The 72,089-nt window shown below is 40.3% G+C and overlaps 2 protein-coding genes across 2 annotated transcripts; both read left to right on the top strand.

The window, feature by feature from the left end:
* Window positions 1-1,736: 1,736 nt before the first annotated feature.
* LOC126416930 (myoneurin-like) lies at window positions 1,737-31,619 on the top strand. Its single transcript, XM_050084814.1, has 3 exons — window positions 1,737-2,077; window positions 30,649-30,769; window positions 30,850-31,619. Exons 1-3 carry the CDS (start codon window positions 1,877-1,879, stop codon window positions 31,575-31,577), a joined length of 1,050 nt encoding a protein of 349 aa, XP_049940771.1. The 5' UTR covers window positions 1,737-1,876; the 3' UTR covers window positions 31,578-31,619.
* A 28,033-nt stretch (window positions 31,620-59,652) lies between these two features.
* Window positions 59,653-68,537, top strand: LOC126416919 (zinc finger protein 234-like). Its single transcript, XM_050084805.1, has 4 exons — window positions 59,653-60,022; window positions 60,107-60,321; window positions 67,358-67,478; window positions 67,572-68,537. The coding sequence occupies exons 1-4, from the start codon at window positions 59,911-59,913 to the stop codon at window positions 68,285-68,287; spliced, it is 1,164 nt and encodes a 387-aa protein (XP_049940762.1). The 5' UTR covers window positions 59,653-59,910; the 3' UTR covers window positions 68,288-68,537.
* The last annotated feature ends 3,552 nt before the right edge of the window (window positions 68,538-72,089 follow it).

Here is a 72,089-nt window from a genome sequence, read left to right as displayed (position 1 = left end):
ATGCCAGCAGTGTCAACTACTACTCCACCAACAGCGTTAATGGAGTCAGCTACCACAGACATACACACGCCTTCACAACCACCTATGTTTGGTGAAGACCAGCATGCAGTGGCACCAGAACCGAGTCACACACATGATTCGACATGAGTATCCCTATATATAAGGAGTTCCCCTCTACAGGAGGAGGACTATTTGGTGACGTAAGCAAGAGAGCAAGTGGTGTTGTAGAATATCTGTGGACCTAGGTGACAGATAAAAAAAGAGAATATTTGTTGTTTTATAATTTAGTAATTTTGTGTAATTTGCTTGGAGTTTTTTAATGTGTGTTCATTTCACAGAGTTATCGAGATTTTGGATGTAGTAAAATAAAGAAATAAAGTTATGGAATATTTTAATGGATTCTGGGACTGTAGCACTCACAGACTTTTTTAAGATGCCATGTAGCCGTTATTTGAGAGTAAAGTAGGATTCACACACGCAATTAAAGTAATGCCAAGCTTGTGACTTTCTGTAGCAGTATAGTGGGCTACCTTTCACAGAGGACTCCACAAATTCTACACAGTTGCACAACTTTCAACCGAAAACATATGAGCAGATGTTACGTTATCAGAGCTGTAACAGGCGTGCACTACAAGGAAGACGAAACCCAGTCGTCACACCCGAAATATATTTTGTGCATGGATAAATCAGGGCCCACAAACACAAATGAAATAACACTCAACACGAAAATTCTGTCTGCTATGGCAATCTAACCAACAGCTGTCATTTAAATATCATCTGCAGGCACGCCACTCTTCCAAGAATGTTATTGTATTCGTTAATGTGGTCATTTATAATAACTAATTTTTAGTTTCACAGCTGCCACATCACCCTCCTGGGTTATTTCCCGCATACAACGCACAATTTATACAGTGCTTGGTCTCACAAATCACGAAGTTTATACGAGTCGTTTTTTTTTGGTAACATATTAAGTTCATTAGTTTATTGATCCAAATATCTTTCGAGATTATGCGATAGACCTACATCATTGGTTTGCAAACACACACGCGAGCGCGCACTACATAAATTAAACATAAATTGTTATTCTCGTAGTTCCAGAAGCCGCGAGGGTGTACTTGCCGACCACATTTTGGTTTCTTTCAGTAATAAAATGAAAGCCCTTCGAAATCGAATGGAGCACAGTACAGCAGCACGATAACAGCGACAGGATGCTCGTGTTTCCAAATACGGCCACCAGGGATCTGTGGTGGAAGGAAACTGGCATAACAAAGTACAACGAAGGTGAATTTCTTGTTGCGTTACCGAGCGAGGTGGCGCAGCGGTTAGCACACTGGACTCGCATTCGGGAGGACGACGGTTCAATCCCGCGTCCGGCCATCCTGATTTAGGTTTTCCGTGATTTCCCTAGATCACTTCAGGCAAATGCCGGGATGGTTCCTTTGAAAGGAAACGGCCGATTTCCTTCCCCATCCTTCACTAATCCGAGCTTGTGCTCCGTCTCTAATGACCCCGTTGTCCACGGGACGTTAAACAGTAATCTCCTCCTCCTCTTGTTGCGTTTCAAAACTTTCGTCTGTTAAGTTGCGCCGCTGCCAAGTGGGAAATCACGCATTGCAACTGCGGTATGCCACTTGCCGTTGTGACACTATCATTGCATGTGTGAACCCGGCTGAAGAGTTGGCAGCACTGACTGTGTACCTGTTTAGTCGTTACAGTCAGGACTTCAGGAGTGAACCTCCTTGCCTTGTTAATACTAAACTAACAATTGAATGTTCATATTAGTGTTGGTGTATAGCGGTGTGTTTAATCGTAATTTGCAATTGTTTTTCTACCACTTTCATTCTCATTGGGGTTTGTTTCAGAGTTTTGTAGACATATGGAATCCCGAAGGGGATTATGTGAATTGTGTGGTGGAACTTTTAAGCACAGGAAGAGCTTATACAGACATATAGTGAAATTTCACATGGATGTAAAAAGAAATCAGGGTAAAGAGACGTGTAACATTTGTCACAGGAATTTTTGGAATGTGGCAGCACGAGATCGCCACTTCAGGACGCACAATACGTCATTCGGAAAGGTATATGTCCAGAGTGAACGTTGTTGTTGTTGTTGAAAGAAAGTTAGTACCTTAAATTTTTATGACGAAATTCTATATAAGACAGATATTGTCATGCTGGATTATAGGCTGGGGCAATACTTACGATACCGCCCGTCAAATTGTGACGACGGTATTAGCCACGAGCGGTATCGAAATCATCGTCATATTAAGCGCTTTCCCAATGTGCAACGTTAACGTCATGAGCACTGATGAAAAGAGTGTGTTCCTGAGAGGTGTTTATTTATTTATTTATTTTTTTTATTCCGCGGGCTTATGAATGATGTATGTACAGGTCCCGAGTTAGTTACTTGGGACTAAATGGTAGTGAGTGTGTTTCGGTTATTATGTCATTCTTTTTGTTATTATCCTCTTTTATTGTAGTTTTCATACTTATTGGTTCATTAGTTACCGTTTTATCTCTTTTCGTGGTGTAGTAAGGTTGGGTGGAGGTGATTTGTTAGAATCCCTGAATAGTTTAGGGTTGTTGGTTCGGAAATACGGAAGCGTCCGAGCCGGCCCGTCTGCTTTGACCCATGACGTCACAAATATGGTGGAAACGACCATAAACCACGATTCCAATATGGCGCATATAGTCGGTACGTACACATTAAGAGGACGAAAATACATAGAAAAACAAACACATACACTTTCCACAAAAAGCCTAAAGACACTAACGGGACAAGCGCGGGAAATGGGGTGTTTTTGGGTGGGGGCACCCCCATACAAAACCACACAAAACGACGAGAAAAACCGACATCACAAAACTCCACAAATACCACAAACACAAAATCATCTGGAATCGGACACTTCCCTTGACCTATATACCTCAACAGCAGCTCCCGATCCCATAAATTAGGATCAAACAATTCCCTTGGCCTATATAGCTCAAAAACATCTCCCGATACCAATATCAACATACACAGCCATACATTGGGATCGAACACTTCCCCTGACCTGTACACTGTTAATTTTATCCGTCATATCCATTCCTGAATAAAAACACCAACCGATTAATTTTACTAGAATTACCACATGATGTACAGCGAACAACACTAAATTAACCTTCACACAAAATCGTTAACTCACTGAAACGAATTTCACTACAAACACAGCCGACACTCGAAGAATTCTGGATAATGAGCAAAAGCAAAATGAGCCCATTACACCACACAAACGAAAACCCTGAACATACCACCAGAGAGCACAACAATCCACAACACGATGACATCTACAAACACGCCACACTCACAAACCAAACTCCGCGCCGTCATGAAATCACACACAACACTTGCGTCACGGGTCAAAGCCGACGCGTGGGATCGGACGCTTCTGTCGACCCGTTGGTTCAGACCAGGGTAGTAATATGTCCGTTTATGGTTTCTAAGCCTGATGCTTGGTTGCTTAAAAGAAGCCCATAAGCCTCGTATAGGTTTCAGAAATGGATGCCCAAGCATCATATTTTGATAACTTTATGGCTCCCATACTGAAATATTCACATGTTCGATTAGTGATGCACGTGGGTAATTGTACTGCCAACCCAGTGATGTAGAAACACTGTACATTTGAGGTAATATGCTGACCAGGGATCCAGCATCTCTCTTCTAGTGGTCCAGCGAAACAGTCTTGAAGTGACCCAAAAATGCATGAAATTTATCAGTGTATCATTCTCCTCAAATGAGTTTTGGCAACATTGCAACGCACTCCCTGTTGTACATGCACACAAGCCAATGGCTGCAGTATTGGTAACAAAAATTTTGTTGATTATCAGTTGGTTCAGATGTTTTGGCAATAAATGTCAAAAAGTCACCTGACACACTTTCTTACTAGGGACCCCCCCCACCACCACTCACACACAAAATGAAATTGGAATAAACTGTGTTTCCATCTTGTCCCAACAATTTATGAGGCCGAAGAATTATTTATTTTTCATGAATAATCTCTTGATAATTCATTTGGACCTTCTCACACCCAAAGCTCCAGATGTCAGACACTCAAATCGGTACCAAATGTTGTATGTCAGTAGAGTATCAACCCAAACATCGATTTAGTTTGTAGTATGTGGTGTCATCCAGTATAGCATGCGTAAATGTTAATTAAAAATAACACCAAAACTACGGAGCAGATGAAAAGCATACCTGTGAATAATCAAATCATAGAACATGTGTGGATGAGTGTGAGGTTGTTGTACCAATGTTCCTGCATTCACACCCAACTGATGACTTTTTTTTGTGTTTATGCATGGAACTGTTATGTGGGAAAATTTTCCTGACTTGTAAAAGGACTTCCCGAATTTTGTAGCAGTGTTCTTTCAGCAGTCTGCTTTTGCTTCATTAGCAAACCTATACAATACATTTGTATAGATAGGGTGGTGTTCTGTTGCACATTGCTGCAAACTCTGAAAAGTCCTTTTACAAATCAGAAAAATGATATCACGTGCAACAGTTTCAAGCATAAAAAAATTGTCATCAGTTGGGTGTGAATGTGCGACCTTTGGCACAACGACCTCAAACACCACCAACTTATCCATGCGTGTTCTGCAATTTATTCAGAGATATGCTTTTCCCATGCTCTGTAGTTCTGGTGTTACTTTTAATTACTGTTTACGCATGTTCTTCTGGATGGCAGCACATGGCATGAACTAAATCGGTGTTTTGGTTGATACTTATTGATGTACAATGTTTGGCAGCAATCTGAGTGTCTGACATCTGGAGGTTTGGGTGTCGGCTAAAATTCAGAATGCAGCACTACAACCTATACAGTTTTGCGTGCACAGTGTGGGCAAAGGTGAAGCAGACATGCCAGATATTAAGATTTGTCTGTAATTATCGTGATTACTAGACCACAATTATGGTCTTATGGTAGCCCCAGCAAAAATTGCATTAATTGATATATTTTAGTAGTTTGACAACAGTTCTTTCCAAGTTTGACAACCGTTCTTTCCTTTTTTTATGAAAAAGTTTTGTGGAATACGAAAGCGTCCGATTCCACCCGTCTCATTTGACCCATGACATCACCAATATAACAGAAACGACCATTCATGACGACTCCCATATTGCGCCTATGACATCATTACGTAAACATGACAACAAACACAAAAATTGATCAAAAATACATCACACACAATATCCTCTGGAATCGGTCACTTCCCTTGACCTATATAGCTCAACAGCAGCTCATGATACCAGAACACCGTACCTATGACCACACATTAGAATCGAACACTATCCCTGACCTATATAGGTAAACAGCAACTCATGACACCAAATCACCTAAAAAAAAAAAAAAAAAAAAAAAAAAAAGAGGTCAAAAACCCATAAACAAATAAAAACCAGAAAAATCTCAATCACACACTACAACTCAGCAACAACTGCAACAAAACAGATCCTCCACAACAAAATCACAAGACGACGACCATCCCCCACCCACCTACCTCCACAAACATTACCAATAACACCACAACAGCCTTACGTCACAGGCCAAAGCTGACCGGTGGAATTGGATGCTTCCATTGACCCAAGTTTTGTTTGTATGTTACATTTTAACATAGCCTGGAAATTCTTTGAGGAGATATATTTTATTAATGCAAGAGAAATGCTTAAAATTTAGTCTGTACTTGTTTGAAAATTCCATTTACTATAATTATCATTATAGAATGTTTCTAACAGTTTTGTCCTTCGACAACTGATCTTATTTCACACTCCTCTAACATTTTGCTTTAAGATAAAGTTTGTATTTTATACTTCAAAAAACAAAGCTTTTATAACTAATTTTGAAATTTCCAGTATCCTTTCATGTCTGTGTTATTAGGGGTTAAAATTTTTAATTTTCAAGTGTTACAGTTAGGCTTCAGTTCAAGATTTTTATACTTGGTTTGAAAAAAAAAAAAAAAAAAAAAAAAAAAAAAAAAAAAAAAAAAAAAAAAAAAAAAAATCCAGGGCCCAGACCACCTTCTCCCTCCCTCAACCCTATTCTCTTGTCACCATTACTGATTGATTCTTTCCAAACTTGGCATTTCCGCTGAAGATGTGAGGATTTGGTTTTCCAGTGGTTGCTCTAAGCTAGCTTGCGCAGCTTGTTTTGCAGTAATCTCAGTTCCATCACATGCAAATATTTCATGAGTTTCCACTCAGCAGTGTGCCAAGATCTTTGAAGTGATGTGATAGTACAGATTGGCGAAATTTTCATACGGGTCTGTAGGCTCATTGCTAAAATATAATTTTCTGCAGATTTATCACTCTTTATTTTAGCAAATATGTAAGTTTTCTGAGAAAAACATAAGTTCCAACTGTACTGTGTACGAAAACGAAGAACGGGATATAACCCATTGGCTTTGACCAATGTGTGAGAATTTGCCAGAGATGATTTATGGCACAGATTTAACAGCAAAGACTAGCGTTCATAAACGAAGGAATGCAGGAGAGAGAACAGATGGTATACATATATCGCATCCAGTAATATTTCGAACATAATGTTAAAAATATTGCTTGTTTGAGTCCTAGTACTTATGTAAAAAAATATGGAAAAAGAAGGGATAGAGGTAATGGTAGCATGGAGTACCTCAGTTGAGATATATATGAGTTTTATCTCAAACTTCAGGTGATCTGTATAAGTTAACTGCATATATAGGTCAGCTGAAGTATGGTATACAAATTTTACAGGTGTTGTTTCTTTTGCCTCTGCTACTACTAGCATTCTGTTCTTGCGTAGGTAGTATTACTGGCAAAGGCAAAAAGACCTACATACCTAATATTTGTATCCCATACTCCAGTTGACCTGTATAGGTCAAATGAAGAATAGGATGCTATTGCTAACGAAAAGAAAGAAATCGACATATGTAACATTGGTATCCTGTACCTCAGATCAAATAGACAAAGGCGGAAAAAAGACACGCTTCGCTTTACCTATATAGGTCAACTGATATATGGAATACAGTTTTTATTTTTTCTGATACTAATAGTATCGACTGAATATTATCATAGTCCTGCTAGCGACGATAAAAAAACCAGCAGCAGTAAAACTTGTATCCCATTCATTAGTTGAGCTATACAGGTCAACTGAAGAATAGGATGCTAGTACTAGCGAATGGGAAATAACGACATTTATAACATGCATATCCTATACTGTAGGACACTAGTGCTGGCGAAGGCAAAAAATAGCAATGTACATAACTTTTGTATCCTAATCTTCAATTGACAGATATAGGTAAGTAACATCAATGTCATATGTTGCTTTTTTCCTCTAGCTAGTACGATTATCTTGTACTTCAGTTGACCTGTATACATCAACTGAAGTATAGGATACAAATTTTACATGTGTCGGTCTTTTCGCCTTCAATGGTGCTAGTATAGGCTCAAAAAAATCGTAGTGATGCTAGTAGTAGGAAAGGGAAAAAGAGCAACAGCCGCAAAATTTTTAATCCGTACTGCTGCTGACAAACCTATACTTAATGCAGAACAATATAACACGGCAAAGAAATACATCAAAATAGACAAATTCAGTACAATGTAAAAATAAAAAACTTAACTTACCAAACGCAAACTCATCCGTAAAAAACCAAAGCTCGCCTTGAAAGACATCAAGAAAAATCACATGCCCGCGTGCACGATAAACACATCACGAAAAACACACATCGGGTACACTACACTTCCATGAATATTCATCTAAATGGCTCTGTAGTGTTGAAATGCATCATTTCGCCCTCCGTACAGCAGATTTTATGACTGATGAATAAACTTCTATATTACTGGTACAAGCCCTAGTTGATGAAGGTCACAATTCAGTATTATGATTGATGACAAGATGCTGAAAACCCCTAGTCTCCTAATCCCTATATGAAGGAAAACAATCTGAAATAACTACAGAACCTCTGCAACATGATCTTCAATTAATTTCAGCAACACTTACATCATTTGGTCAGGAACTACTTTAAAAGCTACATCAGATTCTGAACCTGAAATTACAGCCCTCAAAACCCATATCCCACTGCAGGTTCCCCCCCCCCCCCCCCAGTTGTACTTGTTTTGCCAGAATGACTCATTGACGTCAACAATAACACCCCCCCCCCAAAAGGCCCTCTATACTTTATACAGGGTGAAGCGAAATTCTTGCACTCAGGCTTTGCTGCGCGACTCCTCACATTCCAACGATAAAAAAATGTCTGTCACAAAATTTCATCCGGCGAGTACATCTGGCAGAAAAAGGACGTTAAAGAGTGGCAATATACTGTAACCACATGTATGGTAAAGACCTCTCTGTCAGCACATCTAAGTAGCGATGTACATTTGCTGCAGTGGATAGAGTTTTGCGTTAGCTTGCAGGAGGCCAATGGTTCGAGCCTCGGTTGAGGCATATGTTTTTTATTTGGTAAATGTACTTCACGTGGTACAGTATCTGGCATCTTAATCATCAACAGTGATTGCAGCGAGTGCTCCAGAAAACATTTGCACTGACACACTACAATCTTAGAAATGGAAGATTGGTCAGCTCTGAAAGAAGCCCTTTCCACGCTGTGATCATGAATTTATTCGCACCACTTCATCTACTAGATGCGAAACCTTTTTTCTTTGTACCCTCCTCCACTGGTCCCATAGATTAGTACCAACTACTATTCTTGCCTCGTTCAGCTCCATTACATTTCGTTAGGGCCTTACGTTACCAGTAGGACTAGCAACATGCTTTGCGAATAATGTCCAAACTCGGTTCTTATTTGTATGTGTTATCACCATGGTCCCACTAATTATGCCTTTCAATGTTGAGTCTGGTAACAGCATGCCGTTTAGTACATATGACAATGAATTATTATTATTATTATTATTATTCTATCAATGGGATTGTGGAAATATTATGTCTATTACCGTTAGGGAAACAGTGTAATTCGAAACCGAACATTTCACAATTAGCGGTGTCGGGATGAATCATGCAGAACAATATCTGTAAGAGGGGTAATGCGCGTGGGGTGGAACAGCGAGCAGGACTGATGGCGTGTTTATACTGTATGCACTGTCCACCAGACAAGGACTAGTTGCGAACGGATTAATGCGCCAAAGACAGACTCCAATGTACATGCATACACATAACGAATTTTCTCATTGTCAACCTGTAAACCAGTGTGACAGATGTATGGCATACACAAAACGATGAATATGTGGATTTGCTTCTGGCCCTTGGTGCATCTGATAACCGGGCTGGTGTTGCTGCTCATGAATATACTGCTAGATATCCTCGTTGACACCATCCAGATAAAAATGTGTTTTGTCATCTGGAGCTGCACCTTCGGGAGTCAGGTTCTCTCCCTCCACCATGATGACTGGGTGTTTGTGTTGTCCTCATCATTTCATCATCATTCATGAAAGTGGCGAGATTGGACTGAGCAAAGGTTAACTCTAACTTTGGCTCCGAAGGGGGTAAATTATGCTGCCACAAAAGTCTTTGGTCACTTGCCTAATAGCATCAAAAGTCTGAAAGATAGCCACATAGCATTTAAAAGGAAATTAAAAGAATTTCTTAATGGCAACTCCTTCTACTCATTAGATGAATTTTTGGATATAGTAAGTGGGTAATTTCCCAACCTCCTCAAAAAAAGAGAGAGAGAGAGAAGAAGTTAGTGTCATGTAATATTTTGTCTAATGTAATATCTTGTATAGACACCTTTTATTAACCTGACACGTTCCACATCATTACGAAGTGTCGTATTCATGACCTATGGAACAAGTACTAATCTAATCTAATTTGTATGGGCGCTGATAACCCTGCAGTTGAGCACTCCACAAACCCAGTATTATCATCATCATCATCATCATCATCATCATCATCATCCTTCCACCATCACATGACAGAGGTCGTCCATGGACTTGCTGTAATCTGGCTACTGAGGAAGCTAGTCTGGAGGTCATACACCAAGAACCTCAGCAAAGTGCACATAGCATAGCAAGGCAGCTGTGTGTCTCGCAATGCACGGTCCTTAACGTGCTGCACGAGCATGGGCTACACCCCTATCATTATGCTTTCATTTCCTGCAACACCTGCATCCTACAGATCGCCATCAGCAGATGCAGTTCTGTGAATGGTTCCAACAACAGCAACAGCAAACCAATGATAACTTCGTGAACACCGTAATGTGGTTGGATGAAGCAGCGTTCACTCGTGAGGGTGTCTTCAATATGCACAATGCCCACATTGGTGCGGTGTTGGCCTGCACATAACCAGCGACTGTGGATATCAAGTTCGCTTCGGTATCAGGTTTTGGGCCCTACATGTTGCCTAACCAGTTGATTGCACGAAGGTATCATGTATTCCTCTCAAATTATCTGCCTGATGTGCTGGAAGATGTTTCATTACATGTTCAGCTGAGGATATGGTTCCAACATGATGGTGCACCTCCACACTCTAGAAGTAATGTACGACAGTATTTAGGCAGAAATTTCCAGGGAAATGGCTCAGATGTGGAGGTCCAGTTGTATCGCCACCGCATTCACCTGACCTATATCCCCTGGATTTCTTCTGTGGGGCAGCTGAAGGAGCACACGTACTCTACTCTGCCAACGAATGTGGAAGAATCGATAGCGCGTGTTCATGCTGCCCTTGTTACTGTGGACGTAGCTCTGCTGCGAAGAGTCCAGATCTGTATGATCCGGCAGGTTGCGCAATGTTTGGACGTGCAGGGAGGTCACTTTGAGCATCTATTGTTCTGAGGACAACATATTCTGTTCTGAAGAACATTATTGCCGTTACTTTGCTAATGTGTGATATCTGAGTGCTCATATTACATGTAGTATAAATGACAAGTAGATGATGTGTTATTGTACCGTGCTATCTTCTTTAGCATCTGGAAATTGATATTGTTTTTGTAGTTATTCTGTCCTATGACAGGTCATTTGTTTCGACTATCTGTTTCTTATTTGTCTACCCAGTATTTGTTATGTTCAGTGTTTCAAAATGTCGTAAATTTATGGTATATGTGACCTAAGAAACGATGTGTATAACAGTATAAATGTCAGAATGAAATCAGCAAATTAAAAAAAATGCGCCCCAACCTCCTGCATGCTAACCCAAATGTACAGCACTACCAATACGTGCAGTCAGAGGGTGGTCCCCCCCATCTCTCTTTTAAACCAACAAACCAACCAGTCAGCAGCAGCAGATTGTTCACAGGTGAGATGATGGTGGTGACGATGATGATGTATAGGTCTACAGGAAAGTATTGTCGTTGGACGACCATAAGGAATTACATTAAGACTTTGACAAAATTTCGACTTAATGTTGGCACTTAATGGCAGCTCTCTTTACATGGGGGTAAGAAAGATGAAGCCTTGAATGAAGAAAATGAATGCAGTACTACCTGATTACAAGATTTTTGACGGACATCTTGAGCTTGCCACGTTGAATAACTATTTAAGGTAATATGAAATGGTATGGTCACTTAAAATCGGCATGAAGAAAGGTGAATAGAACTTGTTGGAAGTTTCTGGGAAAATGCAGAGAATTTTTGAACCAACTTGCATAAAAGATGAACATTTCTTGAGTGTATTTCCAGTTTTTGGAGTATCTACAATGACTTCATAGATGTGCTGCTAAGGTTGTAACAGGTCTGTATAGCCCTTATGAAAGTTTAACAGAAATGCTTTGGAAACTTGAACGGGAATGATTGGAAAAGGGCAATGTAGTTCTCACAAAGCCCTGTTGGATCTTACAGAACCTGTAAAGTATTCAGTGAAGGCTGTGTGATCATTATGCTACCATCAACATATGTCTTGTGTAGAGACTATGCAAGTATGACCAGAGATTAATGCATATACAGAGGTAAATAAATAGTCAGTTTTCCTTCGTTCATACACAAATGGAGTAGGAAAGAAAATCAGTAATATTAGTGTGATATACCCTCCACCATGCACTGTACAGCAGCTTGCGGTGTATATTATGATGTAGATTTGATCATTTTCAGCAAAATAGACAATACTGGTAAGCACAGGAGCTTGGCAATTTTTGAAGTACAGCATCCTGTACAGCAAAAATTAAACAGTACAATCACTTTAATGGGCTTAAGGTGTTGTTTTACAGTTTTGAAATACTATGTTTGATTTTTGAAACAAACCGGTGAATGGTCAGGTCCAGTGTCAGACCCATGAAACCTCTGCAGTTCTCATCAGCTTGAGAGTTTGATGAATTGTGATCTAATGTAAACCTGACACCAAAGATGAAACACAATTTTTTCCCTGAGTTCACAGAATATAGAAAATCCTTTTTAGTGGCCAAACTTGTTACAGTGTATAGATCTTTTTCTGGGCCAATACCTTTTTGCCAGTGTGAGAATTTGAATTGTCTCAGCACTTGTGGAAGAGTGCATTGTTTGTTGGAGACTTGACAACAGCTGAGTATAATCAGAACAGTGCTTGTACTCTACTCTCTTGTTTGAACCAGGCTCTGCTGTTTGCTGTAACTCCTCAGCTTGAAAAACCACTAGCAGATGCAGTTGACACGTATTGAGTTTGTGACTGACTGACTTTACATTTAATGTAATCTGGTTTAGCACCCTAACAACACAGGGATCACACTTCTGCTTTAGCTGTTGCCTCCCCGCGTATGTCAAGGAGTGGTTGTGTGTCATTCTGAGGCATCGGAACTCTCAGCAGTGGTCACTGTGCTGGACAACCCGTGCTATGGCTGGGTGGCCCCTCACCGGAGTGGATGGTATCAGGGCTGATGTTTGGTGCATGAAACATATCGAGCTCCAAAAAACTGGCTGTTCTTCTATAGGTGCATGTTCAGGTGGTAACAGATCATTTAATACTGCTTCTTATGATCCTGCGGCCTACCCTTACATGGCTACATGCATGGGAGGAGGGCTAGACTCACAAACTTGAGGTGAAACACTTTCCCTGCTACCTGTTCTGCACTAGGCCTGATGGGGACACGTTCACCATCACCAAGCCCCCTCTGAGGGTGGATTTGCGCCTTTATGTCAAATCCCTTTTTACTCATTTGTGAGTCAACTGTTTGGATGCTTACTCCCCCGGCCTAACAAACTCTCACCATGTTGTGTTCTTCATTCTGCCTCTCACGGCAGGAATCTATCATCCTCCGCTGTCTATGTATATGGCGTACTAGGTAGACCCGATGGTTTTTTGCTTTGCAATGAACTGCTGTCCCTCTTCCGCTCCCCTTTGTAGTTGCGGAGCTTCCTTCATGGTGATCCATATTTTGCTGGACTGCCCCGACATTTTGACCCTTCACACTAAGTCAGTCCTCCCACCTTCCTTGTCCCAGGCGTTAGCAGATGACCCTCACATAGTTACGTATGTCCTCAGTTTTCTTCACAAAAGTGATTTGTTCTCACAGGTCCTTGAATTTTCCACTGGAATTGGAGTCATGTTGTTTATGGAGGCCTTATCCTTGCCTCCCCCATTGGCCATGTTGTCTCTGCCTTTTGCTTTATATTTGGTCTGATCTTTTGTTCAGCTTTGTTTTCCCTTTTCTTGTGTCTTCTTCCCCTGGTGTTGTCCCAGTTGTCGTGATCATGTTATGCTGTGGCTACCAGAGCGGTTCAATTGCATTACTGATTCCCCAACGTATGTAGCGTTTCTGGGGCACCCCAGCTCTCTCCATTTCCACCCACTCCCCTGCTGTTCTTTCCTCTTCCTGCTGCTTCGACATTCCATTTATCTCTCTGTTTGCCGGTTTTCCCCTTCCTCTTGACTAGACTGTGCTGTTTTGTGTTGTTCCTCCCTTGGTTTCTATCACGTTAGATCCTGGGATTGATGACCTCGCTGTTTGGTCCCCTCCCCACCAACCAACCAACCAGTGAACCAACCATGTGGTCTGCGATTGATGAGCACATTCAGAAAAAGAGGATCAGAGTGTTATTCTATCCCCACCATTCGTTTGATGTTGTGGTGCAGTGAATACTGGTGTTGCTGGAAATTTTGCAGGAGATGTTGTCAGTGTGACTAGATTACAAATGTATCATCTACATATTGAAAAAAGAATAAGGGCTTTTAGACTGTCAGCGCCAGGGCTGCTTCTTCAAATAAACATATTGCCCATCACTGGTGTCTCATCACTACTGCATCTGTTTGTTCGTAGTAATTTCCACCAAGAGATGTTATTAGCCCAGTTGGAAGTTCTTGAGCTGATGGATGAAATGCGCCGAATTCCACATGTGGTGCTGGCGCTTGATCACAAATGGGTTTTGCTAATTAACATTTTGATGTGCCAGTGTGGCCAAACAGTTGGATAGTGTGGCATTCCTTCCTTATGGACTTTAGGTTGCTTATGATGTCTAGCTGACACAGCTGCTTGTGGACAGATTTTTTTGACTGTCTCCTTATCTCGGAATGTGTGCTGGAGAAGCTTGATGATCTTCCTCTTCACTTGGTTGGTAAGATCTAATTCAGTTCTCATGTAGATGTTGTAGGTCGTACATTTTCTGGTCATATACTTGACATGGTAGCAGGACTGTATAATTTCCTTTGTCTCAGAATCTTTTGGAGCAGCTTAAGGACTCCCCTCTCTTTCTTGGAGGTATCTGGCTTTGGTGGAGCAGCCCTGGTAAGTGTACAGCATGTTTCGCATCATATTTCCTCCACAGCATCCCATGGAAGACTAAGACCAACTATGATCTACGCCACTCATAAATTCCACTTTTGGTAGGGTCGTTGGTGCCAGTGCCCCATAGTACAAATAATGTAGCATTGTCAGTTATTTTCTTTGTATAATTGGTGACAGTTCTCAGAGGTTCTTCTTGTGGTGGTTTAGCCGCAAGGCATTGATACACTCCTGGAAATGGAAAAAAGAACACATTGACACCGGTGTGTCAGACCCACCACACTTGCTCCGGACACTGCGAGAGGGCTGTACAAGCAATGATCACACGCACGGCACAGCGGACACACCAGGAACCGCGGTGTTGGCCGTCGAATGGCGCTAGCTGCGCAGCATTTGTGCACCGCCGCCGTCAGTGTCAGCCAGTTTGCCGTGGCATACGGAGCTCCATCGCAGTCTTTAACACTGGTAGCATGCCGCGACAGCGTGGACGTGAACCGTATGTGCAGTTGACGGACTTTGAGCGAGGGCGTATAGTGGGCATGCGGGAGGCCGGGTGGACGTACCGCCGAATTGCTCAACACGTGGGGCGTGAGGTCTCCACAGTACATAGATGTTGTCGCCAGTGGTCGGCGGAATGTGCACGTGCCCGTCGACCAGGGACCGGACCGCAGCGACGCACGGATGCACGTCAAGACCGTAGGATCCTACGCAGTGCCGTAGGGGACCGCACCGCCACTTCCCAGCAAATTAGGGACACTGTTGCTCCTGGGGTATCGGCGAGGACCATTCACAACCGTCTCCATGAAGCTGGGCTACGGTCCCGCACACCGTTAGGCCGTCTTCCGCTCACGCCCCAACATCGTGCAGCCCGCCTCCAGTGGTGTCGCGACAGGCGTGAATGGAGGGACGAATGGAGACGTGTCGTCTTCAGCGATGAGAGTCGCTTCTGCCTTGGTGCCAATGATGGTCGTATGCGTGTTTGGCGCCGTGCAGATGAGCGCCACAATCAGGACTGCATACGACCGAGGCACACAGGGCCAACACCCGGCATCATGGTGTGGGGAGCGATCTCCTACACTGGCCTTGCACCACTGGTGATCATCGAGGGGACACTGAATAGTGCACGGTACATCCAAACCGTCATCGAACCCATCGTTCTACCATTCCTAGACCGGCAAGGGAACTTGCTGTTCCAACAGGACAATGCACGTCCGCATGTATCCCGTGCCACCCAACGTGCTCTAGAAGGTGTAAGTCAACTACCCTGGCCAGCAAGATCTCCGGATCTGTCACCCATTGAGCATGTTTGGGACTGGATGAAGCGTCGTCTCACGCGATCTGCACGTCCAGCACGAACGCTGGTCCAACTGAGGCGCCAGGTGGAAATGGCATGGCAAGCCGTTCCACAGGACTACATCCAGCATCTCTACGATCGTCTCCATGGGAGAATAGCAGCCTGCATTGCTGCGAAAGGTGGATATACACTGTACTAGTGCCGACATTGTGCATGCTCTGTTGCCTGTGTCTATGTGCCTGTGGTTCTGTCAGTGTGATCATGTGATGTATCTGACCCCAGGAATGTGTCAATAAAGTTTCCCCTTCCTGGGACAATGAATTCACGGTGTTCTTATTTCAATTTCCAGGAGTGTATTTAGCAGTTTGTCTGCCGGTGCCCGACCGCCATGTCCTGTTGGCTTGAGACCAGCTGACTGCATCTATCCACTCACAAAAATCTGGGGAGAGAGTCGATATCAACTACAGGTGCATCAAGAACAACTCATCGAGTTTGCGTTGTGTGTACCAGACCATCCCTCCTGACCAGGGCAAAGCAGTTCTTCTGGTGATCTGGTTCATGGCTGGAGTTCTGACCTGATGAATGACCTTCGCAAAAGTTGGTATGCTTTGGTCTGCTCGGCATCTCGGCGGCATGACAGGGGAAACCAAAAGGTGCTCCTTCCTTTCTGAAGCTTGTCAAGCTTCTTATTTTTGCTGTGCATTTCCTCAGGCACTTGATATGTGATTTTAGGAAAATCGTGAACATTTCTCAGCTTTTCAGCAGTGTGGTGTCATCCAGAAGGTGCGATATTTCAACAAGCCACTACGTGGCATTTATGATAACTGGCTGATTTGTTCTGTGCACCACCTTAATATCATCACTCTCCTCCCAAAGCCTACTTCCAGCTGACATTAGGCACAGACCTGCTGCAGTGGTTTTGTAAGTGTTGAGGATCAGATATGGGTCCCTCCCGGCAAGGTAACAATGTGTCCTCATTTTCTTCTATTGTAATGACAGGAGTGGATATCGACGTAGATTGCCCTGGTTCTTTGGCCATGCCCTAGGCTGAGTCCCAACCCTTGCTTGACTGAAAGCTGCTGTCTTTTATTTCATAGTCTGATCTGTAAAGCCTCATTGTGAGTACAATCCCAGATGATGATGGACTGTTGCAACAACATGGTGCCATTGTAACTCATGGCATGTCTGTGGGAGGTGCAGTGCTCTGCCACATTAGTTGGTTATGTGGCATTTGTGTTCAGTGCATCTCACCTGTTGCCATGATAGTCGCGCTACATATGTTTTTCCACGCTGGTGAGGGATGCAGTAAACACAAGGTTTCCAGAATCTTAGGTCATCCTTAAGATTCCAGTTAGGTTTTCGTCTTGCCTTGTGAGTGGAACACACACTGGATGTTGTGTCTCCAGAGTATTCTTACAATTTTTGTTGATATGTTCCCAACGTGTGAGATAATCACCGTTGCAACAGGTTTCTCTTCATCTTCAGCAGGCCATAGTCTCAGCTTCTTTGGTCATATGGGACACTGTACCTGCTTTACGGTAGATGGTGCAGCTTGCTGTGCCATTTGGTCTTCTCTTGACGAGCATACCTGCCAGCCAAGATGAAAGCCTTACAGGGATCAGTCGGGATGACTTAGTACTGCGGAAACCAGTAGTCTACTGTATCCCTTGCCAGTGTGGGAAAATGTGTGTCAGTCAGACTATCTACACGGTAGGAGAGATGTGCTGAAGACTAACACCACACAGGCAACGAACATCCCCAACAAAAGTCCGATTTGGCAAAGCACCACATCTCCTGCAGACATGCCACAAATTACGATGCACCAAGTTGTTGGGACAGTCCTACACATTGTGGGATTATATTCTCAAAGAACCTGTAGAGATTTAACTACACAGTGGACTGATAAATAAAAACAACAACTTTCAATTGAGCAACGTCTGGGACTCAGCCTTGAGCATGATCAAAACACAGCGGCAGTCTACATAGAAATCCATTCCAATCATAACAGCTGAAGATGAAAATGCATTGTCACCATGCCGCAGAGACCCATGTCAGACACTGGCTGCACTGCTACTAAGAACACTGAATTGACCCCTGATGTTGCACTTCTCCTGCTACCACACCAGGATTGCACCAAGAGTCAGCTGGCTGGAAGCTGTGGGAGGGGGCAGAGTATATAAAGGCAGCACCCAGCACAAATTAAATGGTCATCAGGAATGCCTGAAGATGGCAAAAAGTTGGCTTGCTGAAATAACGTGCCTTCTGGATGACACCTCCCACCTCAAGGAATATTTGAAATTTTCTTATGCCACTGAAAGCAATACACAATTTTTTTTTAAATTTGTTTGCATTAAGAGACTAAGCAGAGGTCTTGACAAGAGCTCCTGAACTCCATCAACAGATCCACATCTGCAAGTACTGTGTGGGAAACCCTCAGAAGGACCTCAAGGTCAACCACCAATAGCTGTAAGAGAGCAGGGGTGACTCCTAACATCATTGAGGGATGTTGCTCAGACAATGGCTCATTCATAAAAGACTATTACAGCCAATTCTAATCAAGATTCAATTTTCCGCCATTGTAGGGAGAAACAGGGGGAGGTTAGTTTTGATTGCTGTTCCACCAACATTGAGGAATGGAGCAAGCCCTTCTCTCTATAGGAGTTGGATTCTGCAATGTCAGTAGATTGTGATACTGTGCCTGGTCACGACACAGTAACATACAACATGTGGAAACACTTGGAGTCGTGATCGAAGGAAGTTCTCCTTAAGCTCTTTAATGAAATTTGGATGACTGTAGTTCATGGAGAGTTCATGGAAAGACTCTTTATTTTAACACCAGTTTTAAACCAAGGAAGGATTGGATTAACCCCTGTAGTTATCGTAGCATTAGTCTCGCAAATTGCGTGGCAAAGACACTAAAGCTTAATGTCAACCAACACTTAGTGTGTATTCTTAAAACCAGGTCCTTGTTAACTTGTAAGTCACTCCCAGTATAGGTCCAGGAGGTATCACTCTACACTCGATAACATGACGCTGCCCGAAGCAGCAATTCCTCTTAAGTGACACCTTCGATTTTAGAAAGGCCTACATTATGACCTGGAGGCATAATACTTTTTGCATCTCTATCAGTGCAGGTTCTGCGGACATATACCCATTTCCATATGGTCTTTCCTCTCGGACAGGTATTTTAGATACAAGGTTGGAAATACCCTGTCTGACCTTTTTAAGTAGGAGAATAAGATGACAAAAAGTTGGCTTGGTGAAATATCGTGCCTTCTGGAAGATGCCTCCTAACTGAATACCAAATAAATATTAGAGATTTTCCTAAGCTGGGGAAATGTAAAATCACTCAATGTTTTATTCAGTTGCATACTCTTTTTCATATCACCAGTGTTAACTGCAAGTCTTGTGTATTTTAGTGCCCATTTATTCAAGAAATAAAACTTGTGAATCATAAGCTGTTATAACTTTATTGCAGTACATCCAACATGAGATGGGCCCAGGGAAATGTGATTTGTTCCTGAGGTAACAGTTTATTTTGTTCATGTTAAGAAAGAGTCTGAAGTTAGTTAAGGTACATTGTGGAATTTAATACATAAAGGGAAAAGGCAGATCATCATTTGCACGAAGTCTTCCAGGTCTAGAAATTTGACAGATGTATTTATAAATTGTAGAGTATCAAATGGAAATTGTCTCTTGTGATTTGTGAATAATTGCTTAGCATTGTTAAAGGAGGTAAAGTAAGATCAGTTGAAGACTTATGTGCCCAGATATATGTGGGATGAGCTTAATGCAAAAGCAGTGCTTTCTATTTTGTCGGCTGTAAACTGCTATGTTGTACACTATAGCAAAGAGTATGCAAAATTTGCTTAAAATAATTAACAGCAATCTACAAGTAATAAAGTTACGTTGCAAAAATGTAGTAATTGAGAAATGTCACTCTGTGATTGGGTGGTTTTTTTTTTTTTGCACAACTTACTACTCAAGTTGAAACATAAGCATAGTCTCCTGCAGATTTTGGTGAATCAGTGGGACATACAGACAAGACTGCCAAAGTTTTAGGTGGATTATGGTGAAATGGGGTCAGTTTGTTATGGCTTTGAACTCAAAAGCAGGCAGAACTTCGATAGTTTAAAAGAAAGGTTACAGGGGTAAAATCAAGTTTATTTTTCAAAATTTCAGTCTTGAGGCTCATCAAACAGCTTAATTTCTTGAGCATTTTCAGCATGTTGGCCACCTGAGAAATATAATGTGGATCTCACACACAGTTTTATATATCATTTTAATCGAATATCGTTTTTGAATGTCAGATCCAACACACACACACACACACACACACACACACACACACACACACATTTTGATTGCACTTCTGATAGTACTAAAGAAGAATCGAAGAGGTGGCATAGTAGTTATGATATGTTCTAGCCAGCAGAACCACCCCTACTGAAATTTCAGCTGTTAATTATTAATTACAATAGAATGTTAAATATATAATTAAAATCACTAAGCACTATAATTTTTAAAATATTGAGTGTCAAGTACACAAAAAATAGATGATGATGTGGCTTTTCTGTCATTCAGTACACTAATAACCCTAAGAATAAGCCACCCGTTAAACAGGTTTTTTTGTCGTTGCCCCCATTTTTCATTCAAGGCATGCTAGGTTTGTGCATGCATTTAGTACTGAAAGTAGTCCATTATTTTTGCAGCAAATTTTCATTGAACTAGTTCAACCCGTCAACCTCAGAACTATGAATCAAAAAGTGATAAAAGTGCAGGTTTTACAAATGATGTACTAACAAAAAGTTCACTATTGGAGCTTCCTAAACCAGTTACATGAAAAGATCAAGTTACTTCATTTTTGGAGAAATGTTGAGTGCCATTTGGAGCATAATTTGAAGCATTTCATCTTTGGAAAATGTGTACCTAATAACTGGCTTCTAAATATTCTTTTTGCCTACACAGGCAGGGTAAATCTGATCATGTTATTTTTTTAAGTGTGTCCAATTTATTCTACACTTTTATTGTCTGTGATTACTTCTTGTACAGCTTGTGCACCACATTTTTGGCTAATGTAAATACACGGTACTCCTTGGTGGAATACAAATAATTTAAAGAGTAAAGGTGACAACTCGCTGAATAGTTGAGATTCTGAGTTGTTGATAGGCACATAAATGAGGAAGTACTTCATTAGCCTTCAGACAAACCCTTTTCAGAGCTGTGGAGTACATGTGCATACACAGTAACACCTAAACGGCTACCATTGTTCCTGCTAATTACATTGTGCCAGCATAGCAATTTGACTGGAGGAGGGAATGTGTCAAGTAAAGGGGATAAGAAGGATAATGTCTTGAAGAGTGGCAGGGAAGGTTGGGGAAAAGGGGATGAGGGCTGTGAGGGAGAGGCAGCACAGGATAGGAATGTAGCAGCTGTGGCCCATTTCTGGCTTCAGGTGCGGGGCAGTGCTTGCAGTGGGCATGGCATTTGATACAGCACATGTACCCCCTGGACCATGGTAAATGATGAGCACCTCATGGAGCTTAGCACTCAATTGCTGGGTGTGGTTTCGTTGCACCTTGGGGCTGGCAGGCAGTATTACTGAGATTGTGTGTCTGGTCAAAACCTCTATTAAAAAAAAACCTCACTCTGAAGGTGTGCTACATGCTGATGAGTCACTTGGCTGTTGAGGCAGAACAGTTGTTGGCAGGCAGCCTCTGAGGAACTTGCTGCACCTCAGTTGCATAAGGCTTGCTCAGACAAACAGGGCACTGTCTAAGTAGACTCTTATTTCCCTAGCTGTTCGTGGGACCAAGGTGGAACCCTCGAACTTAAACGTACCAACTTTCAGCATGATGGGTATACTGTCTGGTCACACCAACTCATTCAAACAAATGAGAGAGGCTAGTCATCCTGATGATCAAATTGTATTTACTAATGGCGCTCAGGGAGTCATAAATCAGAATGTGTTTGTTGTGACCAGCAGGAAGGAGAAGACATTCGAAGAAGTTTCCCCCCTTCTATATTCAAAAGATTAGGTTTCTTGTACTTTAAAGTGTATTAAGAGCTTAAGCAATGGTTCATTTTGGTTGAGACTAACGGTTCACAGCAGGTGGAACTTCTTAGGAAGTTACCAAAATTGGGGGACTATGACATAATTGTTGAGTTGCACAATTCCTTCAACTCAGGCAAGGGTGTGGTCACGTGCCATGGTATTATGGACTTAGACATCACAGAACTCATACAAGAATGAGCATCACAGGGCATAGTGAATATAGAGCAAAGGAGACGAACAAGTACTGGACAACCTGAGAAGACCACCATCTTCATTGGGACCTTCAGTTATCCAATGCTGTCTGAACACATCATGGCAGGGTTTCTATGACCTAGGGTTAGGCCTTATGTACCTAACACTTTGCGGTGCTACAGATGCCAGCATGTTGGCTACACATGCTGATGTGTGGAGGTGAAGCGACCGGTGCGAAATGTGGAAAGGCACCCATTAAGCCTGCCTGTCTCCAGCAGTCCGCATAAACTGCTCTGGGAGCCACCCAATTTGGAGTCAGAACTGTCCTGTCTATTCTGAGGAATGCAAAATTCAGGAAATAAGTGATCAGGTGGATCCCCTACAAAGAAGCCAAAAAGGAATATAAGGTGACGAAATCCTGTTTTTAGGCACCACAAAAAGACTCTCATAATTAAAGCTTACAGTCATTAAGGCCTTCATCAACAAAACACGCACATACACACTTGCACACATTCATGCAAACTAAACTCACACAGGTGACTGCAGTCTCGTGCAACTTGACAAAGGCCTTAATGCTCGAAAGCTTTAATTGTGAGAGTCTTTTTGTTGTGCCTATCTGTGACTCAAAACCCTGTTTTGCTGCTTTTTATGCTTCCTTGGTTTAGGAACCTGTTCTCAAAATAGACATCTCAGCACAAATGCCATCCAGTGTACCATTATTCACCATCAGCACCTGTACATGCCAAAGCAGAATAAGTAGAGACATAGCAATCCAGGCAGATACAACAGAAGAGACCAGTAACATATTCACAGTGAGCATCGAGAAGACCCCCCCTCCCTCCTCCCCAAAGCATAGTGCCTCTCAACCCCCGTTTCACCATCATCATCAAAAGGAAAGTGTACAGGGAAATGGTCACGACATTCAGATCGAAAGCTGTTTCATGCACCATCAGATGGCATTCTGCCACATCTGACTGACTGATGATGAGGACATCATGGCCTTGAAAATCTCATCACTGGATCCAGGCAGCCCCTCCACACCCCCTCATTCTACAAGTGCCTCACTACCACGGTACAAGGATAGGGGATATCAAACATACACCCCTTAAATGGCGCCTTTACTCCAGTGGAATATGAATGGTTACAGGACTTACCTGAGAGAACTGAAGCTACTCATACAAGAGCCTCATTTTAAACAGACTGATGAACCTGTATTGATGTACTTCTACAGAAAAGACAACCTTACTGTTGATAGGGTGAAAGGTGGGGTTGCAGTGTTCATCAAGAGCACATTCTGCTCCTCACCTATGCCCGTAATTACTCCGCTATAAGCGATTGCTGTTTGATTAGTGGCCCACATTCTATAACAGTGCGCTCTTTGTGTTTGCTGCCCCATGAGTTCGTTGACAGTGAGACCCTCACATATCTTCTTGATGAACTACACCACCACTTTCTCCTTTTAGGAGACTTTAATACACACAGTGCACTGCGGGGATCTGACAGCATTTGCCTCACAGGTAGGATCTTGAGAATCTGACACAAACTGCAGACATAATATTCATGAACATGGGTTAAGGTAAGCTTTTTAGCACCACTATAGGTTCGTCTACGGCCATAGTTCTCTCCTCCTACTCGCCTACCCTCACAGACACTGCTTCATAATGATAGTGACCAGTTGCCAAGATGGTTGTTCAGAAAGGCTAACTGGATGATTTACGGGCAGTGAGCTGTTTGGACTGGGTGGATCACATCACAGCCATGATCCACTGCACTACTGATGTAACCATCTCAAAATCCAAGGGAACACCTCGGAGGCAGCCTGTTCCTTGATAGAATGATGGATATCATTCTGTAATCAGGGACATGAGGGCAGCTATATGAAGATTCAATTAGTGCCCTACAGATCTTGCAATCTTTTGAACGGCAAGGACAAAGGCAAGGAGAACAATTTTAGAGTAAGCAGAGCTCTTTGCAAGAGCTCCTGAAGTCCCTCAATAGATCCACATCTGCAAGTAAAGTGTAGGAAGCCATCGGAAGATCTCAAGGCAGAACTCATAAATGCTAATAGCAAATGCTAATACCAGCTGTAGGAGAAAAGGTCTCTCTCCTAATATTGCCAAGAGACATTGCTTGGTCAATGGCTCAATCATAGAATATCATTATGGCTGATTCTCGTCAGGATCCAGCTTTCCTTCATTATTGGGAGGCACAGGGGAGGGTTAATTTTGATTTCCATTCCACCAACATTGAAGAATACAACAAGCCTTTCTCTATGTCAGAATTGGATTCTGCACTGTCAGTAGCTCAAGATGATGACCTGATAACATACAACATGTTTAAACAGTTGGACTCGCTGTCGAAGGAGGTTCTCCTTAAGGTTTTTAATGAAATGGATGACTGGAAACTTCCCAGCTCACGGAAAAAATCTACTTTAATCCCAATTTTAAAAGTGGGAAAGGATCAGATTAACCTCTATAGTTAGGTCCCTACTAACTTGTAAGTCGCTTCCATTGTGGGTTCAGGAGGTACCACTCTACAGTCGATAACCTGACCCTGCTCGAAGCAGCAATTCAACAAGCTTTCCTCTGTGACACATTATCAGTTTGTTCTTTGATTGGAAAAGGCCTACAATGCTGCCTGGAGGCATAATATTTTGTCTTGGCTCTATCAGTCAGGTTCGGTGGACGTCCACCCACTTTCACATGATCCTTCCTCTTGGACAGGTGTTTTAGATACAAGGTTTGAAATGCCCTGTCTGACCATTTTAAGCAGGAGAATGGTGTCCTTCAAGGGACACAAGTGTCACGGCATTTGCCCTCCTCCAGCCTTGCAACAGCTACTCGGCAACTGAACTTTGAAGATCAGGCAGCTGGAGGAATGGCCGAACAGCACAGTTTCTAAATTTGCTTTTGAGAAAACTGTTTTTCTTGCTTTTAATTGCCCCCGCCCTTTTTAATTAACTTTTTTTTTTTTATCTAGGGCACACTGTTCTGACTTTTAAGGAAATGGTTGGCTATCTGGGCCTGACTTCTGACAACAGTTTAACATAGCTGCCACACCATAAATGACTGAAGACAAGATGCCTCAAGGTTTTGGACATCCTCAAATGCATTAATCACAGGTTTTTGGAGAGCTGACAGGACACATCTGCTCTAAAACTGTAAAGCCTTCATGTGACTCTGGCTTTAAAATGGATGCCAGGTTTATGGATCTGCAAGGCCTTCGTACCTCAGAAGCTGGACGTCATTCACCATGAAGGTATTAGGCTGTCATCAGAGGTTTATCGCATGAGTCCAGTCACTAGACTGTGTGCAGAGGCTGGTGAGCCTCCACTGTATTCGATGTCTCCCGTATGAGACCTGAATGTCAAGCACACAGGACCTTGTCTGTTCCAAAATTGCCAACTGTCATCTCCATTACCCAACTGCCACTGGAATGTTTGTTCTGTAACTGTCTTTAGTCCACAAGGCCATTTGGAATCCATGCAAGGGAGAGCCTTGGATTCCTACAGTGGAGGGTCCAAAGCCAGGGTGCAGTAAGGGATCTCTCTGGCTGCTGAAGTAGCCCAGATTACTTTTGAAATTGACTGCATACCATAAGGATTGTACCCAAGACTATATATTTAAATTTAAGGAGATTGTAAATCGCCTATCGGGTTTTATTAATATTTACAGAGATGGATCTAAGCAAGGGGGTTTTATCAGCCATTGAGCTCCCTAACATTGTCCTCAGGATAGGGCACCCAGAGCAGTTCCACGTTTATTACGCAGAATTGTTTGCTATCCTGTGGACACTGGAACAGATAAGATATCTAGGTGACAAGAAATTTCTCATCTACTCAGAATCCCAAAGTGCCCTTTTTGCTGTTGGTCAGATATATGCTGCAGATTGGATGGTGCAAGAAGTGCAGGACACTCACCTTCTCTTGAAAAGGCAGAAAGTGAGAAATAATAATTTGTGTTCAATGAAACCTTCAGTGTGACCTTGGCTTACTTTCTTCCGACCATGAAAAGCTGAAGAAGTAGCCCTTACAAAGCTTAGAGTGGGTCATTGCCCATGTGCACATGGCTTTCTCTTACATCAAGAGGAGCCACCAGTGTGTCACATACGTTTATTGCAGCTGTCAATATAACACATTTGAATTATGTTTTACATAATGACCTGAGGACAGAGGTGGAAGTGTTGTGGTCTTCAAAAGTAGTAGTTGAGTACATCCCTCTTACCTCAGGCAGACCATTAATAATAGCCATTAAGTGGGAATTATACTTTTAGGAAAAATGGATGTAAAGGAGAATTGTGTGGATAGTAAATGAATGAACATTAGGGCAATGTCAGTCATTATTGGATCGCATTTTGTTGTGACATGTAGTGTTTGAATTTGTATGTGTCATTAGGGTGGTGTGCGATAGTTAATGTCTGAATTTTGTCATGTTGAAATTAATTATTATTAATTTGTGAAATAAAGGGGTAACCACCTCATGTTTGTGTTTAAACAGAAGACATTTATGTTAAAACTCAGCAGTGAGTTTTACAACAATGGAACCTAAACTTAGCTGGCCGGTGTGGCCGTGCGGTTCTAGGCGCTTTAGTCTGGAACCGCATGACCGCTATGGTCACAGGTTCGAATCCTACCTCGGGCATGGATCTGTGTGATGTCCTTAGGTTTGTTAGGTTTAAGTAGTTCTAAGTTCTAGGGCACTGAGGACCACAGATGTTAAGTCCCATAGTGTTCAGAGCCATTTGAACCATTTTGAACCTAAACTTAGCCCGGTATTAGTAGTAACATCTCCCTTTCCAAGCAGATCATTATTATCCATTAGTCACAGCCATAAACAAAATTGAGGCTGCTTTCTCTATTCCAGTCAACAATTTTGACAAAATATAACTTGAGTGTTACAGGTGAAGGAAGGATCCAAGTCGTACAATCTTTGAAGTGAAGTGGTCACCAAAATAGAGGATGTTGTGCTCAGTAGCATGTTCTAATACAAAGTATCTTTGCTCTCAGCCAGAATTTGGCAGTGGCCATTTGTTTGGATAGATGGCTAGTTGGTGGTCATTCACACAAAAAATGTTATGCCAAAATTACAACAGAGCTGGTATATGATATGGAACACTTTTGTCCCCAGTTACAAGTTGTTTCAGTTCATTAGGATCCTCATCAACAGTGGAGATGTAACTGGACCTGACCTTTTGCTTACTGACACCAACTTCCAACAGTAATTTGTCTTTGACTGGCAGCAGTTTCCTTGCTTTATTTTCACATACTGATCCACTCGAGAAACATAAGACATCGGACACATAGTTTATCCTGTAAGGATTCTCTTCCATTCTCCCCAAACATGTTACAAGTCTTTGTAAATTTCTGACATCATTTTTCCTAATTTACAGTAAAATTTTATCATAGCTCTTTGACTCATGACTCTGACCAAACAATGGAAAATCCTGAAAAGGCAGTGTGGTTTCAGTTGCCTGAGACAGCAGTCGTGTGTGTGAGTTGCATTTGTGTGTGTATCCGTATGTGTGTGTATTGTTGATGAAGGCCTTAAAGGCCAAAAGCTTTAAATTTGAGAGTCTTTTTGTTGTGCGTATCTGTGACTCAGCATCTCTGCTATATATTGACGCAAGACTCTGTATGTTGGACCACTGCTATTTGCACTGTGTTACTTTGACACCAGCTGAGAGTGTATCGACTGATTCATCAACATGATTGAAGCACTGTGTGTTCAGCACAATGGTAACCACATTTGGCATGTATCTAGAAAATATTCATGGTGAAAAAATCAGTCTCATTAGTTATTTGGCACTCTATGTACAGGGTGTCTGGGCTAGAGGTGTACAAAACATTTGTTTATATTTCGGTACTATTAAGGTTTATAATTTTTTTTTATCCAACATCCTGCTGGAAAACATCTGGAGGCATCTCTGGAGCTGCGTAGTTTGCCAACATAGGGAGGTGGGTGTGCCCTGTTACTGGCAAGCATGCACCATATGACTCAGTGCTGTATATGAAATGTTGAGGATCGCACCTTGGAGAGTGTCTCTATAAATTGCGCATTTACTCAACAACATAAAATGTCAACTTCTTTCATTATAAGGATTTGTTTGTGTATACCCCTAGCCTGGACACCCCGTATGTGTGTTCAGTCTTATTTTGTCCCTTAATGTCTTGACTGTTTTAGTTAGTTTCACTTCAAGTGCGTAATAGTAGTAGTAGTAGTAGTAGTAGTAGTAATAATAATAGTAATAATAATAATAATACAGTTATCGCAGCGAAATAGGTGCACAAGCTCAAAATATGATTGTAATAATACAAGAAAATAGACATTTTACAGATCATGGTTTGCATAGTCACTTATTGGCTGTTTCCTTTTAAAGCAGAATCCTATATGGTAACATTGACATATTCAATTAAACAGTTTATACTCATACTTTGTGTTTAGTTCTTGATGTGTTGGTATTGCAGATAAGGTGATGGAAACTGTGGGCTACCATTCTGGTGCTCATTTGTCTCAACTCGAAGTTTTCCTTAGTCCATGTTGGTCAGTCTTGGCTCCTGTGCCATAAAATTCTGTAAGTGTGTCTTCCCTTTTCTCTTGCAGTGTGCATAAAAGGCTTTACAAAGCACTTGTGTTTGGTAGCATCAGATCTGTCCATAGGTCGTCAATGTGGAAGAATTGCCTCACTAGCAGGTATACTAGTCTGGATCGTGTAGTTTTGGACACTCCAAATGCTTTCTTTGTATAGGTTGCCTTTACTCTTCCTAGTGGTTTTAGGTTTTTCACTGTGAGATGTGATCTGACGATTTTTATGTCTTACGATAATATTTGCAAGATTTTTGCTCTGAATAGTGCTAGTACTACTGTCTCCAGGCTGAGGGATCTGATATGTTCTGTTTTGTGAGTGGCCATTATTGCTTACATTGTCTTCTCTGTTACAGGTTTTGTAAAATATTTTGTGCTATTTTTGTTTAGTGAAGCTGACATATTTGAAGTCTGCTACAATCTTTAGTTTTCTCTGCTGTATGAAGATCTCTGCCGAAGCAGGTGCTTTTCCCCCATTTCTGTTTTTGTCACATTTATTGTTTCCTGTTGCTTTCTAATATATTTTGAGCCTATTACAATGCCATCTGCAAATGCATAAGAGCTTAAACCCCACTCTTTGAGGTATTGTTATAATTTCTTCTACTGCAAGGGTAAACAGCAATGGACTTGTGGGTCTCCCCTTGTGTCTTATTCGAGGAACACCTCTCCATTGTCCCAGAGAAAAAGCGGAAAGCAAAAGTTTCTGACAGTGGTCCCTGTTGCCCAGAATTCATCATTATTTGCCAGTTATGTGTGAGTTCCTTTCTTTGATTGCCTTCTTATTTGGGAACTGTTTTATTGGGTCTGGCATTGTCTCGGGTTAACAGCTATCCTGGGCAGAACCGAGCCCTCTTATCTGCGGCTTGTAGGATTCTCTCTCTTGGTCTAGCGTATGTCAGTGACTCGTGTGCCTAGCTGGTCATTTCTCTCTTCTGCAGATTACTGTCATCCATTGTTCTTAGTTTATTTTTATTTCTGTTTCTTGATTTTGTGTCATATCTGTTTTTGCAAGTGTTTGAGCTTCATTCATTATGTGAAACACATTTTTTATTACTTGCTCTATGTTGGGTCTTTGGTGTGGTTTTGGTACCTTTCATCATGTACTTTCAATTTCTTCCTTTACAAAACTTATTACACTGTTTGTGGAAGCCTCCATCATAAGGATTAACTTATGCATGATTTTTCTGTTATTTTCTTGTATAATATTGTGTTGTGATCCGGAGGCTGTTTGTGGGAGTTATCGGTTGAGCCACTAGATCTCAGTGTGTGATAGTTGCCACTAGCAATTTAAGTTTCTTGCATTGGGTCAACAGATGACACTTGTTCCTAAATGCCACTGTCTTCTCCCTCTGTGTGGGAGTTGTTATAATGAAATCTTGGATCTCTTTCTTGGGGTACTCTCCTGTTTCCACGATATTTATCAAACTGTGTGGAGTAGATTGAGCATGTTTTTCTCTCACGTCTGCAATCTTCAAGAGCATAATAAACATGTTTAACAAAGTTCTGCAGTTACTTTTTAAGTAAATAATTGTTTCTAAACAGGAACATTGGCACAATCAATGTATTCCTCCAAATTTTTGACACACACACACACACACACACACACACACACACACACACAGAGAGAGAGAGAGAGAGAGAGAGAGAGAGAGAGAGAGAGAGAGAGAGAGAGAGAGTTAGTATTTAAAGCCAAAAATCACCTCTTACCAGCTGTTAGTTAATTGTGTTAGTTAATTCTGCACACCTTGCACTATGTAACTTCTGTATGGCCACAGTCTTGCTTACATATATGCGCTCCCAAGGTCACCCTCCCATCTGCTTACATTAACATCTACTTGTTTAGTGGTTTCCTTGTTGAAATGCTTGATCTCTTTTCTTTGTTTTTAAGGTGTCATGCACAGAATGCAATGATTTTAAATGCCGTTTCATGCGAGACTTAAGAAGCCATCTAGAATCTCAGCATGGAATTAAGATTGAAAGAGAAGAAATGGAGTTTGATTCCATGGAACGTAAGGAAACAGTAATATATCACTTTTCAAAAGAATGTATCAATTCTGAGTTGTTGCTGCCAATAAATTTTTTTTTCCAGAGTTCCTTCAGTGGAAAGAAAAGATGGAAGGTGAAAAAAGAGTTTCATTCATAAAGCAACGTGGTGGCACACTAAACACGCAGAAGTCTAAAATTTATTATTTATGCCACCGTTCCGGAAATTTCAAAACAGTGGGTTTGGGGCAAAGGTTGGCTGGTCCCTCGGTCAAAATTGGTCGCACATGTCCTGCCTCTTTGATAGCGACGAAGATGCCATCAGGCAAAGTCAGTGTCCAGTTCTATGCCACACACACAGGCCACAGCTTCTCTATGGGTTCTCTGCATCTCACTCCTGCCGACAGAGCAATGGTTGCTGACTTAATTGCAAGTGGTCTATCAGATGCTGAAATTTTAAAGAAAATAAGAGATGGTGCACATGAAAGCAGCTTAAAAAGGGTACACATGTTAAAAAGGAAAGACATTTATAACATCAAAAAACAATATAAATTGGACACCCCTTTAGATAAGAATGTAGCAGTTAATGTGAAACAGGAGTCATCGGTTGTCAACACTGATAACTTGCAAGCTGCAGCACAGGACAGGTGTGAGCTGTTAAAAGAAATGATGGCAAGTGTTGATGATGAAAATATTAGTCAGTATATCGAGTCACTGGACAGACTAATAGAGGAAGCCAGTGTAACTGTTGCATCACAGGAAGAGGACTCTATTGGCAGACAAGAATATATTGATCCTAAACATGGCCCTGTAATGGCAATCATTTATATTTAATGCTTTTGTTGGAATGTTAATAGTACATGTATTTGAAAGGAAGTTTTAAATTTTTTTCCTTCCCCTCTCTATGCCCAGCCAGTTATCAACACGAATTTAATTTGATACTGTCACCAAAATATTTAAAAACAAAGAAACACAACATTCACAGTGTCTGTATTCAGTTTTCCAGATTATGTTCATTTAAGTTATTATTTAGTAACTCACTAGACTTGCAAAACAAGAGAGGAGCTTTACATTCAGCAGTTGTCTTGTGTACTGAAGTTTAGAACTTAATGTGTTTCTTTGCATAATGTGGCTTTAACATTTATATTTGCTTTAAGCTGATGCAAATACATTATCAAACCAGTTTGTGCTCCCTATTACAGAGAGTCAGTGCATCTTAAGCATAGCCTATCATAAATAAATGAATGTTCATAGAAAGGCTATCTTTTGTGAAGTTATTACAACATATTAACTTTCTGGCTGGTCCTGGAGTGCTTCGCTGCGTATCACTTCTTACCTGAGTACTGGTTACTTTCCACATTATACAGATTGGTTTGAAACATCATGGCGAATCTTGAGGAATGGACTCCTCTTATAACAACATGAAAAACAGGATATGTCAACATGGGTGCAGAAATGCATAGTTATAGAGTTATTCAAGCATTTTACTGTTACACAGTGCACGCAGACAAGTGCTGTTTCCTGGAAGAAAATTACAGCGCCAGTTACAAGTGTTACACAAGTAATAAAATTGTGAATCGGTGTGATATGGGCCTGAACATTCTTCAGCACGTGCAGATGAAGTACACTGATTGCCAGTTAAATAAGTGGTTGATGTGTCCATGATTATTTGCAAACATTTGTGTCGGGTGGTGCCTGTGCCTGTGGTTTGCAGTCTGGAAATATACACCAACCAAAAGTTTGCGACCATGCATTCTGTATACAGTTTGGTGGATGGCAGTGCATTGGAGGCATGTTGCTTGTACCAGAAATGCTACCCATTTTGCAGATTACCAGACCGAAAGACATTTGAAGGAATTCGTTGCTTTCTCTGTGAATATGAGAGTTTCACACATCCCACTGGGAGCTGTGGGTCGGTCAGGACGTGCAACACCAGAGGACGAGAAATATCTACTCAAAGCTGTGGAGGAAAGTCCTTGAATCAGCACAAGGCAGTTAGACTCACAGAGCAATGTGCCACACGTGGCGATCTGGAGACCGTTACGTATAAATGTCTGTACTCATACCATCTACAGTGTGTATAAGCCTTGTCTCCTGTGTATTATCCTCTAAGAGTAACATTCTGCCAGTGGTTCCTGCCGCATTTTGTTATGATGCTCAACTTTGCAGCTGTTGTCCCTTCAAAAGGGACAGAACCCAGAATTTGTATAACCAACATGTGTGGGCAGACACAAATCCCCAGGCAGCTATCCAGTTGTCTCATTATCAGAGGTTCTGCATTAACATCTGGGCCGTCACTGTTGGTGATTGCTTGTTGGGACTGTATGTACTTCCCGGGAGACTTATAGAACAGAACTACAAAGATTGTTCACTTACTGCATTGCCTGAGTACTTAAAATGCATGCCATTTGTTGCATCCCGTTGATGACTGTATTTCATGCCCAGTGATGTTCTAACACATTTGTTTGTCTGCCTGGAGGCACCTGAATGCACATTTTCTGGAGCACTTGATAGGTAGAGGTGGATCAGTTGCTTGGCCATCTCCTTAACCTAACTTAAAACACCTGGACTTTCATCTGTATGGAGACACATTCTCTTGTGCATTGGACCATTGTTGTGGATGAACCTACTCTCTATGCATGCACTTGACAGTGTTTCCTTCAGTACGAACAATACCAGGGATTTTTTATTGTGTGTGGAATTCAATGAAGTGACTGTATTCTGTCAGGAAGAGGTCACTTTGAACATTTCCTGTGATAAGTAACCAGAATGTAGCACCTGGAATTACAGATGTACAGTGCAGTTTGTAGGAACTGAAGATCGAATAAATCTGTAACTATGCATTTCCGGACCCGTGTTTCGAATAACACCGTATAATATCGCTGCAGTCCAGTGCCTGTGTGATGAAACTGAATCCACTATTTTCCTTTAGAATTTACACCTGAAGTAACAATTTTTGACACACTCCTTTTCAAAAACTGGAACCTTAATGCCTTCTGATTTAGAAAAGAATTGTATTTGATGATATTTTAAAATCTTTTATGAAGCAGATGCACAGCAAACACACTTTGAAAAATAATTTAAAATGTTTAATAAGATCATTAATATAATTTATCAACTTTAAAAAGTTCCAACTAATGAATATTGCAGATGACCCTAGGCAGCTATAAGTATGGTAATGCTATATTATGCACTTACTTCATGAACGTGATTTTCTTCCAAGCTGTGAAACAGCATAGGTATCTTTAAATTTTTGGTTTCCCTACTCATAAATACTTTCAACATTAATACAGCTCATGACAAAAGTTAATATGAGTAGAAGTATATGAGATATTGGTCAATTAATTACTAAAGCCCAGGGTAAGTTAATAACATTGTATGTTAAATAATCAGTTCACAAATTAGACTTTGTCAGCACTGTGTTATAATTTTAAATAAACCTAGGTAAGACTTGATCTTGCCTGTTACATTGAAGTGTGGAACAGCTAACACCAGTTCTGTGAAGCATTCTGTGCAACCTTGGGTTCTACAGATGTCTCTCTCATGTTGTTCTTGCCTCCAGGTGTCTTTATGTGGAGCAAATCTGTCAGAAACCTGTACACATCCATCCAAGGCCATAACTATTGGAACTGAAATAGGGTTAATAATCCAGTCCATTGCTCACGTACAGACTCTTGTTTTGTCATAACAGCTAATTTGGCATGTACAGTCATTGGCACTGCTGATTACTGTATGCATGCACCCCAGTCATAGTGCAGCAACATAATAGAGGTTCCTCAAGGACAGTGTTCAATATTTATAAAACGACTGCCTATCCAGGATGTGATCACAACTGTTGAAAGTTTTGCGCTCATTTCATACACAGATTTTGTACGGTAGTATTGTAAATTGTAGAAACCTGGCTGTTGCCAAAATAGTGGTTCATTTCTTCCGGTTAACATGAAATGTCAGACGAGTCAAAGTACGAGGGATATCTGGAAACTAGGACTACAAGGCCCATAGCTCTACCAGGGAATAGTTTTTTTACAGTTGTTACCACAGTTGAGTATGGTAGCACACACTGAAACAAATTGAGACAACATTCATTAGGAGTGTCTCGACTCTCTTAGTGATGATTAAAGATGAGCACTCTCATGCAATCTCTTGCAAAGTGTACCTGTGATACACTACCTGAACACCAAGGAAATGAGTGTTGCCACAATTCATCTGAAATCATGCCAGTGTGTGGGGAGAAGATTGTCACATCAATGAATGACAAAACAGGTACAGAATTTCACTTTCAAACGAATGGAATTTCACATTGGAGAGAAGTGGATGCCCGTGACTGATGAACTGGTGCAAAAGCTTGAAAAGCATATTAATTTTGATCACCTTATGGCCATTGATAACCTGCATGGACTGTGTCTTGAAGTTTCTCAGACCATTTTTTATGAAATAGTGAGTGATATAATAATGCATGATGGGTTCTGAAGATGCTGGCAGCTGAACACAAAATCATGAGAGTCAAGGCCATACAAGAGTTTTCTGAACCAAACAAAAACTGACAATAAAATTAGTGGCTAAGCCAGGGACAAGAGTAACATTTCTGATGGAAGATATATCTGGTGAATTGACAGCACTGTCTCCTTTCCCTTCACTTAGTAATTCAACATTATCAGCACACTTCATAATTTTTTGTTTGCAGGTTTCTGGTACAAAATTCTGAAACCATTTCTTTCTTGAAGTCATGTGTGTGATGATGATCTGGAATAAGTGATCCACTCATTCTGGTTGAACTCAGACATACCAAGTGCACAAAACAATGATTTGTTTGCTCTCTTGGAATCCTCTTTTTGACAATTCTTGCTTCTAGGTGCAGCTGGACTTGAAGTGACCATACTTACAACAAATCAAACATTTTGTTTTCTTCTTTTCTTGCTTGTCTTTGGAGAAACCCTACTGTGATTTCTTAAAATGCTTTGTGAATAGGGCACTACCACTGCCGTGTTTGTCCAACTTGAGGTATTCTTCCACACTTTCATTTAGTAACTTCGCTTTGATGTTTCGTGATGTGAAATTTTCATCCATTCTACTGGACTCTATAACCATCCAGTATACTTTTGGTATCCCTCCAAGAATAATGAGGGCCATTAATCGATCATCAACTGTTTTGCCCATGTTTTGCAGTTTGTTGGCTCATCCAGAATATGAGTAACATAACTCTGAACGTTTTCTTCAAATTTGGATAATGTAGTATTGATGAACATGAATGAAAGTTATTTTACTTGACTAAAAATAACCACAAAGTACTTTAGGGTGGAAAATATTTGGTTTCATATTTATGAAATAGCACAAAACCCAGAGATTCAGTTAATTCATTGGAGTGCCATGTTAAGTTTTATCATTGGTTTTCTAAGCTGTACAGCCAGTCAACAAATAAACTGCTACTTCAGACAAATTTTAACCAGAAGTATTAACCTGTGACTATTACGTGCCGTAGGGCGGTAATACACTTTAGACATCGAATATACATATATTTAGCACAGGAGCAAGCGAATACAACATGGCAGTATAAATGTAGTGCGCCAAGAGAACATAGACAAAGAGAAATCAAAGATGATCGAGTACAAAGATAGGGCCCTTTACGCCAGAGACGCCACAAACCTTTATTGCCCCATCCTACCTTGATAAAGATGTACCTGCAAATTATCAAATATCTAAAGACCTAATGATGTGCATGGTCAAAGTACAGTTCAAGTACATCATCATTTGTAATGATGTAATACTTGCTGTGTGTAGATCACTACACATGATAGAACATAAAGTCAGTTAAACTGCACAAAAAGTAAGAAATAAAATGGTTTCGGCTCAGATGAAGTACCAGTGTGTATACTGAATTAAACAAAGCATCGAGAGTATACATGCTCCCTTAACAAACATAGTAAACGAATTTTTCACATCAGGGAAAATTCCTGAGTATTTCATACAGGCAAGAGTTGTACTTCTGCTAAAGAAAGGTAATGCAGAAGACATAGAAAATTACCAGCACATATCCTTGCTGACACCATTCTCCAAATAATAGAATCAATTATGAAGTACATATTAACGAATTACTTGAATAAAAACATCCTTTCAAGTTAATTTTAATTTGAGGATGATGTTAGGTTTGTGGAGCTCTCAACTGTGTGGTTATCAGCGCCTGTACAAATTCCCAACCTTTGCTCTGTCCAATCTCCCCACTTTCATGAATGGTGATGAAATTATCAGGACAACACAGACACGCAGTCATCTCGAGGCAGGTGAAAATCACTGACCACGCCGGAAATCGACCCGGGACCCCGTGCTCGGGAAGTGAGAACAAGACTGCGAGACCACGAGCTGCGAACTAATTATAATTTGGTCTCCAAAGTCATAGAACTATGGAGTTGGCCATAGCAGAATTCACAAAGGTGGCTCTTAATGCTCTTGACAAAGATGAGTGTATCACAGGAACATTTTTAGATCCAGAATGAAAGTTTCACTCCGCAGCAGTGTGTCCACTGATATGAAACTTCCTGGTAGATTAAAACTATGTGCCGGACCGAGACTCAAACTCGGGACCTATACCTTTAGTGGGGAAACGCACTACCATCTGAGCTACCCAAGCACGACTCACACTCCGTTCTCACAGCTTCACTTCCGCTGGAGCCTCATCTCTTACCTTCCAAACTTCACAGAAGCTCTCCTGCTATGCTGCAGAACTAGCAATCTCCTTGCAGGAGAGCTTCTGTGAAGTTTGGAAGGTAGGAGACGAGGTACCGGCGGAAGTGAAGCTGTGAGGACAGGGCATGAGTTGTGCATGGGGAGCTCAGATGGCCAGCACAGTAGCTCAGCATGTTCGGTCAGAGGGTTAGCTGTCCTCTGTAATAAAAAAACTGCGTTAATGTATCAATGATGAACTTCAACAAGTGTCATAGGACATTCGGCCCGAACAAATACAATGGTGGCAAAAGTCCTGAGTTCGAATCTCGGTCTGGCACACAGTTTTAATCTGACAGGAAGCTACATTTTTAGATCTTTCTATGGATTTTCGTACTGTTGACCATAAGTTTCTACTAAATAAGCTAGAAGAATTAGGAATGAGAGGGATTACTAATGACTCAGTCTGATCACACTTAACAGACAAGGTGCAAGACCAAAGATAACACATACCTGAAGTGATTATAAACTTTTTGTGAAACAGTTATCTGAACCAAAATACATTAATAAAGGGGTTCCTCATTACAATCACTGAGAAAACAAGAGAACCAAACACAATCCTCATGGAAGTTTACAATTGATCAATAAGGAATTAAGCGATAGTGGACATAAAGAAGACTAATGCCATGAATTTCAATTTGAAGGCAGAAAATAGCACTGTTGAATGAAATGTACCTGACACCACTATAGACTATGATAGATGCAAAATTTCTAGGTGTGATTATTGATCCTCAGTTGAAGTGGTGAGAATACACGCACGATGATACAAACAGAATATGATCAACATATTATGCCCTTAAATTCCTGTCATCAGTATGTAACAGGCAGTTTCTAGTAGTTACATATTATTCATATGTACACTCAGTTCTTAATTGACATTCCTTTTGAGGGAACAAATGGACCAAAGATGAATACGATTTTCAAACTGTAGAAAAGGATCATAAGAATAACCAGGAGAAAAATGCTCCCATCGAAGCACAAAAAACAGGAATATGTTTTTGATTGTGAGTCTTCAATTTCTCCCTGTGTACTTCATGATGAAAGAGTTCACAGGTGAACAGCTGAATATTTCAAAAAGCGACCACGTTGCCACCATCAGGTACCCTGGCGAACTGACCACCTAGGCACCAGTGCTGGGCATTAATCACCTCCAACAAAGAAGACACCGCCAGCACACGCCCCTGGACGTGGACTGCGAAAGGAACGGATGCTGAACGTTCCTCGCCTGGGCACAGGCCGCGTTTGGAACACCTGGAGGGGAGAGGAGATAAAAGCCCAGCGCTGGCGCCTCAGCAGTCAGTTTGTCAGTGCACCTGGCTATGGTAACCTGGTCGCTGGACGAAATATTGTGCCCATTAGACACTAGCAGTTAGCTGTTCACCAATGAACTCTTTCATCATGTTCCTTTTTGTTTAAAAGACTCTGACTGAGAAAGGCAGTACCAGCTGCCTCATTCTACCTTCATCAGCATCATTAAAAATTTTCTCAAAAAATTTGGCATCCAAACTTATTCATGTTTTTTATTTAGAATGCAACTCACATCAAGCTCCCACAAGGTCCCCTAACTGTAGCTCATTCACATCCATTAGTCCATCACTGTAAGTTGGTCACACACTTCCAATTGCCCTTTCCCACTCCTTCATTCACCCCAACACACAGTTATTATCTCTTTGTTTATCTATGTTGCTGTTTGCAGTGTCTCAGCCACAATCCCATTCGTTTTGTCCTGCTATTACAGTCTCCTCTCACTGTCATTGTCTTCTGGTTGCCCTCTCTTATGGCTAATATCTCAGTCCTTCCTTCCTACTGCTGCTGTCTTCTCACTGTCAGTATTTCTCTCTTATTTGTCGTCATTGTCATATTCTCTCTCTCTCATTATCAATGACTCTTACTCACTTTCTCTCTCTCTTTATTGCTTCTCGCCCTATCCCACCTGAGGCACTATCTCGTTTCACTCTTTTTCTAGCACGGTTCTGTCTTTGTCTACTATGTTCCACTGTCACTGTGTCCCTCACTGTCTCTCTCACTTTTATTATCTACTTCTTTCCACTGTTTACTATCTTCCAGTATTTATTAATTTTCTGTCTTTTTGCCACTGTCTTCTCTCTCAGCATAATGAAGCGCTAATATGTTGGCATGCCAAAATGTTTGGGAAAATTTTTAAAGCTGATGAGGAAGGTAAAATGAAGCTGGTACCTTACTTTTCTGTCACAGTCTTGTAAATAGACTGGAATATATTCGCATTTTTTGTGTTCCAATAGGAGCATTTATCCGCTGGTTCCCTTCTGTTCCTTGCTGCAACAGGGCATGTAACGCACATGAAGACAAATGTATTTAGTAAAATTTGGATAGTGTACTTATGTGAAATTAAAATAATGCAAAACTAATTTTACACATCAGATCGGATTTTACATGAAAAAAACATTGTGCATGTGCTTCAGTACTACAACATGGGGTTCCCAGATGATAACGGAGACGCTTTACAGTATATTTCTCAGAGTTAAGTCACTTCATAAACTACACTTTCGCCTCGCATCAGATTTTATGGGTACGCATATGGTAACTTTGAACACCTATATCTCAGAAACAATAAAGATATGAAGAAAATTTTCAAGATCGTTCGAGATTGGGATCTCAGTAATACACCATAAAAATAACAGCCATTTGTTTCGCATAGCGGTTTCGGAATCTGTGGCTGGGTTTTGGTACCCACAAAAACCAGTTTTTGATTTATTTCTCGTTAACGGATAAAGATGTTTGAAAACGGAGAGATGGCTCTTCTGGATAAATACCGTTAAAATTTGAGAATATTTTGCAGTTATTTATTATTTATATTTCGCCTCATATCAGATTTTATGTGTAGAAGTTGAGTAAATGTGAACATGTGTCTCCTGGAGACAGATAAAGATATTAAGAAAATCCTTCAAAGCTCTTCGAGATCGGGATCTTAGGAAAATATCATAAAAATCTCAGCCATTTCCTGTGCATAGCCATCTTGGTATCCTCGGCAGGGTTTTGGTCTGCTGGTGACGGCGAAACTGTGGTAAAAAAACTTTTTTGTGGGTTTTCCGCGGGATCACCCGTGAACTAATTGTGTCTTCATAAGTCCCATCAAGCCCTCAATAGACCACACCAAGTGCAAAAAGAATGAAGTGATTTGCTCCATTTACCTAAGCAGGAGGAAAAGAATTTTCTGTTGGGTATACGAATGGTCCCTAGTACAAGAGCTATCCAAAACACTTGACCCTACCTTTTAACCCACCAATAGCACCTGAGGTATGAGCACTGGAAAATCCCATTTTAAGTGTGTGTTTTGGTAATATTAGGTATGCATGCTGTTGCGGGCACACTAGTAACCAAGCTCATTGTAAAGTTCTGTTCAAAACATCTACATATACATCTACATGGATACTCTGCAAATCACATTTAAGTGCCTGGCAGAGTGTTCATCGAACCACCTTCACAATTCTCTATTATTCCAATCTCGTACAGCGCGCCGAAAGAATGAACACCTATATCTTTCTGTACGAGCTCTGATTTCCCTTATTTTTATCATGGTGATCGTTCCTCTCTATGTAGGTCAGTGTCAACAAAATATTTTCGTATTCGGAGGAGAAAGTTGGTGACTGGAATTTCATGAGACATTAGCTGTACAATCTGAGTACATTTACCATTCAACTTACTGATCTTATGCACCTTTTTCCACCATCATCCAACAGGTTCAGCAACTGTCAGTAGTTGGCTCTGCACTTATTCTGCTTTTGCTTGTTTGACAGCACAGGTCTTCAGTCGTTTGTATATGTAAATAGTTAATTCATAGCAAAGAAACTGAGATTTATATTCAACCAAGCAATTAAATATTTTGTAAACTGCCAAAATATACTGAAGTCTTTTGATAGGAACCATATTGCCATCATCATCAATTCATTATAACTACTTGCATGTATTAAAGTAACAAAGTATGTTTTTTCACATAACAAAGGGTATTTTTCAGAAACAAGGCGTATTCCAAAACTACTGTAAATGATAATATGGATTTGGTGAGGTTTGCTTAACTGTAGGATGCATAGTATTATAAAAGTATCATGAGTTCAGCATAATACTAATAAGTTTTTACTTTAGTCACTGAATGTAGATATTAAAATAAAACGAAAACAGAAAATTTGTGTGTTCATTCACACATTGAAAGCAAATGATTGCTGATTCTGTACAGTAGAACAAAGTTAAGAAACAAAAATAAGTAAAAGAAAAATTATATTTAAGGCTGATTCGCATTAGACACCAACAAAATGGTACAGAAAGACAGATGCTGTCAGCATAAAATGATGGAAGGATCATACTAGACAGAACATCAACAAAACATTACTTCACTTAACCCACTACCAAGTAGTGAACGTAAAATTACAACATCAGTGATACGAAAAGTCGTAGAATAGTATTGGAATTAAGAAACCAGCAATGAAAAAAATTGTTTATGTTCAAAGCAAACTTGATAATGGATATTCTTGTTTAATTTTGCATTGTAAATTGTTGAGGAGTGAAACAAAAGTTCAAGACATTAACATTTATTTGCTAGCGAAAATATATATGTACAAAAACATCAAACAATATTTATAAGGGAAAATGTAGTGCCTATTTACTTTACATGTTAGGTTTTTTTTCCCATATAGCAAATACAACACAAACGACTGTACTTTTCTCCTTCAATAGAGCTGATTTTTTTCAATTTATAAAAGGTTATTTAATGAAACCTGCTTCATCAACTTATGCTTTTATTTATACACTGTATAAGTGTCAGCTCTATTCAGTTACTGTAAAATCTGAGTTTTCATTTCAGATATCTGGCATCTCCCATACAAGAATACCCAATGGAAAAAGTATCCAAGTTGTCATGAAACATTTGTAATTTGTCACAAAAACTAAGCAAAATACAGATTAAGAAGACTCAAAATCAGAATTCAACCACTACTATTTGAATGAGCATGGCAAAAACAGGTTAACTTTTGATGTTAGCAGACGACGATACAGTTCCTCCCCACCAAAATCAACATCAAAACTTTCTTCCCAAGAAATCGAGATAGGTACGCCCCAGTCTGTGTCATTCATAGCCTGTGTGACTGCTGCCATTTGACGTGCATAGCCATGAAACTGAAGAAACTGCAAAAAGGTGGGAATTTAAGGAGATGGGACCTGGATAAACTAAAAGAACCAGAGGTTGTACAGAGATTCAGGGAGAGCATAAGGGAGCAATTGACAGGAATGGGGGAAATAAATACAGTAGAAGAAGAATGGGTAGCTTTGAGGGATGAAGTAGTGAAGGCAGCAGAGGATCAAGTAGGTAAAAAGACGAGGGCTAGTAGAAATCCTTGGGTAACAGAAGAAATATTGAATTTAATTGATGAAAGGAGAAAATATAAAAATGCAGTAAGTGAAACAGGCAAAAAGGAATACAAACGTCTCAAAAATGAGATCGACAGGAAGTGCAAAATGGCTAAGCAGGGATGGCTAGAGGACAAATGTAAGGATGTAGACGCCTATCTCACTAGGGGTAAGATAGATACCGCCTACAGGAAAATTAAAGAGACCTTTGGAGATAAGAGAACCACTTGTATGAATATCAAGACCTCAGATGGAAACCCAGTTCTAAGCAAAGAAGGGAAAGCAGAAAGGTGGAAGGAGTATATAGAGGGTCTATACAAGGGCGATGTACTTGAGGACAATATTATGGAAATGGAAGAGGATGTAGATGAAGATGAAATGGGAGATATGATACTGCGTGAAGAGTTTGACAGAGCACTGAAAGACCTGAGTCGAAACAAGGCCCCCGGAGTAGACAATATTCCATTGGAACTACTGACGGCCGTGGGAGAGCCAGTCCTGACAAAACTCTACCATCTGGTGAGCAAGATGTATGAAACAGGCGAAATACCCTCAGACTTCAAGAAGAATATAATAATTCCAATCCCAAAGAAAGCAGGTGTTGACAGATGTGAAAATTACCGAACTATCAGCTTAATAAGTCACAGCTGCAAAATACTAACACGAATTCTTTACAGACGAATGGAAAAACTAGTAGAAGCCAACCTCGGGGAAGATCAGTTTGGATTCCGTAGAAACACTGGAACACGTGAGGCAATAATGACCTTACGACTTATCTTAGAAGAAAGATTAAGGAAAGGCAAACCTACGTTTCTAGCATTTGTAGACTTAGAGAAAGCTTTTGACAATGTTGACTGGAATACTCTCTTTCAAATCCTAAAGGTGTCAGGGGTAAAATACAGGGAGCGAAAGGCTATTTACAATTTGTACAGAAACCAGATGGCAGTTATAAGAGTCGAGGGACATGAAAGGGAAGCAGTGGTTGGGAAGGGAGTAAGACAGGGTTGTAGCCTCTCCCCGATGTTGTTCAATCTGTATATTGAGCAAGCAGTAAAGGAAACAAAAGAAAAATTCGGAGTAGGTATTAAAATTCATGGAGAAGAAATAAAAACTTTGAGGTTCGCCGATGACATTGTAATTCTGTCAGAGACAGCAAAGGACTTGGAAGAGCAGTTGAATGGAATGGACAGTGTCTTGAAACGAGGATATAAGATGAACATCAACAAAAGCAAAACAAGGATAATGGAATGTAGTCTAATTAAGTCGGGTGATGCTGAGGGAATTAGATTAGCAAATGAGGCACTTAAAGTAGTAAAGGAGTTTTGCTATTTGGGGAGCAAAATAACTGATGATGGTCGAAGTAGAGAGGATATAAAATGTAGGCTGGCAATGGCAAGGAAAGCGTTTCTGAAGAAGAGAAATTTGTTAACATCCAGTATAGATTTAAGTGTCAGGAAGTCATTTCTGAAAGTATTCGTATGGAGTGTAGCCATGTATGGAAGTGAAACATGGACGATAAATAGTTTGGACAAGAAGAGAATAGAAGCTTTCGAAATGTGGTGCTACAGAAGAATGCTGAAGATTAGATGGGTAGATCACATAACTAATGAGGAAGTATTGAATAGGATTGGGGAGAAGAGAAGTTTGTGGCACAACTTGACCAGAAGAAGGGATCGGTTGGTAGGACATGTTCTGAGGCATCAAGGGATCACCAATTTAGTATTGGAGGGCAGCATGGAGGGTAAAAATCGTAGAGGGAGACCAAGAGATGAATACACTAAGCAGATTCAGAAGGATGTAGGTTGCAGTAGGTACTGGGAGATGAAAAAGCTTGCACAGGATAGAGTAGCATGGAGAGCTGCATCAAACCAGTCTCAGGACTGAAGACCACAACAACAACAACAGCCATGATACCACATAAAAACTTAGATACTGGGCTTTGAGGAATGCAGTTAGCGTAATACAGTGAATTTAATGTCTGAAGTTGCCTGGCATCTGATCATTACTTTTAACTTAACGATACCTGTCATGTCATCTTGCAAACAAGATGACGCTTTAGGCACAGAAACGTATGTTAGACTGCAGTTTAATGCCCATAAAATTAAATTCACCAAGAATTCGGAAGTAATTTTACTTATTCATTTACTTTTTGAACGACACTTCATCATCTGTTGACAGCACTAGTTATTAGCTGGTTGATGCCCTCAGATGATTTGTGGAACCAAGTTTTTTCTTTAACGTTTTTGTAAACTCTTAAATTAAAAGGTCGGATCATGCTAGATATCAAAGGATCAGATGGACCGTCAGGTGACGCCATTGTCAAATCATTGATGGTTCACACTAGGCCTAATGTCAATAAAACGTCAGTTCACTTAGCCCAGCATGTAATGGTGAAACTGATGTTATGCAATTCCATCAGCGGTACTAAAAATTAGAGTACAATATCGAATTTATAATAACAATGAAGTTTATTACTGGCCAAAACAAACTTCATGAAGTATATTATTAATAATTTTATGTGGTAAATTGCTCAGAAAGGAAACAACATTTTGTTGCAGCTTCAGCTTGAATACTTTATTAACAACATTTCATTCACACACACACACACACACACACACACACACACTTGTGAAAGTGTGAACAACTCAAGAACCAGAACGTAACATTAAAAACAAAGAAGTAGATACGAGGACAGAGAATAAACAGGAGTCAGTGGAAAAACTGCAGCACTTAATGGAACCAAGCCTTCATCACACTTCATCACTCACCTTCCCCGCCCCCTTCCCCCAAGCTCAAATGGTGTTTTCTATTGAAACGCACATGGTCCACAAATTTGGTGATGACAGAGGAGGGGCAGGCACTCCTGCCAAGTCGATTGGTTGGGCGTTTTGTCTGGCATCTGACACATCTTGTCTGCGATAATAGGAAGAGGGGTGGAGGGGTGGCTGATTATGCCAGGTCTGCAGTAGAACCATCAGGCGTTTTGTCTGGCATCCACTGAGGCTTTTCCAGTTTTCAGGTACCAGCATAGGAAGTGCAGAAAGCATGTTTAAGGCAATTGATAGAAATCTTAGTTCACGTACCATTAACATCGATCTTAATTGTCTTCTAATCTCAACTAAGGACTGTATATGGTCCATCATATGGCGGCTGTAAAGGCTTGTGCACAGCGTCATGTCTAACAAAAACTTCGTTACATTTCCAGAGGTCAGCGAAAATGAAATGGCAGTGTTGCTGTTCCTCAATGTGGGTGGACATAGTTGGCGAATGTGCGAACGTAATTTTGAACGAAGTTTGATGCCTAGGTTAGGTCGTTAGGCATGCTGCCGAATAATTCACTGGCAATCGAGTTGGCTGACCTTAAACCAGTTCTATCTAGTGTGATTCCTCCATCTATTACCAATTCCATAATGACTCACCCTTGAGTTTGAGATAATATTCTGGTCACTCCGAATGACGAACATCGATGTGTTGTACCTTGGCAGAATCGTGGAAATCTACTTTTATTTTCTGCTGGAATACTACGTTTTAGTTGAAATGAGGGCGTCAAACGCCGGAATATTGAATATAAAGAGTAGTTTTTAGAGCATATTTCGATATCTGTCAACTTTGAGGAGTCGTAGAAGTCGGAGTGTAGCCAGAAGAAATATCTCCTTTTACAGTTTAAAAATGCAATCTTTTTCCATTTGCAGCAGAATTTTCGTTGCTTTACGATTAGTCGTTTTGTTCTAAGAATGGTGGCTGTAAATTGTTGCAGTTCACTTAGTAGTGATGCGTATTAACAAGACACGATGTGTAAATCCAAGCTTTGTTGTTGCCTTTCACAGTTGTTGCGTTTTTGATACACATAAATCTACATAAAGCGCTGACATTACATCTTTAATTTATTTGCTTTTGCGTCTTCATGCTCCTCGCGCTCACATATGCTGTGCTGCCAGACCTCTGAACAGTATTTCCACTTCATTGTTCATCGTTGTATTGATTACATCGGAGCTTTCCATCAGACAGGAAAAATCGTGCTCCCATTCGTTGTTGCATACTCGTGTGAGACAGTCCTCGTAAAATAATTATCTGCCTTGTACATTTGTGAAACCATGCGTCGTTTACAGAGTTGTGAAATATCTGCAGTGATCAGTGTATGTGCTTACTTCGAGGCGGAAAAAGAACAGTTCCATATCACAGCGAGTAAAGAAAATTTTGAATGCCTCAGTGTTAATGAAAGTCCAGTGAAGCGAGTTTCGTTATAATACAGGGAAATTTAATGTTTTGTATCATCAAAAAAAAGTTCTGGTATGCAACAGAAGTTGACATTGGATGAGTTTGAACAGGACGCTGTTCATATGAGCAGTTGCCAGCGGGCTCGTTCGCATGCGCAGAACTGAATTCGCGTATGAGCAGTGCCTTCCTCCCGCTTATGGCTACTTGAAGCATGGCTGTTTGCTGTATGAGCAGTAGCAGTAAGTAGCCAGAAGCTACCCGGAAAAATTTTTCTGGCACGCCCAAGCTGCCAGATTCGCGAATGCGCAGAGCATGCGGAGTTATAGTGGGGTGGGGGGGTGGGGGGGGTGGGGGGGGTGGGGGGGAGGTCCTTCCCCACGTGACCTGTGTATATATTTCGTGTCTTCATTTACAGCTCCCACGTCAAATGAAATTAAAACAGATTTCTGTGGCCGGGAGCCATCAAGTGAATTAATATACATTCTCATAATCATGAAAGACCAAAATAAGTTAGTAGTTTCAATTTCCTGATTTTATATTATTTCCACGTTATTAGCAATCTGTCTGTTTTGTAGAGAAATTTGCTTCTATTATTTTTCTTCCTGCTGAGGCAGTTAGATTATTTGAAACGATGTGTTTCTTTCCGCACTATTGGCTACTTTCAACCTCGTTCAATTTAAAGTGCAAATTTTCATTTTCTGGGACGAATGACGTTATACCATAATAAAGAACCAAACATGAGAATACAGTACCGGACCTCCAAGAAAATTGGTATCACGAAAACCACATGAAAAGCTGAATATCAGGTACTTCAGAGTGCATCTAGACATAGAAATGTGCAATTAGAGCGGAATGAAGCAGTTTAGTATGATTTGTGAAATTCCGATGCTGCTGGAGTAGTCTCTGATGTCCCGTTCCTTTTATGACTCTGTAAGATTTCTTACTGCTATATACATACGAACATACGTAAACATTGACTTGAAACTGACTAAGTTGGCAAATTTGGTCAGTAGTTTTGAACTAAATATTTTGTTTCAAATATAATGACAGCTGTAGCAGAATTTTACAAATCTGCCTTCTGTGAAAGTGTTTTTCGATCATAAGGCACTTGTCTAGTACTTCCTCTAGGCCTGAAGTTATTTCTTACTATGGGTTTACGTCTTAAATTTATAGAATGCCATTCTATGCTAAATTTTAGACTGGCAGCATACCGTATTTTATCGTTTTAACTCCCCACATGGCTTCATATTTATTCCTAGAGTAGAATATAAACTGCCAGTTGTACAGTTTCTTTGCCCCACGGACAACCATGTTAATTTTTTCACATTTTGAAGTAGTCATGAAATTTGTTGTCCTTTATTCCGGTGTAAGTAAGCTACACAAAAAACTGTCTTTTTTTATTTTTATTTATTTATTTATTTTTCGTTGCAAGAAATTTGAATTCCATCCTACTAGCTTTTTGTAGTGCTGTGTAGATGTAAACCTATTGGAAATGCTACATAACAATATTGCAGAGTACGACTTAAAAAAAAAAGTCAAAGTCACCCCTTACCAAAATTTTATGGTATTTCAAGCTGTGCAGTCTAATTTTGAAATGATATTTTGCCAAGAACTGCTTCCTTATTTGCATCCTTTATCTGTGTGGGATATGATAAAACAATTGCTCTAAGTACAACTCAGTATGTACTCTTAACAACATGCCACACGGCTGCATATGGTCACGTGATGCCCCACCACGCACGAAATTCCACCAGAAATACGACGAAAAGCGTATGAGCAGAGCAAGCACCAAGCACGGGCTGCCTATGTCATCGTAGCTGCGCATGCCTGTTGTCTGGCGCTTTCTGGTAACTGCTCTAACAAACCTGCAGTTTCCCTCCATGGAGGTACTACCTCCATATTTCCCTCAGTAGCAGCCATATTAGAAAAGTCGAAGATGTTAAGGCGTAAAGTCAAGCGCTGGCACGCCAGTCGGGAATGACAGAGACAAGATGGCTGTGAGAGGACGTCAGCAAATCGCACGCTGACTGGGCCCTCTCCAGGAGGACAACGTGACAGCAGTGGCCCCTATGTGAAGAGGTCATAAGCACCGCGCCCGACTGGTCGCGACACAGTTCTACAGCAGCTTTAAGACTAACAACTTGGATAGAAGTGAACTCTAATCACTTCCTTGTACTATGTAACATGGACTTGGGAATCGTTATACTGAAGAGATTTCTTATTTTGTCTGTCGCTCTTTGTTTGCTACACATCTGTGTAACACAGAGTTGAGTACTGCATTCTTTTCGTATGTAGTAAAACTCATTAATACGATTTGTTTGAATGTTGTCTAGCGATCTGAGAAAGCAGTTTTCCAAGACACCCCATAATCGACGACTAGGCTGGATTTAACAGAAGACTTTCATGATCTGCATGAAACAACCCCTTGGCGTGCTATTCGGGAACTGGACTTCGAATACCAAGAATTCAACAAGAAAACCTGTGCTGATGGAAAATAATGGAGTAGCAGGAGAAAGAACATTTCTTGGGGGAAATAATACACCTGCAAAACACTGGATGGATCATTTATTACACTGATGAGAGTTTATGTGGCGCAAGTGATTCCATGAAGTTTGGATGGCAGGAGCAAAAAATGCGTTGTGCATCAGAAAACGTATACGATTATCACAGAGGAAGTGTTCAAGAGCTGGATGACTGCAAAGGAGGAATTAAAACATCGTCCGATTCTGGAAAAAAAATTGTAGTGGGTCACATTTAGAATGAAGATAATTTCGTGCCAAAAGCTGGCCTGTGTTTTATTAGGCAAAAATGAGGTGTAGATTATCATTCTGAGATGAATGTCAGACACAACAAAGAGTTGCTCAAGAGTGTGTCCAAAAAGTTACCATACAAATCTGTCATTGTTTTAGATCATGCTCCATAACACACAATGATAAATCCAGTGTCACGAATACATCTATGAAATGGAGAAAGCATTATGTTATTGAATGGATGGAATGAAATAATGTAGAGCTTCCATCTAATGCCACATCATACGAGGAATTTACTAAAGCTGGCCCACTGGAGCATATGCGACCGCACTTCAGATCACAAGAACTCCTTTTGGAAAGTGTACTGCACTTAGTGGTCTAGGAAGTTAAACTTCTGTGGTCGCCTGTGACACACTGCAAACTCAACACCATTGAACAACTTTGGGTATTTGTCAAGGACAAGCTAACAAAGGAGTACAAGAACTGTAAGATTAAAAAATACTTTACAGTTGTGCTGCCCCACTCTGAAAATGTGTTCCCCTTAGTGTCTGGAGGAATTCAGTGATTCACGTACAGAAACTTGAAAACTGTTATACACAAAGAGCTCGCTGTCTTGATGTAGAAATAGAACCGTTGCCAATACAAGCAGATGATTGCAGCATCAGCGAGACCTCAGGAAGTAGCGATAGTGATCAAGGTAGGTTTTATTCCTTTCATCATTCTTTCCTGGAAATTTTTTTATCTCGCATTACAACAATGGTAGCGCCAGGGGCAGGTGCCACGTTTGAAACTGCCGCTCCCGCGTCGCGCATCTGTCTTTGCTTTCTTTCGATGTCCGACGCCCGCCCCCATGTCCTACTGAGTGTGTATCCCTGGTCTCTGTTGAAACTGTTGTTTAAACGAATCTCAGCCGCTTCCTTTATAATGGAGTCCCAATATGTAGACGCATGAGCCAACACTTTTGTATTTTCAAACTGTATTTTATGTCCGTTTTCTAGGCAATGCTCCGCTATGACCGACTTGTCAATCTCCCTTTGTTTTATATGGCGCTTGTGCTCAGTACAACACTCCACAACCGTGCGAATTGTTTGTCCAATATACATGCTGCCACATTCACAGGGTACACCATACAAACTGGTCACTCGAAGAGCAATGTCGTCTTTAACAGGGCGCAACATATCTTGTATTTTGGGCGCGGGCCGGAACACTGGTCTAAGCCCATGTTTCTGTAGCAGACGTCCTAACCTGCTGCTAGTTGGTTCACAGTATGGCAGGAATACAGTTCATTTGGCCTCTTCTATTGATTCACCAGGTGTCTTTCGTCGGCGGCCCTTAAAAGTGTTTGCGATGTCTCTTTTGCTGTATCCATTTTCCCCGAATACACGTTTTAAGTTCTGCAAATTCAGACTGTAGGTGGTCATTGTCAGAGATAATCTTGGCTCTATGAACCAATGTGTTCAGGACTGCTTTCTTGTGTACAGGATGGCGGAAGCTATTGGCGCTCAAGTACCGATCAGTGTGTGTTGGTTTCCGGTACACTGAATGACCAAGCTGGCCTCCTGCCTTCCGTTCAACCAAAACATCCAAGAATGGTATCTTGCCATGCTTCTCCGTCTCGACAGTAAATTTAATGTTGGGATGGACACCATTCATATGATCGACGAACTGCTGTAGTGTATCTTCACCATGAGGCCATATCAGGAAGGTGTCACCAGTGTATCGTAGAAAGCAAGGCGGCCATAATGTCGAAGTGCTTTCTACGATAGAAGCTCAATAGTCTTCTTTTTCACCCTGTTGGTCGGGACTCCCTTCAGTTTTCTGTATGCTGGGTCCTCGAGTAGGTCATACATTTTGTGATTGAATTCTGATAATGGAAGCAGTACAGTTGCATTTCCTTTTTCCGCAGGTAAAATAACTATTTCAGTCCCAGTCAAGCGCAAAATGGACGGCACCTTGGGACACAGTACATACAGGAAAGAAACCCACACTGATCTGTATCTCAACGCTACCAGCTGCCATCATCCTTAACAGTGTGAGGGTGTGTACTGCGAACACTGGTACACAGGGTCCGTGCAATATCGGATGAGGAAAGCCTACAACGAGAACTTAACCACCTTTAGGACGTTTTCAAGCAGAACGGATATAACGAAAGTCAAACTCGACGTGCTTTCGGGCAGAATGCATAAGCCCAGCAGAGAGAGAACGAAGACAACGAGAAGACAATGGCGTACCTGCCTTACGCCAGCAAAGTATCCAACAAAATCGGCAGAATTCTGGCTCGGTGTAACATCAAATGTGCCTTCCGCCCACCTCCGAAAACGCGTGCCCTGCTAGGTACAGTAAAAGATGATCTGGGGCTCCGCAAACCGGGTGTTTACCGTATTCCGTGTAAATGAGGTAAGGCATCATTGGGCAAACTGTACGGGCAATCGAAGAAAGATGCCAGGAACACAGAAAAGCACACTGAACTGAAGCAGCCTACAAAATCTGCGGTTGTGGAACATTACATGGAGATACTATGGAGTACGCGAAAACGGAAGTTTTATTGCAGACCTCATCTTTTTGGAGCTGTGTCTGAAGGAGGCGATTGAAATACGTGTAGCTGATGGGCTGATCAACAGAGACGCTGGGTTCAACCTCAGTAAAGCCTGGGACCCAGCACTCAGCCAACTAAAAGCACAGTGCTGACCCAAAGCGACTTCCGCGCCCGATGGAGGTCACAGCATATCTGATGGTCCACAGTTCACAGCCAGCAGCCAGCCCATCCCCACCACCCCTCCGTGCAGCGCCGCGTGCGGGAGAACGCGGGGGAAGGGGTGGGGAGCGATCAGAGTATAAAGCGGAGGAGATTCAGCAGAGACGCTCAGTCTGCAGGTATCACCTGAAGATGATGGCAAGGAACGCTGTCGAAATATCTTGGTTTGAAAACGACTGCACCCGGCTGGAGACCCGAGAACAGTACAAAGAATATGTAATCTTTCTTACCTGTTGTTCCTGTTAATCATTTATTTCCACTTTGGTAGTCTGAATCCCTGGAATTCACTAATAATTATAACAATGCTGATCATTCACGCGTCCAACCAACCACACAAACAAAAAGTGATTGGCATTCACCTATTCGTGTTTATTTGGCTCATTTTGTATAGCCCCATCTTTGTCTGTGGGAAAGTTTGTTATTTCTAGATGTGACACTGATTCCCCTGACAAAGACATCACATACACTATGCATGCATTCAAACATCAACTTATGACTCATTCAGAAATCAACTTAGGATGTGTTTGAAAATGTTCAAAAACCAACGGAGATGCGTTTCAAAATCATATGAATTTTTCCAGCTAGACTAACATGTGCTGAATACTAGGTGCCTTGTGAAACAATGTTTTTGTCTTCAAGAATATGGATTTGGTGACCCCTGAAATTGCTACCTGGGGCAGATACGCCCATTTGCCCCCACCCCCCACCCTCCACTCTCAGATCCAGTCTTGACTATGATATGGTTGATGAGTGGATTTGTAGGGACATCAACAGTTCGTGTCAGATCCTCCATTATACATAATTCTGTTCTGTTCCATAATGTGGAAAAGCCACAGCGTAGTTGATGTTTTGTTCCAGTCTGAGTTTACGAAGCAGCGCTGCTCAAAGCATTGGTGGCCACCAATGTTTGGGTTCTGGTATGCATAATTTATTAACAACATTTAAGACAAAAACACACACACACACACACACGCACACAGCAAATAACCAGGAGCCAGCGAAACCATTGCAACGCATAATGAAATCATATCTTACTACACATCAGTTTCGAAACATCAACCTTTGTTTGCTAATGCAGATATACACATGAAACACATCAACCAATATTTATAAGGGAATACATAGAGCCTATTTACTTTGTCCATTTTTTTTTTCATACAGAACAAATAATGCCATAAAAAACTTTACTGTTCTTCTTCAATACAGCTGACTACAGGTTATTTAACAAAAATTGCTTCATCAATTTACAATCTTATTTATACACAGTGTTCAGATATTGTAAAACCTAAATCAGTTTTCCCTTTCTACTATCTGGCCTTTCCTATGGAACAACACTCAATGGAAAACTTATTCAAGTTGTTCAGGAACATTTGCAGTTTGTCATGAAAACAAAGTAAAATAGTAGTTACAGACAACACTATCAGAGACATTAAATGATGATGTAAACTGGTTCAACCAAAACAAACTAATAATAAATAAAAGTGAAACAGAAGTATTAAATTTTAATAATGTCAAGAGAGAAAGTGAAGAGGATATAAAAATTCAGATGTGAGACACAGATATTGCAAGTGTAGCTAATACAAAATTTCAGGGGATCTGACCATAGGGTAGACTCACATTGATGGGATATTGAAGAAACCAAGTACCATGCGATGTATAATGAGAGTGGTTGAAAACTGTTGTCCCAAGCACTGTCTGATGATTGTTTATCATTCCAATATACATTGTGTTCTGAGGTATAGGATCACTTTCGGAGTAAGTCGCCATCCTGCTTAAAACTCTTCAGGATACAAAAAAGAACAGTGAGAATAATGGCTGGAACAAAAAGCAACAAACCCTGCATATCACTATTTAAAAAGATGGAGAAACTTCCTCTTACATGCGTTTGTATCTGTGAAAGTGTAATGTTCATTAAGAAATATGCAATAACAAATCCTAGTGTCCTCCTCAAAAATGAAAATCTTCATGATCATAACACAGAACAGAAAACTAACTTTCACATGCTCGAAATTAAAATCAGTTTCTGCCAAAAAGGAACATTACACCACAGTAAAATCATTTACAATAAATTTCCAAAAGAAAAGTAATAAATGATCTAAAAAATTGAAAACAGTATGAAAAGTACAGAGTGAAAAGTATTTAAACCGATGAACTCTGGGAGGTTGTAGGGGACATCAAAACAAATATTTTTCCCTAATGTCATTTTTTGCTATGAGGATTATTTAAACCGGTGGAGGCCGTATTACACTCTTCAGTTGTTAAGAGTCCGTTTTACGATATTCAGTTGTTAGAGCGCATATTATGCTCTTCAGTTGTAGGCAACTGCTGTCCACCAGTGTAATAGTGCATTGTCTTTGTTTACTAATGAAACGATACACCTGAAGTGAGTACATTGATATGGTTGGTGCGTACTACATCCTAATTGCCGTATCCCACATCATACGACCTTTGCTGCTGTGTACCAGCGTCTGCATGAGACCAGGTCATTTAGCAGATTACCAGCACATTTCAATCGTCGTGTGTGTCGATTCCTGGACCAACGGTTCCCAGAAACGTGGATTGGTAGAGGTGGTCCTGTACCATGGCCTGCTCGATCCCCAGATATGTCCCCTCTGGACTTTTTAATGTGGGGAGAGATGCGCAACCTTGTTTATGCAACTCCTGTTGCATCAGAAGAGGATCTGGTTGCCTGGATAGTAGCAGCAGCAGGAACAATTCAGGATACTCCTGGGGTTTTTGCCTGTCAGACCGAACATGATCCGACGGTGTAACCTTTGTTTACGTGTCAATGGAGGCATTTTTGAAAATCTACTGTAATAGAAATTGGGTTGTGTTAAAGTGTTGTCTCTTGGTCATAAAAAAAATGGAAAAGTGTTTGTTGGTTTAATTAATTTGCAGCCAGAAAAATCTTCTTCTACCGGCTTAAATACTCCTCATAGGAAAAAATGACATTAGGGAAAAATATTTGTTTTGATGTCCCCTACAACCTCCCAGAGTTTGTCGGTTTAAATACTTTTCACCCTGTATATCTATTAATGCATTGCTTCTATAAGCAGGAAGAGTGCCTCCACAATCTTTGAGAGCCTAAAGAAATTAATGTTAGCCGGCCGCGGTGGTCTCGCGGCTCTAGGCGCGCAGTCCGGAACCGTGCGACTGCTACGGTCGCAGGTTCGAATCCTGCCTCGGGCATGGATGTGTGTGATGTCCTTAGGTTAGTTAGGTTTAAGTAGTTCTAGGGGACTAATGACCACAGCAGTTGAGTCCCATAGTGCTCAGAGCCATTTGAACCATTTTTGAAATTAATGTTAGTTGTAAAAGCCACATTCTTTATCACTCACGAAAATATTGTGTAAATATTACTATCTTCTTGCAGCGTATACAGTTTACTTATATTTTCATTTGTAATTTTCTAGTTAAAGAGGTTTGATTATATGTCAGAGAGTAAAAAAAATTGGCTTCATTAATAGATAGCAAACATCATGTAAACATGAAGATATATTGGCATTGACCGGTCCAAGAACTGATGTGCTGTACAATATGTGGACTATTTACTGGACCAAAAAAAAAAAAAAAAAAAAAAAAAAAAAACCAAATACAATAAAAATGCAAAATAAAGATTAACAAATGCAATGGCACAAAATCCAGTGCTATAACGTGAGAGTGCGTGACAAAAACATTAATTACCAATGTTATCAGACGACTACACAGTTCCCCTCATAGGCATCAACGTCAAAATTTTCTTCACGAGAATCCTCGACAGTGACATCCAGTACCGTTCTGTTCCATACAATTGACGGCCTGTGCGAATGCTGCCATTTGAAATGCTTTGTGGAAAGTTCTCATGTGACGCGACGCTGCGTTCCATCAAGTGTGAATCGCCCTAAAATCTGCACATTTGCATTTATACGCCTTGTTTCAGGTGACGTCATCTTGAATACAGTGCAAGTAGAAAATCATATGGTACTTGTGGAAAGACATCCTTTCGTACGATGTGGTTCCGTGATTTTGTGGTGGTGCATATGGAAGGGAGGCTTTATGTTGAAGTTCTATGTAGTTTCATTTCATTTCATTATCTTCCTGTAAATCATTTACATGATGTAGGAATTGTCACAAGAAAGTTATCATACTAGTACAGACATAATAATGGAATATCACTTTCAAGGCATTTTTTAAAAGTACAAATTTAGACATATAAATTAAAATTTTTGGCAATAAATTTACACACAATCAAAGTACTCATCTACGTCATAGAAAGTTTTGCTTAAAATGTAATTTTTAAGCTCAGTCTTAAACTTTACTTCATCTATTATTTCCATCCTGTACACTGGCAGAGCATTGTAAAGTTTTATTCCAAAATAACTTACCTGCTTTTGGGTTTGTGTTGTCCTTACCCTTTCTACATACAAATTCTTACGAGTTCTAGTATTATAATTATGGCAGTCCTCATTTGTACGTAGATTTTTCATATGTGCTCTTGTACACAGAATGCTTTTAAAAATATACAGTGATGGTATTGTGAGTATTTGCAGTTCTTTGAAAAGGGGCCTACAATGAGTTCTTGGAGAGTTATGTGTTATGATTCTTATAGCTCTTTTCTGAAATTTGAAGATATCTGTTAAGCTTGATTTAGTTTTACCCCAGAACACTATGCCGTAAGACACGATAGACTGAAAGTAAGCAAAATACACTAGTCAAGTACAGTCCGTGCTGCATACTCGAGATAATATCCTCAATGCAAAACATGCCGAATTGAGCCTGTGGAATAAGTACTTGAGATGGTCTTTCCAGCTTAAGTTTTGATCAATGTGCATGCCCAAAAACTTTGTGGATTGTACACTCTCTATCTTCTTATCCATTAGTTTTAACTGGAGGTCCATATCTTGAGTTGCTTTGCCATACTGTATATAATTTTTTTTTACTTAGATTAAGTGTTAACTCATTAGCATTAAACCAATGTTGAATATATTTCAGGACTATATCAGTTGTGGTGGTTAATGATTTTTTATCATCACTTATAATTATGCTAGTGTCATCTGCGAACAACCAAGAATAATAAAGCCCGGTCCACACGCAACGATCTGTCTGCGCAGACATCGGCGCAGATGTCTGTACATGCAAAAGATCGCTGCAAATGTGGTGTGTTCACACGACACAAACCCCAATCTACTACTCGTCCGCCATCTATCGGTGTAGAAAAGAAATATCAGTAGCAAGCGACTACGCTCCCCGTAAACATCAAAAATGTAATTCAGTTATTTTGAAGTATAGAAATGGAGGAAGTTCTGTTGTGTCCTGCGTTCGTAACTTGTGTTGCAAAAAACATCCAGACCAACTGCAGGAAACAGAGAAAGCGGTCAAAATGGTGTAGGCAGTGGCTGCTAAAGCGAAAGCAGTTTTCTCACGTAAATTTACTGCGAGAGTTGCAGGGCGCACCTAACGACTGTCGAAATTATTTGCGGATGGATGTCGAAACTTATAATTATCTCTTAAAGCTTGTAACCCCTCATATTATGAGAAAAAAATACTTGTATGAGAAGGGCAATTTCTCCTCATGAACGGCTGGCGGTAACATTAAGATTCCTAGCAACAGGAAGGAGCTACACGGATTTGGAATTTTCAACTGCAATATCGAAACAAGCGTTGAGTGAAATAATACCCAACACATGTAAAGCTATTTACGCTGTCCTGAAGGATGAGTTCATGAAGGCAAGTCAAGTAAATTAAGTCTGTCAAGTTACAGATAATATATTTGGTGTTGTAGACCTGTTAGAAACACAGTAGGCCTATATTATTAGCGATTATATACCTACATGGCCAATGAGCTATGGTTTACTTTGTTTCTGAGCAGGCATTTTCAGTTTGCTACGGTGTAGAAGCAACCTGTTACAAACTTTTGTTCCAGCATACAAAACTCCTACACCAGATCTTCTAGATTTCTGAACTTTGGATAACTTTTTTCGGTAAACAGTTCGCAACGAATTTTTTTATTTATTACTGTTTCTCTGTTTGCCGAGGCGTCAACTGCCCGCAATTTTTCAATTAGAGCATTGTATGCAGCTATCTTTTTGTCTCGGTCACTATATTCTTTACTTTTAATCTTCCACAAACATTGGTGGTTTCTATATATTTCAATAAATTCACTTACAAACTCTCGAGAACACTGACGAGTATATGCCATTTTAATGCCCTGTGCGCACAAATGCAAACACTGGACTGAGCAAATAGCTGTTTCGCGCCAGATTTGCGGCGATCTCCTGTCCACACGCTCCAACTTGTCTGCGCAGATGTGGTTTGAACCCACACATTTGAGAGGTTTCGCTCAAACCTCCAACTCCAACTTCCAGGTTTGCACACACCTCAGGTTGGTGCAAATCCTCTGTCCACACGCAACGATCTGTCTGCGCAGATGTGATGTGCGCAGACGTTTGCGCAGACAGATCGTTGCGTGTGGACGGGCCTTAAGGGACCAAGAACACTGCCCTGTGGGACACCTATTTCCAATTACTTTGCATCTGAGACCCACTTGATTTTCTGATTTTTATGTTCTGTGATGATTTCTACCACCTGAGTTCTATCTTGAAGGTAAGATTCAAACCACTGCTTCACAACTCCCCTTACACCTATTGCCTCCATCTTGTTTAACAGAATTTTGTGATTTACTGTATCAAAAGCTTTAGATAAATCTAAGTTAATTCCCACTACACATTTTTTAGTGTCGAGACTCCTGACAGTCTCTTTGGTATAGGCATGGATAGCTGATTCAGTGCTGTGGCCTGAGCGAAAGCCATGTTGATTGCAGTTTAGAAGTTTGTGAGCATCTAAGTAATTTATGAGTCTGGTTTTCATTAATTTCTATAGAATTTTTGAAAATGATTGGAGAAGGGATATTGGTCTATAATTTTCTACCTTGTATAGATCTCCTTTTCTAAACAGAGGTCTAACCTTAGAGATTTTCAGCCTCTCAGGAAACACACCTTCGCTGTTTGATGAACTTCCATCAGTTAACGCAGCCGTTCAGTCTCGATCTGCGTTTGCGACATTGACTTGCCTTGCTTGCTTATATATCTTTGAACGTAGAGCAGTCACGTTTCGTAGTTTCATCGTGTCGTTAGTTATATATATGTGTGGCATGAAGGCCTCGGCTCCCTTCAAAGATATACATCGGTGATATATGATGTATATATACAGTCTTTTGCGACTGTCATCAAAGTCTTGTTTATACCATGAGCGTTTCGCTTTATGGTGAAGCATCTTCAGTGGTCAGGTTTTTTCGTTTCCTACTTAATACTTAACGTTGATCTACACACATAGGGGCGACTTCTTCTGTGTTCCAGAGTTTTGTTAAATAATGGAATCCCAAAAAGCACTGTGTGAAGTGTGCGGTAAAACTTTTATGTTCAGGAAGAATTTGTACAAACATATGAGACAATGCCACGACATGGACGTAAATTTAAATCTGGGTAAAGAAATTGGTGACATTTGTGGCAAAATATTTGGTCCGTCAACTAACTTTAGCAGGTGTCTAATAATTTTCCTTATTTCAGAGTTTTATGAAATAATGGAATCTCTAAAAGCACTGTGTGAAGTATGTGGTAAGACTTTTACGTTCAGGAAGAATTTATACAAACATATGCGAAAACGACACAATGTCGATGTAAACAATAAGGATAAAGAGAGGTGTAAGATTTGTGGCAAAATGTTTTCGACCGTCGCAGCACTACGTCGTCACATCAGAATACATAGTATAGCATGCAGAAAGGTAAGAAGTATGTTGTGAAAATAAATTCAGATGTTTACAACACGTTTATATCCGTACCTCGCCAGAATGTAATTAGTCTTTTGAACTCTGTGCTGGTTTAGGAAGCTCCCTATTTGTAGCGTTTCACCATTTACCCTGTGTATGAAATCTGCATTTTCGGATAGATTCGTCTTGATTTAAATGCGGGTGAAGTAGACCGACAAAAATTTTCGGTAACATTAGTGACTTATACTTCCTTGTATCTCGGAAGGCATGTTTGAACCACACTTGCATTAACTTCCATTTCAAAAGTCGTTTTAATTAGTGAAGTATGTTCCGACAATTGCTGCTTTTTAAGCCTACAACTATACCACACTCAACAGCCAGGCAGTTCCACCCACATGTGGGGATTTTTCCAAGTTAACAAGCCTGCTAGAAGGTTGTTTAATTTGTTTCCCAAGCCTCATGTTTCGGTATTTTATGACTCAAAGGTGACAGATTCACATTCATTTAGGATTAGTGGTGCATGTGAGTAACTGTACTGCTAAACCAATGATTTAGAAGACACCAGTAGATTTGTGATAACATGCTGACCAGGGACCCAGCATCTGTGCCTCACTGCTGTCCAGTGAAACAGTCTTCAAGGGTCATGAAGATATATGAAATTTATCAGTGCAGTTTGCAAACCTTGCAGTGGCTGCTGTCATACGCGTATGCAACATACCAGCTAGTGTTGAAACTGCTTACTTTGGGGATCCACAGTTTGGTATGATATTTTGGAAATAAATTACAAAATCTTTACATCCTCTGTGCTTGACTTTTTGTCCAAGAGTAAAGGGCTACATAAAAATCTTTGAGGTGCTGGTACAGGTTGGCAAAAGTTTTGTACTGTACTGCAAGACCATTGCTGCACATGATTTTCTGCAGATTTGTTGCTTTTTGTTTTAGTAAATTCAGAAGGTCTCTGTTAACCATAAACTCTGTTTCATGCTATAGGCTATCATTGACTGCACAAAACTTTTGCAGTGTATTTGATCATTTTCAACAAAATAGTCAATATTGGTGAGCTCAGTAGCTTGACTGTTTTCAAAAGAAAACCTTGGACAGTGTTCTGTACAACAAAAATCAAGCAGTGCAATCACCTTGGTAGGCCGAAGTTTTTGCTTCATAGTTATCAGGTACTGTGTCTGATCTTTTGAAATAAAGTGGAAATTTGTTTCTCATAACTCCCAACACTCCATAAAATTATTTTCTACTTAAATGTGATCACTTTTTTTCCTGTAAGGAAAAATAAGCACATTAATCTGATATGGAACCTCTACTTGTCATTTGCTGTTTCCAAAATGTTTTGTTCTATCAGATGCTCTTGTATTTCTGCAAACCTGTTACTAATTTGTTGCTTAGTGACTTTTCACAGAAAGTTTTCAAGTTCTATATTATATCTCACTTGGAACTGAACATCCTTTCACAAATGATGTAAACATTTTCTGTCTTAGTCTTCCATTAGCAAATCAGTTTTGTCATTTTATATTACTTGTTGCTTGCTGAACCGTACACCAACATTTTGTTTGACTGCTTAGTGCCCTCCTACAGTTGAAAAAAGCCATCGGACTAGAATATTTTCTTCATCTGCATTCAGTATTGTCGGAGGACAAGACTTACATGATTAGGGACTTTCACCATATGCTTTGGAATGAAATGTCACTCTTGGCACATCAAAATTTTTGGCTGCAGTAGTCATAGAGATGTCTGCATGGACAAATTTTGTAGCTTTTGTTATTTGTTCAGACTTATAATTTCTCTTGGACTCCACACCTGGAACTTGATGCTCCAGCTATTGACTGCAAGTTGTTCCAGTAATTCACAGAAGTAAAATTTCATGAGAGGAAGTCCTAATGTAATTAAATTTGGTCACCGATATGTTTTGAACTGTGTAAAAATAAAACCATGGTACTAGTCCTTGAGAGGAGCCGTCTGATTGGAACGTCACGAAAAACTGTACACCAGTCTTACATAATCTTCCTTAAAATTAACAGGTGGGATAGACTTTTTTTAAAATTTTTGGATAAAATAATTTTGGGTATTGGCCATGTCATTGTAAACTACTAAAACTACTAAATTTCTGATGTTTGGACCAAGTTCCTGTGGTTCTCTCCAGGGCAGTTTTATTCCCTACAATACCATTTATTACCAGGTCTTCGTCATTCACCAGCCTTGGCTGGGCAGACTGCGTCAGAGTTACAATCAAGTGATTTACAATATAATGAATTACAGAATAACATTAAACTTTATACAGGTAATGTATATAGACTGTGTCATGTTCATTGTGTCCATTCGCTTTCTTCAGTCAAATAATTCTTGGACCGAGTATAGTGGGCATTGTTTTAGGCCTCCAGCAATTTGTTTCTTGAAGTTGTTCAGCAGCAGGGTCTGCAATTCAACAGGTAGTTTGTTGAACATCCTCACAGTGATCACCGGAAAACTATCTCTTGTTTTGAACAGTCAGCAGGTTGGTAGATTTATGTCTTCTTTGCTGCGGGTATTATGTTTATGGATGTAGGCCTAATGCCTCTTGCTGTAGATGTCTAGGTTTTCCCTTATGTGGATGAGGCATAATAATACATAGTGGCTATAAACAGTCATTATTCCCAATGTTCTGAATAATGGTCTGCAGTGTTCCTTGCTGCTGCTCGATGTAATAATTCTTATTGCCTTCTTTTGCAATAGCAGCACAGCCTGCCGAATGACCCCATAGCTGTAATCCATACAAAATGTGGCTATGGAACAAAGTATAGTAGGCAGTTACCAGAAACTGGTCTGTAATCACTTCTTTTAATCTTCATAGGAGATATATTACACGAAAGAATTTCTTGCATACATGCACAGTGGTCCATTCCATGAGAGTTTATGGTGTAGGTGAAACCTTACAGTTTCACTGATTCTGTATGGTCAGAGTATGTGTTTTTTCCAAGGCAGCATATCATATGCTGGGTTTTTTCTTCATTTATTTTCATCTTGTTGGCGATGAACCATTTTTTAGCGTTTTCAAACTGTACATCAGACTTCATGACTGCTTGGGCAGAATTTTCCCCTTTGAGAATAAGAGTGGTGTCATCCGAAAATTGTAGTGTCTCACCAACTTCACTTAGATCATTTACAAAAATGAGGAAGAGGAGTGGGGCTATGGCCGAACCTTGTGCATGCCATGTTCTACCTTCTGTTCCTGGGATGTTGCTCCTTGGATTGAAATAATTTGCCTTCTGTTTTCCAAGTAAGGCTGAAGTGTAGCTAGGGCTGTTCCTCCCACACCATAGCATTTTAGTTTTTTGAGCAAGATCTTGTGGGGGATGCAGTCGAAAGCTTTGCATAGGTTGCACAGTGTGAGTACCACAAACTCTCTCTCCTCAAGTGTCTGCATTACTTTTCTTTATAAGTCTAATGCTGCAGTGGTACAGGACTTTCTCTTCTGGAACCCATGTTGTGCACCTTTGAAGAGATTGTTTTCTTCAAAATAAGTTAGGATCTGATCTTTCATGATGGATTCAATCACTTTTGCTAGTATAGGAATGATTGATAGTGGCCTAAAACTTGACACATTATCTGGGTTTCCTTTTTTGTAAATTGGTACTGTCCTTGCAAGTTTCAAGAAATCTGGGAAAACTCCTACAGATAGGCAGTTGTTTATAGCTGTTGCTAATGGCTGTGCTATTTCTCCAATAATTTTCTTTAGGACAGTACAGGACATCCCATAGATATCTTGTAAGATTTTACTATTTTCACTATGTCATTTGCATGTAATTTTTTCCATGTTTCAAATTTACTGAGAGTTTTATTTGGTAAGTAAACAGCAGGCTCTATAACTGAGTCTGGGATTCCAGCAACAGTGTTTTATAGAACTTTGATAAAGGAGTTATTGAAGTCATCAGGACTGCAGGCATTAGAAGAGAAGTAGGCTTCTTCCTATGTTCATTTAATAGAGTCCAGGCTGCTTTGCACGGATTATAGGCTTCTCTTCTGAATCTATTATTCCCCCTCCTTTTAGCTTCTTCTGCTTCTTTTCTGTAAAATCTCTTGGCCCCTAAGTAATTGCTGTGTAACAATTGTTTACTATTTGGATCTGCGGCTGCTTTGTCACAGTCATTCCACATTATAACAATGTTTTTTTTAGATTGGATAGCTAAGGTATGTACCATGTTTTTGCATTTACTATTTTCTGTTTTCCTTGTGCTTTACCTGTGTGGCTTTTCTTTGGTATCAGTGGGAACATCTCATCAAATTTGGTTTTTAGTGTCTGGAAAAGAACATTTAAGGCATCATTGGGTTTTGCTTCTATAATTAGTTGCTGCCGGTTTATACTGGACAGTGAGGCATTGAAAGTGTCTAGTTTTGGCACTATTCTTCTGTGAAACACATAATTTGATTGCCATGTATTTGTCTGTTGGTTACCCAGAGTCTTCATTTGTAGTTTCATGACTAGTGCACTGTGGTCTTCTATCATTGCATCAACTACATTTATTTTGTAACTCCAGGTATCTATATTTGTAATAATGGTGTTGAGGCAGGCATTACCTCTAGCTGGAAGTCTGTTTGCTATAAAGAGACCATAACTATTTACTAAATTCAAGAATGCTCTCTCTTTTGTACTATTTTCACCTATGTGTACATTAAGATTGCCACACAGTGCAATTTTTGGTTTAAGGTGTGTTATGTGATGTAAACAACTTTCCAAGTTAGTAATAAAGTATTCGAAATTTCCATTTGGTGAACAGTACACGGAAACGATAATCATATTCATATCTACTAGTTCTAAGCCAGCCAGTTCTAAATCCATATCTGAGCAGTAATTTCTCAGGTCCACATCCCTAATGTTGAGATTTTTATTGGCATACACAGACACATCTCCATGAGTGGTAATTTCTCGATACCATGAGCTCACTATCTCTAGGTATTCAGTGCATCTGTAATTTTCACCCTCTTCTTTGTCAAGCCAGTGCTCACATCTGGCTTTGCGTCTTCTATAAATATAGATAACAGATCACATTTTGTTCATAGATATTCAACATTTACACTAGCTAAAACTATGGGTACATTATTTTGATTACAGTTTTGTGGACCTGCAGTTGCAATAGTAGGCTCTATCGTACTGCTGCCTTGAATGTTCTCCGGAACATGCATCAGTCCAATATAATACTATTACTAAATTTAACAAGCAAATGTTAGACATAATGTATTAAAGAAGAGCCTTTGTCTTCATGGAAAATTGCTGTCAGAGCATCAGCAATCACTTTACAATTTCTTTTCCCACCAGAATAGCTGAGCATTCGGGATATGTTAACCTACAATGTTGCCAGACTGTGAAAAGGATAGACTGCTACCCACCGTATAGAGGATATGCTGAATTACGGGCAGATACCACAAAAAGACAGCAATACATTTGGGCTTTTGGCCAAAAGGCCTTCTTCTAAAGTAGAGAAACACATATACATGTATATCTATATATACAAAAGCACAACTCACACACACATGACTACTGTCTCTGGCCTCTGAGGCTGGACTGTATTTGGCCCACTGCACCTGATAGAAGAAGCAATATGTGGGTTGTGTGGTTAAAGAGGTGGCTAGGGAGAGGAGGGGGAGGAATAGCAGGATAGAGGTGGTGGAAGGTATAATGCTGCTTTTGGGAGCATGTAGGGATGTGGTGGGACACGATAGGATTGTTGTAGTGCTGGAGTGGGAGCAGGGAAGGGATAGGTGAATGGAGATCAGGCACTAGCTAAGGATAAGGGGAACACAGGATATGTTGCAGGGAGAGTTTTCATCTACGCAGTTCAGGAAAGCTGGTGTTGGTAGTAAGGATGTGGTTGGCAGCATGTTCAGCAACTGGCTAGGGTGGTTCACCTGTCTCTTGGCTACAGTTTGTCGGTGCCATTCAGGCAGACAGACAGCTTGTTGGTTGTCGTGCTTGTGTAGAAAGCAGCACGGCAATTGCAGCTTAATTTGTAGATCACGACTGCTTTCACAGGTAGTCCTGCCTTTGATGCAATAAGTGATGCTATGACTGGACTGGAATGAATGGTGTTGGTAGGGTGTATGGAATCTCTGGATCTCTTGCAGGGACATGAACTATGAGGCAATAGGTTGGGAGCAGCGGCGGAGTAGGGATGGACAAGGATACTGCATAGGTTTGGTGGGTGACAAATATCACTGTGGGAGGGGTGGATGTGATAGCAGGTAGAATATTCCTCACTTCAGGGCACATTGAGAGGTAGTTGGAACACTGGCGCAGAATGTGATACAGTTGCTCCAGTCCTGGGTGGTACTGAGTTAAGAGGAGAGTGCCCTTTTGTGGGCGCATGATGCAAATGTGGGAGTTGGTAGGTGGCTGGAGAGAAAGTTATGTGGGTGGTGGAATATCACTGTGGTATTGTAACAAAATTGAGATAAGTGTCAAACACTGCAGCACTATCGAAGACTAAAGCTTCTACCTTGTATGATTTTTTTAAAACTAAGTAAATGAAATGTCCAATAACCTTGTAAAAAATGCTCCATGAATGAATACTACTACTACCACCACCACCACCACTACTACTACTACTACTACTACTACTAGTTTGTGAACTTGTGTTCCACTTGTCTTCTGTATGTGGTTGTTTCTTGTGTGTTTACCCTGCACTTACGGTCTCCTTTTAGGTTAGTTTCAGCAGCTTCACTTTAAGTGGATAACAGACATGATTCTCAAAGTTCTGCTGTCAGTTTTTAAGTAAATAATTGTTCCTTGACAGGAAACTAGGACACTTTGTATGTCTTTAAATTTATACGTACATACAGTGATTATTATTACAGTCAAAACTGATATATCAGTTCTACCCAACTGTTAGTTAATTCTGCATCACTCATACTGTGTAATTTCTTTGTGTGCAACACTGCATGTTGTTGCTTAAATATGTATATGTGCTCCCGGCCCCTCTCTCCAAACCTTCTGCACACACACAAACGTTTAAAGTTCTGTAATGGCTTCCTTGTTGAAGAACTTAAATCTCATATCTTTGTCTTTAAGGTATCGTGCACAGAGTGTAATGATTTTATGTGCCGTTCGATGCGAGACCTAAGAAACCATCTAGAATGTCAACATGGAATTAAGATTAAAAGAGAAGAAATGGAGTTTGAATCTATGGAACGTAAGGAAACAGTGGTATATCTAATATCTCTTTTGAAAAGAATTTTCCCATGCGGAATTGTTGCTGTCAATAAAACCACATTTGTTTTTTCAGAGTTCCTTCAGTGGAAAATAAAGATGGAAGGTGAAAAGTGTGTCTCATTTGTAAAGAAAGGTGGTGGGATAATAGACCCAGAGAAGTTTAAAACTTATTATTTCTGCCACCGTTCAGGAAATGTCATAAAATCAGGTATGGGCCTAAGGCTGAGGGGGCCGTCAGTCAAAATTGGCCGCACATGTCCTGCATCTTTGATAGTGACAAAGATGCCATCAGGAAAAGTCAGTGTCCAGTTCTATGCTACACACACAGGCCACAACTTCTCTGTGGGTTCACTGCACCTCACTCCTGCTGATAGAGCAATGGTCGCTGACTTAATTGCAAGTGGACTATCAGACACAGAAATTTTAAAGAAAATAAGAGATGGTGCCCATGACAGTTGCTTTAAAAGGGTGCATATGTTAAAAAGGAAAGACATTTATAATATCAAAAAACAGTATAAACTAAATACTTCTTTAAATAGGAAAGAAGTAGTTAGTGTGGAACAGCCATCATCAGTTATCAACATTGAGAACTTGCAAACAGCAGCACAGAACAGATGTCAGCTGCTAAAAGAAATTGTGGCAAGTGTTGGCAATGAAAACATTGGTCATTATATTGAGTCACTGGACAGACTAATACGACAAGTTGGTGTAACTATTGCATCTCAGAAACAGAATTTTAGTGGTAGACAAGAACTCCATGGACCTCTACATGACCATACGTATGTCTGACCCATTAGTTCCCATAACAATTTTTGTCTGATTTTAAAAATTCTTACTATTTTGTTGTCTTATCTTAGTTAATTACAAAATTGTTATTAAGATAAAATTTAGATAAATAATGCCCACAGAACAGAGCAACAATGAATGTGGGCAGTGGGAATAGGTTATAATTTCTTGTTATAACCAGCTTTTGTGATACTTAATTTGAATTCAAATATTTATTCAGTGCTGTTTGCTGATAAACAACACTTAAACATTTCTTGTTGTTCTTCCAAAAAAATATTTTATATACTTTTAATGGACAAGAGATCAAATTTCAGAGTCATTATTATTATTATTATTATTATTGTTATTACAAATATGAAGTGGAAGTACTAAAAAATTATAAGATACACTTGGATCATTTTGCATGCTGAAAGATTTTGAAACAATGAATACGGCACCCGACGCCACATTTTTTACATACATTATTTGAACAAAAAGCACATATAATTTGGGTTGAGTACATGATTTTTTCCATCTAACACCACTTCGTCAGCCACATTCCACTTTCTTTTTGACTTCTCTAAGTTCTTCAGGGGACAATCTTCTAAGATTACTTTGACGATAGCCCAGATAAAACCCAACATATAAAGTCCAAGTTCACCTGCTTTGCATCTAGGAGTCTGTCTGTACAGCAGCCACTCTTAATTCATGCTGCAGTTTAAGAGATATTCTAGTAATAGCCAATACGATTTGATTCCTAATGCTTATGCAAAGGTAGCAACATCTTGAGTGGGACAATCCTCTCCTCCTATCTACGTAATAGAAGATGCAATATGAACTGGTTGTGTTACTGTTATTTCACTTTTATCTTTATTTGACCATCTGTTAGCTGAACATCAGCTTATGTTAACCTACATTAACGACATTATTGTTATTATACTGTACAATAGTAATCTCTGAGTTCAGATCATTTATCTGATGGGAAAAAAAATACATTCTTGTTTTTTCATGAAGTTGCATGGAAGGATAGAAGCACCATCTACTCTTTTTCACTCTAACAGTTCCTGTTCAGTCATGACCCCCCCCCCCCCCCCCATTTTTTTAGGGTTTCTAGAAACCTGAGAAAGGTAAAGAAATTATCAAAGTATACACTGTAGGTATTATGATCTGATTGATCACAAACTGATCTTCCTACACCTGATGGCATTGTTACCTGCACAGACACCTCGATAAAATGTGCCACATATCCCAGAAGAGTGCATAAACTCCACACTTTATAGCGAAAATGCACAGGTTTGCCATGTGTATGCTGTTTTTTACTGTGATGAGCAAATTGGGGAACAATACTTTCATCACTACTCAAATTAGCATCCTGAAGGAAAGCATTAAAAATCATTTAGCATGTACCACAAAGATTTATCTTGGCAAACTTTTCATTGGATTCAAGTCTAGAGTTGTCACAGGCATGTAAATATTTCAAAATATCTGTAAACTACTTCCTGCTAAAACTTTTGAGACTCCTGGAGGATGAGAATTACTGGACCCTTCCAAATACATTCTACAGGAGATAGCATTATAACCCCTAAGAAGCAAAATACCAATGAAAACTTTTGTATCACTTTCAGTAACATCACCTATGCATTTACATTTTCTTTGGCAAAATTTTAGTACAAGAAGTAATGAAACAAACATCCTCATTAAAAAATATTTCAGATAATAGTAAAAGAGAAAAGTCTTTCTGTAGCCATCGTTTTTGGTTCCATGTACATTCTGGAGTCAAAGGAATGGCCTGCTTCCACAAGCACTTGGATAGCAGCTGCGATTTATTTTTTGCACCCATCTTTGAGGAAATTTCAGAAGTGATTCTAGTAGACTCACTGTCCACAGAAGCCTTGCTTGGTGGTAGTTATAACTGCATATCTACTGGAAAACATACATTGTCCATTTCTTCATTTACTTCATTACTTTCATCAGATGACTGATTTCATACTCTTAATCTTCAGGAGTGCAGTGCTCATAACTTAGATCAGTGTGTTCCAGTGGATGTAATATGATATGTGCATCTATAATCTAATTCTTTTCCTTCAAAATGGCAAAGATTTTGTCTAGCATCAATTGTTATGAAATAAAATAAAAAAATATATTAATTTGGAGCAACCATTCCCACCATGGCCACTGCCCACAAATATGGGCATGTACAAGGGTTATTCGGGAAGTAAGGAATGATCGGTCATGAAATGGAAAATATAATGAAATCTGATGGAGCTTTGCACAGAAGTGCTGGGCACAGTGTCTAGTACACCCGTCAGTCGCATCGTGTCGCTCTTTTCAGTTCTGGGCCCACAGTGAGAACGTAAAGGTGGCTAGAAATTAGCATCTCCCGCCAAGTATGAGGGTCCGGTGAAAGATTTTGCCTGAATCTATGCAATCCACATAACATAACTGTCATGTGGTTCGTTCTACATGACAATTCTCTGCCACTCTCTGCACGGGCAATGATGATGCTCCTGCAGCGTTTTCGATGGGAAGTGTTTGATCATCCACAATACAGCCTGTAATTGGCTACCCCTGAGGTTCATCTCAGCTCAAATGTACCGCTGGATATGAAGACAATATTTTGACACAGAGAACGAGCTGCAGCCCAGAGTAGAAGATAGCTGAAAAGCATTGGCAGTTGTCTTCTATATTGAGGGAATTGAAAAGTTGGTACAACTCTACGACAGATGTCTAAGTCTGAGCGGTGATTGTGTAGAGAAGTAGCTGGAAGGTGTAGCTAACCATTGCAAATAAAACAGTTTTGATTATCACTGTGGTTTCCATTTAGTGACCTATTGTTCCTTACTTTCTGAATAGCCCTCATATGTTCTCATGGGTATTGTGAAATACACATTATCATTATTGAATATTGACCCTTTTTAGTTGTTACAATGGATGCTTATAAATACCGATAATATGAATAAAGAAAATTGAGTTGTGTGGAACAACATAAAATGTGTACCTTTTCTTGTAAAACATGGACACAGAAAATGACTTCTGTTTTGTCAGTTGACATGACGAACTGTCACAGTAACAAAATGCAAATAGAATGCCTTGTTGACTGGGAATACCAACAGCTGTCCTCCAGTTCAAAGTGTTTATACTTTAAACATGTAGAAATTTTACACAATAATATATTTAATGCCAACATATAGGCAGTTGGCACTAATAGATCAATATCACGGTGTGTGACATGCTCTCAGATTTTCATTATTTATTTTTGCTAACTGGACTTCATTTATCACAATTCTCAATGAGCCAAGAGACCTAAGCTCTTTCCAATTACAACACATAAGCTGCTATAGACCACATTGCAAACTGACAAATGTTAATGAACAGCATAAATCAAGTGATTGTTTTATGGCTGGCTTTTATTTTCGCTGCTTTGAACATCCATATAATTTTTCTCAGCTGTAGGCCTGCATCGTATGCTACCTTCCCCATGCTGCCCTGCACTGCAGTCTGCAATTATGGCTAACTCAGCAGTCACTTTAGTATCATATGTTAGTAATCTGTACCTAGCTGGAATGGCATTGTCACCGTGCACTCTCATTTACTTGCATTCTCATGAGAATTAACAATGCCAGATGAACATCTCCTGTACATCTAGTAAAAATTTGTTTCACTGTCTAAAATTAAATATTTTGCTCCAGTTGTACAGATCCCATTAACATGAAAACAATATCTATCGGTCATTGTGACAAACTGAGATGCACATTGTTTCCAAGGAATGCCTTTGCATAATTGTTTGTCACCTACCACACCTGTTAAACCAGTCACTGAAAACCAT

Source organism: Schistocerca serialis, chromosome 1 (genome assembly GCF_023864345.2).
Source record: "Schistocerca serialis cubense isolate TAMUIC-IGC-003099 chromosome 1, iqSchSeri2.2, whole genome shotgun sequence".
Taxonomy (NCBI): domain Eukaryota; kingdom Metazoa; phylum Arthropoda; class Insecta; order Orthoptera; family Acrididae; genus Schistocerca; species Schistocerca serialis.
Note: the sequence above shows the minus strand (reverse complement) of the source record. Positions and strands in the feature narration are given on the sequence as shown.

Bases quoted from the DNA above. Each gene is read 5' to 3' on its own strand.
- LOC126416930 (XM_050084814.1), top strand. From the start codon at position 1,877: ATGGAATCCCGAAGGGGATTATGTGAATTGTGTGGTGGAACTTTTAAG. The intron at 2,078-30,648 runs GTATATGTCCAG...TTTGTTTTTAAG, and splicing joins ACAATACGTCATTCGGAAAG to GTGTCATGCACAGAATGCAA. The intron at 30,770-30,849 runs GTAAGGAAACAG...TTTTTTTTCCAG, and splicing joins GGAGTTTGATTCCATGGAAC to AGTTCCTTCAGTGGAAAGAA.
- LOC126416919 (XM_050084805.1), top strand. From the start codon at position 59,911: ATGGAATCCCAAAAAGCACTGTGTGAAGTGTGCGGTAAAACTTTTATG. The intron at 60,023-60,106 runs GTAAAGAAATTG...TCCTTATTTCAG, and splicing joins GGACGTAAATTTAAATCTGG to AGTTTTATGAAATAATGGAA. The intron at 60,322-67,357 runs GTAAGAAGTATG...TTTGTCTTTAAG, and splicing joins ATAGTATAGCATGCAGAAAG to GTATCGTGCACAGAGTGTAA.